The sequence below is a fragment of the Pyrus communis genome, chromosome 15, assembly GCF_041283825.1.
Source record: "Pyrus communis isolate YQ-2024b chromosome 15, ASM4128382v1, whole genome shotgun sequence".
NCBI lineage: Eukaryota > Viridiplantae > Streptophyta > Magnoliopsida > Rosales > Rosaceae > Pyrus > Pyrus communis.
In genome coordinates, this window is record NC_142579.1 from 23,266,689 (window position 1) to 23,327,636 (window position 60,948).

The 60,948-nt window shown below is 37.8% G+C and overlaps 4 protein-coding genes and 1 pseudogene across 5 annotated transcripts; 4 read left to right on the forward strand and 1 right to left on the reverse strand.

The window, feature by feature from the left end:
• The first annotated feature begins 14,946 nt into the window (after positions 1 to 14,946).
• Positions 14,947 to 21,196, forward strand: LOC137742880 (filament-like plant protein 7). Its single transcript, XM_068482825.2, has 6 exons — positions 14,947 to 15,490; positions 15,617 to 15,768; positions 17,179 to 17,323; positions 17,415 to 19,833; positions 19,944 to 20,001; positions 20,406 to 21,196. The coding sequence occupies exons 2-6, from the start codon at positions 15,661 to 15,663 to the stop codon at positions 20,889 to 20,891; spliced, it is 3,216 nt and encodes a 1,071-aa protein (XP_068338926.2). The 5' UTR covers positions 14,947 to 15,490; positions 15,617 to 15,660; the 3' UTR covers positions 20,892 to 21,196.
• A 15,035-nt stretch (positions 21,197 to 36,231) lies between these two features.
• On the reverse strand, positions 36,232 to 37,705 carry LOC137720045 (protein ANTAGONIST OF LIKE HETEROCHROMATIN PROTEIN 1-like). The gene is made up of 3 exons (XM_088684997.1): positions 37,244 to 37,705; positions 36,942 to 37,167; positions 36,232 to 36,865 (listed from the first exon to the last, which is right to left on the reverse strand). The coding sequence occupies exons 1-3, from the start codon at positions 37,703 to 37,705 to the stop codon at positions 36,627 to 36,629; spliced, it is 927 nt and encodes a 308-aa protein (XP_088541123.1). The 3' UTR covers positions 36,232 to 36,626.
• Positions 37,706 to 44,628: 6,923 nt separating this feature from the next.
• On the forward strand, positions 44,629 to 46,288 carry LOC137719957 (putative acetyltransferase At3g50280). Its single transcript, XM_068458972.2, has one exon. It carries the CDS (start codon positions 44,690 to 44,692, stop codon positions 46,067 to 46,069), a length of 1,380 nt encoding a protein of 459 aa, XP_068315073.2. The 5' UTR covers positions 44,629 to 44,689; the 3' UTR covers positions 46,070 to 46,288.
• An 891-nt stretch (positions 46,289 to 47,179) lies between these two features.
• LOC137708745 (putative acetyltransferase At3g50280) lies at positions 47,180 to 49,779 on the forward strand. The gene is made up of 2 exons (XM_068447897.2): positions 47,180 to 49,263; positions 49,449 to 49,779. The coding sequence occupies exons 1-2, from the start codon at positions 47,915 to 47,917 to the stop codon at positions 49,459 to 49,461; spliced, it is 1,362 nt and encodes a 453-aa protein (XP_068303998.2). The 5' UTR covers positions 47,180 to 47,914; the 3' UTR covers positions 49,462 to 49,779.
• LOC148690729 (putative acetyltransferase At3g50280) lies at positions 49,587 to 60,408 on the forward strand (annotated as a pseudogene). The gene is made up of 4 exons (XR_015956133.1): positions 49,587 to 49,661; positions 53,700 to 54,386; positions 59,429 to 59,860; positions 60,078 to 60,408. The product of XR_015956133.1 is annotated as a putative acetyltransferase At3g50280 (transcript).
• Positions 60,409 to 60,948: the final 540 nt, after the last annotated feature.

A 60,948-nucleotide genomic window follows, 5' to 3' on the forward strand; every position in this document is an offset into this window, starting at 1 on the left:
AGCCTAATCCCATTATGTGTTGGATGGGTAACTGTATACTAATCCCACTTTAGTTATAAAAAAGGAAAACAGTAAATTAGAAATGCAACACGATTGAAGATGTACATGATATAGGTTTAACGTTTTACTATTAATAAAAAGCGAGTTGTGTTTAGGTTAAACCTCTGACATGAACGGATTTAGAATTTTAACTTGACTTGTATTAGACCTTTTGCTTTTTAGGTTGGGACTTTGGAAAAGACTTGGTGATTGAGTTGGAGGTATGAAAATTTTGCAATGCAATGATGTGTTACATTATGTTTTTGGATCCACTACACCATCAAATATTATGTTTCATGCATCTAAAACATATGAATCAAGTTATCCTTTTTATCGATATATTGTATAAACAACATCTATAGTAGGAAAATTCGAAGTGTTAGATTAACATGTAATAGTGTGTTCACACTGATTCCTTATTCAACTCCTAGGCCTCACTGGGTATAGAGGTTGGATTGAAATGGATAACATAAGGAAGAATGATTTTTTATTTTAAGGGGATTAAAAGAGGATTTGACATGAATAAGTTTTTTTCTCAATAATCCATCTCTTATCTCCAAATTATTTACAAATTTTCATTTTTTTTATTGAATATACCTTGAAAATAGTTATCTATGCAATCCTTTGTTTGCAAAACAAGCCCCTAATTTTTATCCCCATTCTTAATACTAATGCGTACGACCTTTCTAAGTTTGACGCACTGTATGAAGATGTTGTGTTTCTTTGCATGTTTATGCTTCACTTCACAACTTCACCGGGTACTGCTCACAAACAGTAAAATTGACCCATCAGAAACAGTCACCTTTAGACAAATAAGTTTTTTAACTAGCAGCGAGTGGAAACCAGAAGAGTGAGATGAGACTGAGATGAGACTGAAAACGTCTCCCAAAAGGGAATAAAGGGCTCCTTATCTCTCTACCTTCATTTATAATTCAAGCTGTTTTGGATGAGTTTCCAATTCCATACCAAGAACGGAAACATTGTCGACAAAAACTTGGCCCCGAAAAGCAATTCATCTGTGGCCGTTCGTTCCCTATGAGGTGGTATTAATGTGAAAGGGAATTATTGGGTTGGATTTTATAAAGTGGCTTGCATGTTAGGTCTGTCTGCAATCGGCATGCCCACTTTCACACTTTTCTCTCATAAAGAGAAAGTCAGGTGGGTGAACGATTAGAAATTGTCACCCACACAAATAAGCACACATCAACTACAATAGTTTTAACTGCAGATAATGCAATGAACTTGGACAATGTCTCATTCTCAAATAACAATAGTTTTAACTGCATATCGCAAATAGATGTGGGTTTTGGATACTATGCATCTGCAGGCGGCATCTCAGAAATCTATGTGCTTGGAACAAAAGCAGAACCGTTTGACTAGAATGCAGTCCATGCAATTTTTTGCAAATTCTGCAACAAATATCAACTTATGAGCGTGCGTGTATGTAAATATATATATACACACACACACGTGTGTGTGTGTATGTCACATGGATATGAACAGATAGCAATGCAAGAACTCAAAAAACAGCATCCACTCCAAAATAGGTCCTACTACGAAGCGGTGCGACTATTAGAAAAGTCGCATACAATCTCTACATTGAATAACCAAATAACCGACAGTTTGAAAGGTCAGAAACAGGTAATCGCAAAAGAAAATTATAAAGGTAGAGTTATGAAAGCAAGTAGATTGCTGTAATCCTGCATTTTCAAATTACTTGCTAACATGAAACAGACTTTTGTTGTTTCAACAGTCACATGCATGTCATTCCGAAACTTAGTTAAATATGAAACCGGCATAAACGAAATGGACAATGTCTAACATACCGTGTCTCTCAAAGCCATATCAATAAAACGAACCAATATAGATATATTTGTGCATAGCAACATGCAGATCTTAACATTGAAAAAATCAATTTAGCAAAATTCCCAGGACGCAAACGTCCCCTTTTAATCAATATAAACATATCGATTTTTCAAGTATTTTATTCATGAGTCATAAAATATAGCAAATAAACCATGTAAAATAATTCATGCAAATAAATAAACAAAATTTAATGCATATATCCTAACAAATAAAACACAATGATAATGCAAATGAAATTGGATTAGAACAACCTAAAAATAACGGTTGAGTCAAGAACTTGGTTCTCTCTGCTTAAGACGATTTATGTCTCACTACAGTGCTCATGGTTGATCAGCATATGTCTCATAGGATACAACAAACACATCCTTACGATAGTAGCACTTCAAATCATAAGACCCTGGGGAACCACAATTGTGTTGAACTCTCTCAAAGGCTCACTTAATCTCTTAGTATGATATGACATATGAACTTGGATGACTCCATACTAATTAGTTCACTAATGACTCAACATGATGAGGTCTTTATAGCGATGTTAAAGTAACTCTTCAAAATAGTTGTGTCTTTTCCTTGAAAAGTTAATTGTTGCATTCCTTCAATCAAAAGGCAAGGTTTCACCCTTTCTCTTCAACTATATAATCACAACCTTGTTTATGAATAGTCACAACTCATCAAATAAAATTTCCATTCACATAAAATAATTTATTTCATTTTGTGGTCCTATCCATTCACATACTCATCTAATAATTTAATTAAAATTTTCAATAATTACCTACATGAATGAAAATTGGCTCAATACTATGCAAGTGACAATTGAAAATGTGTCTAGTATCAATATCGACTATGATGGTGGTGTTAACAACGGTCATACATTGTAATGGCAACCACAATGGTGATGGCAGTGATCACAATGGTGGTGGTGGTGTTGGCAATGAAGGTGGTGATGGCTATGGTGGTGGAGGTGATGTGAAGAATATGATGGTGGTAGTGGCGAAGGCAATGGTCGTTGGAGTTGGTGTCCGCGACGGTGTCAGGGGTGATGTCAGTGTCATCCTCCCCGCAGGCAGTCACTCGAGCTAGAATTGGAGAGGCTGCTAACCCAACACCATAAGTCCCAAGGGCAAAATAAAATTTTCACCATGAATCCTAAGGGAAAAATAAAACTGAGAAAGTTGAGGTTCCACCATAAAATTAATTGGCAATATAGAGAGTAACCTAATTACTTCTGAGCAATTTGAACAACCACTCTCTGCTAAAGTCGTTTGAGTCTTTGACAACCACTCTCTCTTGCGAAACTCGTCCCTTAACTATGATTGATCTAACCATTTTCTTTAGGCAGAAACTGAAAAGAGATTTGAAGAACAGTCTGAAAAGACTAATGTTGCGCAAAGATTCGTTTTGGCTAGAGCGCCCAAATCCGCTATGCAAGTCAATTCTTTTCTCGGTGTGGGATTAGTACTCTCACCACAATCCATCACGTATGGAAAATTTCTAAGCCTAGCACGTGGATAATGCAAATCGGGCGATGTAGAGCATGTGTGGTCATTGGGCTTCACACACTAAACAACCTACTCTGATACTATGAACAAAGATGATGTTCCACTATAAAATCAATTGTTAATATAAGAGTAGCACAATTACTTATAAGAACATATAAGGTCTTTTCTTTATCTGATGTGTGATTAGTATTCTCAACAAGAACCGGTGTAGAAGAGTGTTTGGCAATTTTCTTAGAAAAAAGTGCCCGGTGGAAATGCTCTTATAACTATATATAGGTTTGTATGACTATAATTTTTAAAATTATTTTCGTATTACTAAGTTTTGAATATGTGAGGATACTCACTCTTGTGCTTGTATGTATTTATATGCATGTGTACTGCAGCTCCCTAAAGAAAAACAAGGGAGGTTCTAGGTTTTTTACCTTGTAAGTTGTGAATCTGCTTGATCGTGATCAAGGGTATGATGAAATTCCCAATTAACTTCCTCCGGACATCGAAAAGGTGGATAACTGTGGTTCACCATCAATTATCCTCTTTTTGTACATTTATAAATATATGCATATGCGAGCCATTGCAAGATCAACATGCTTTAATTAATGGACGTGTATGTGGACGACTGTCTATTAGCATCCTTCTAAAGTTTTTAGACATTATATATAATTGTTCCTTTACGTTATCAACGGTTTGATGTTGTGTATAGAGATTTAATATATTTTTGCAATGGTTAACAGAGTGAAAATAATATTATAGTTGGATCCCATTAATTGTATTTAGTATGATTATAGATAATTCCTTTTACAAATTAGCTAGATTGAAGCAAGCCAGGTGACAACATTGGTTAGGCAATACACTTAAAAATTCATACATTCATGTATCCCAAAACAACATAAAGAGAAAAAAGAACATAATTGACGTTGCTATAAATATCTGACAAGACTTGGATGTCACTCACGAAAATTTGTGAAAAAGGGAATGCATCTGTCAACAAATTAAGACATACATGCATACAAGAGTTTCCTCACGGTTCTTTTCAAATGTCAAAGTTGCTTAGTAGCATGAAGAAACTAATGAATTTGTTTCCTTTTTTATATAACAAAAATTTCGTTCCGAGTTTCCCACTTCCATTTATGGAAAAGAGACTTTTCATACCTAAATCTATCACCTTCTCAGTAGGAAGGAAAAAACCCTAAATCTATCAATAAAAAGGGTGGATGTCTCGTCATGCTTGCATGGCCCAAGTGACTAATTGCGACCAGCACTAAATTAGGAGTGAGGATCTTCGACGGATCATCTTTATGAGGATTCTGGAGATTCTCATATCATATTTATTCATCGTACATCGTACGATCATAAATTATTGTAATTTTTTTAATTTAAAATTGAATATAAATAGTACTTGATAAAAAATGGTCATACGATATACGATAAGTGGATGTAATTAGAGAATCTCTGGGATCCTCACATCCGGCGAGAATTCTCTCTCCTAAATTAGCAAATGGACTTTGATTATTTTATTTGATAAAGTTCTTTGAATTCCTACACATTTAGGGTTTTGTTTTTCCAGATTATTTTTTGCAAGGGCTGCGCTCAATCTTTTGAATAAATAGAAGTTACTAACTGTCTTTAAAGCAAAGCCCTTCTGGTCATCCACCCACCAAATTTAGTCTTTTCTATTTTCTAAGCTAAGCATATTGGCTTCATTTGACATGTATCTGGGTTTTGCTTGCAACCGTGAAAGACTAAAACTTTACCCAAAATAAATATGAAAGATTGAAAAATGGCCAAGTTGGTGGCAAACAATGTACCCATCCTTTTTGTTGCAATTTTGAAGTTTGTGAAGAGTGCTTTCATTCATTAAATCAAGTGATCCAGATCCTTAAAATTTCATTCAACGACCTACCTGTTTTGATCTTTTAAAAGCTATAATAATTTTTGACCGTTGGATGAAATTTTAAAAACCCAGATTAATTGATCTGGTGACCTTGTGAAAGAGATCCAGAAATGATGTATTTTCTATATGTGAAGTGATGTTTGTAGACTCCAATTTAATAGTCCAATTATAGATTAATAGGTATCAAATTGCGTGTAGTTAGTCTATAAAGAAGCAAAGCCAACAAATTTTTAGGGTTTTTGGTCAGGTGGGAGGTTAAGTCTAATAAGCTAGGGCCGGGCCTATATGGCCTAAACCGAGAGTTGCAACTAGGGCTGGGTACCGAATCGAAATCAGTCCGAATACCGAATCGAAATCAATCCGAATACCGAACCGAAATGTTTCGAGAAATAAAGTTGAATACCGAAATCGAACTGAAATTTCAGTTTTCCTGAAATTCGGTAATAAACCGAAAATTATTTCAGTTTTTCGTCTCGGGATGGGCCTTCAGGCCCAATTTGTTGAGCTTACTGATTTAAACGGGTTTTGTTCGGCCAATAATTAGCCCTGCAATCTTTGTTTTGGGCCTTTGGTACATACACAATTCTTAGTACAACCTTAATTTTTGACACTTTCCCACTTTGATTAAAAAATTTGCCACAATTTTATGTTCATTATCATTTGGAATTTAGGATATCAAATTACTATCTCTATACTAGAAACCACTGAAATTAAAACTAAATGCAACCAAAACCCAGAAGTAACAAATTAAGTTACAAAATAAGTTACAAACTAAAAAGCAACAAATTTAGTTTCAAATATTGTGAAGGTACATATCTACTTAATTGACTATCTCACTTTGTTGAGCCGCCACCCTACTTTGTTGGATTTCCCTTGCATCTTTGTCGCAACATCAATCTCTCCCATTCCCAAAATATCATCTACTACAACACTTGATCTTTGCTCCACATTTATACTACTACAAGATGCCTCCCTCCTTATACGCCTTATACAAATTGGTCAAGTTCTTTTTAATGCTTGCCTTCACTTCAACTACTTTATCCCATGGATAGACGAGTTCCTCTAGGTTTGCCTCAAACATTTCAAATTTGTACCTCGAGTCAAATGCTTGGGCTATAGAGAGTTTAGAGTTAACCTTATCAATATCACCCTAATATTTGTCAAATTTGAATTTCATCAAATTAAAGTAGTCATACTTTGCAAAGTGGCATAAGAGGAATCACAAATCCTTTTCTTTATTATATCCCTAGCTATGAATTCACCATTGTTTTTGGACAATGGACTATAATTGAAATATTATTAGGATGTCCATTGAGTGAGTGCAGTTGTAAACTTAATATATGTTTTCTTTCCACCAACAACAAAAGAACCCCCCAAGTTTTCTAGATGGGCTTTGGGTTCTTGTAAATATTGGACCTTCCTTTAGCTAATGGAAGCTTTGATCATTTAAATAAAGTTTTAGTTACTGTATTAAGGAGGCCCATATGTATTGCAAAAAGCAAAACCCTACCACAGTTTGAATCTTTGTGGCTTTTTTTTTCTAATTAATTTTTATACAATTCGATTTAATGGTAGAGCTAGAAAATATTTGATAAGTGGACTAAGTTAAAATTATTATTCTAAAATTAAATGCTTAATTTTTTTATTGTTGCCTACACTAAGTTTTATATAACGGTACGCTTGAAAGTAATAATTTGAAGCAATAAAACATATATAATCAATCTTGTTCATAACAACTTAAGAAGTAAAAAGAAGAAACACCTATTCAAATTGTGCACTTTGATCCTCAATGGAATTTGACAAGCAGCTTTCATGAGTCATGAGTGAGTACATTGAGTGGTGAAATGCTATAGTCTACTAAAGCCGTGTATGGCAATAATGACATTGAAGTTTTTAATTTAATACCATAATTTTTTAGTGTTGTTAAAGTGATCAGTTTTTTTTAGCATTTTAAATACTTTTATTGGTTTATATTCTCTAAAAGCAAATTCAGAATTCACAAGTTGGGTGGCTTAGGACATAAAAAATTATATAGTAGCCAACTAATTAGTATTTTTAATATTGAAGAACTCAAACTCTCCCTATGCTAAAGTCATCAAAGCCATGTATTTGCTCCGGTAGTGATTCTATTGGAGAAGGGATTCGACAAAACACCATAATCAATTATCGAGCTTACCATTGATAAAAGTTGCACATGAGACATTTCATTTATTAGTGTAGCAAAATATCATTAGAACGTAGAGTAATTGCCTTAATTTCAATCCAAAAACATATATAGTTTTATTCTCTTTTGTAAGTAGTCCTCTTGAATTAAATAAGTAACCTAATTAATTAACCCCAGAGTTAAACTCTTATCTAAAAATTCTAAATACTAACTGATGTGGCAACATCTCATTATTATTTTTTATTTGTGGCCATCTTCAGTCTCATTTATTTATTACTAGTAAGCAATTGACTCGCTAGATTGAATTGGATTGGATTCAATTTGATTCTTAAAAGAAAAAAAAGAAAAAAAATCCGTCATCAATATAATCATGTAAATTTTGATATTTAGGGATACAACTCATTTTTCCAAGTAATTGAAACCAATAAAAGTTGGATTGAATTTGATATTTCGAACACCTATATATTATACGTGCTATTAATATTGAGCTATAAATGGGGAAAACGTCCCCTTGTAGATAAGTCCCTCAAAAAAGGCATCCAAAAGTAGCTTTGGTTTCACTTCAACAATTTAAGTTCTTAATTTTCTCTGTCACTCTGATCCATTTTCATTTAGAAATTATTATTAGCGCTTTACAAAATAATCATCTCATATTTCTTGCTTCTCTATTTTTTTTCATTAGATTAATGCATGACAACTTTTCTTGAGCGCAAATGACAGCTTGGGACCAACTACTCGATCACTAAATTATTGTTGCAGTTTTTAGGTTGAATGCATTTACAAGGAGAAGAGGCCAAATGGTACCTTAAAATTCACACTTTTAAGAGAGTTAAGAATGAAAAAGAAGAAACGACATCCAAAAATATATGAAAGCACAACCAACAATGTCTGGTCAGATTAGTGCTCCCCATTTGGCAAAGTGGGTCTGCAGTCTTTGATGATCTTTGCAACTCCAGCCAGAGAGGTTGGTGTTCGGTAATTAATCTATGGCAACATGACAAAGCTATGCAAGTGAAAGAGAATTTAATACGACCGCTAAGGTAGTGAGCTAGATTTTTTCTCGTTAGGTATGGGATGTGACTTTTGCCTTTATAATTTAATCCTTTTTTCGGTTGGATGAGTGAACTTTACCACATATCTAGTTTAAGCAAGCATCTATTCAACCCACATTCATTCACTTTATAGCACTTGGCATTGGGAAAATGGCAACTGCCCAAAATCTCCTATGTTTTTCTTTTTTCCTTTCAAACTCAAAAGTTGTAATATTAATTGTTGCCAGTACAAGTTGCATATGTTTATGTTGATATTTTATTTGTTTCAAAACAATTTCGTTTTATGTTGGTATTTAACCGTTAAAATGAAAAAAAAAATCGAACTTTAGAAAGTTGAGAATTTTTTTTAAGGATTTGTAAAGAGTTAAATAGCTCCATGCATTGCCAATAAGTTTTTGAATTGGAACCTATTTTTAAGTGTTAAGCTTGAAATTTTTGCATAGGCGATTCGATTATTTGTTACGTTTGTGTTGTGATTTTCCAAATCCAAAAACCGAAACACTACTTAACTTTAATAAATCAAAAGTAGAAGTTCATAAATTCGATCACAAGTTCATGTTTGAATCATGTGAAGTTCTTCGGTCTAAGCCATGACGAGGTCATCACACATGATGCCTTATTAAAGTTAGTTACTACCACCATCCAATTTTACCAAATTTTTCAAAGACATATGTTTACTTGCCACCTTAAATTTAAGAGTATCAAATGTATTTAATATCAACTTATGATAACTCCATAAATTGTGCGTATCACGTGTGGGGTGTTTGTGGTTCTACCACCCTATGCACTCGGAGCAAATTAAACAATACAAAAATATAAAATAATTGAGCGAGAACCAACAAAGACTGTAATATCAACATTTATATTATATGCAAATCTTATTTTTCTTTATTTAACTATATATATCTGATTCATATCTTGTTTTTGTTTATTCGTTGGGTTGGTGCCGGCAATGGCATTCAACAAGTGGTTCGATGTCGATTTTTAATATTATAACTGGAAAAAAGAGGGAGCCCAGGTCAACTATATCATTAAGGTTACGAATCTAAGATCTGTTTTTATAAATTTATTATGTAATAATATGCATGGTAAGATATGAGTAGGATTCTCACTCTTATTTTCATGCCCTCCCCTCCCCTTCTCTCACATTTCGCTTTTTATCTTATTATTTCTATAAAAAAATCAATATAAGACGTTGATGTGTCTTAATTGTAACCGTTCAAATAAGAGAGGATGATTGCGGAGAGAGATTAAGAGGGGAGATAATCCCCTTCCAATAAATAAACATGCTTAAGGATTCCAAGAGTTAACACAAAGATTACACCTCTATTAATTACATGTATATATTGCATGCATCTCTTCTTGTATGAGATTGTAGGGTTCTCAAACAATATCAGCCGTAATATTTTGCATCTGTTCGGAACTTAGCCACTCGCCAAGTCTGCCTTCACTTGTCTTCGTTTCGAGGACTGCCTCACTTGCTTTAACCTCAAACGTTTCTTGGAGCCAAGTATTGTTACTTCTTTTGTTCCTTAAGCCAAGTTTGGGTGAAGAATATCTAAGTCTCGAGGATTCAGACAAAATATTAATAAAAATAGACTACAAAATGTTAAGTTAAAGAGATTAGAAATACCATTTATGAACATTACAAATGCATGCAAGACGGATTTGTAGATGTGAAGAACAATACTAATCTTCTTCTCTAACATTTTGTGATCAATTCCTTATTAACCTGACTTCAATTTTTCGTGCCATGAAAATCTTTATTATTTTGAATCGTAACTTATTACTAACATACATAGACAAAACCAGAAGTTCACCGACTTCATCACCTACTAGCTAGAACAAATGAAAATACCCCACTTATACAATAGTGAAAACAAAACAACACTAGTTGGCCACATGTAATTGTTTATTTGTACGTACATATTTTGCTTCTCTTCGTCCTCATCAAGAAAAACCCTTCTTTGATGGTTTAGTGTAAAATTTAGAAAATTGGGAAGATATACATATATGTCGATTTTATTATAAGTCATTTTTAGTGAAAATCTTAATATGCATGTGCCAATTTTACTATTCAGATAATAGTATGATTAGATATAATACGATCATACAACCTATAAGATTGAGATAATACATGGTTCTAAATAGTTCGACAAAATCAGTCATGTGTGAACGCGTAATGTAAGTATCTTTACTGACTTGTGTAAGACTCATTATATGTACTTATGTTTATTGATAGACCTCGAATTGAAATGTCCACCTGAACATCCGAACTTGAAGCATGTTGGTCGACAGGTGTAAAATGACGAAGCCATAAAGAGTTGATAATGTATAAAAAGTGTGAATAAATTAAAACCGAAACCTAAAATTAATTTAAACTAGTAGTGTGAGTGCGCAGTAACGGGATGAACCCTTACTAGCCATGCGACGTCAGAGCATAAGTAATTTTGCAGTAAAGTAAAGAATATTCACATCCTAAAATGATGGAGACTACTACAACATATACATGAATAAGAATTCCCCCACATTGATTGGTGTTAATGTCAGAACCACCAAAGAACTCTTCCCTGCCACAGAAATCCAACTAAGACCCTGGGGGGGCATAATAGAAAGTTGTGAGAAGTAAAAAAAAAAAAAAATATTAGAGTTTAATAAAACCTTTGTTTTCCACAAAATACTAATTGTAAAACTTGTATAGTTTCCTAAGTAACATACTCTGTATAATATGAAAACAATACCATATAAAAATAATATTTTAAGAATACAATGATAACAATATCTCAAATATAATTCATCGACATATGCTGAGAGAAGCTCATCTAAAGACATTTTGACATGAAACCTAAAATATGTAAAATCATGCTATGATAGTTTCATAAGTATAATCATGGCATGGTGTAGAAAATACTTTTTCAAGCATTTAAGGAAACTATATAAATATAATGCACTTGAAAGCAAAACTCACTCACTGGTAGTAGTCGATTCGTAGTCACTCAAATTAGGAAGGACGGGGCCACCAATAACTATTGCACCTAATCATATATAAGGACCCTTTAGCAAAACTCCATTAAAATAATTAAATTTGGAGAAACATAGTGCAAAAACAAAATCAGCGCGTCGATATCTTATATAAGGTCTCAGAGTCGATTTTTGAAAAAAAGTCAACGGTTAATGTTGACTACTCAACACTAACCAGTCAACGTCAAAGCACTGTTCTAAAAATTCCTACCTAGCGCTGCCTAGGCGTTAGACGGCTGACCACCACCCCGATTAACCCCTACCCATTTGAAAATTATGAAAGTGCACCTAGACTTGCTTAGGCATCCGTGAGGTTTGGCAAATGGGTCATATTTGTTGTGTTTTGTGTAACACTTGTTATCTTAGTGGGTCGTGTCGTGTCGTGTCACACCCGTTATTTTAACGAGTCCTTAACAGTTCAAGTCACTTTACCCAACAGGTAAAATGACCTGACTTGTTATGACCCATTAAGAAAAAAACACATTGCCACATAAATATTACTTTAAAACATAAAAACACATTTGTCGTTAAGTATTATATCTACACTCCAAAATAAGAACCTAATAAAAAAGCATCAATACACTACTAGTCTACTACAAAATACCAAATGTGCAAGGATATGCAAAATGAAGGAGTTTTTCTTTTCAAGGTTGTGAAGCCTTTCTCATAAGTTAAAATCTTGCAAATGAAACTCAAAGCTTGCATGTTATTCCTTTTACAAAATTCTTCAATTTTCATCGATCATCATGGGGAAATTGTATTGGAACTTTGGCTTTATCTATTGCCTTCAAGAGTTATGTTGATGATGTTTTCGGTAAGGTTTTCCACATCAAAACTTTCTTCCGCATAAACTAAGTATAGAAAAATCAAACATTATAAACCATTCAAATTATGAGAAGTTTACCAAAACAATTATGAAAAGAAATAAAACAATAGTACTATACCATATAAAAATATATTACCTCCTTTTCCAACGAGCCAATCTCGTGTATACAACAAAGCTTGAACTAAGAACGGCACCAAGTGTTGAAGTCTGGAGAGATCGAGAGTGAATGAGAGAGGAGGATAGTTTGGGCTCCAACCTAATGTACAATGGACGGTTGAGATTAAATCTAAACTGATCCAATGGTCATCAATTTTCTAAATTTAATTTAATATATATATATATATAATTATAATATTATTTTTATAGGGGTATAAAATTATTAAATTAATATTTTGCTTATCGTGTATCGGCTTACCCACGTGTGTACCCGGACCAACCTGTTATCTTAACAGGTACTTATCGGGTTACCTGATAACGACTCGATTTGTTATTGTGTCAACCCAATAACCTACTAATTTCGTGTCGTTTTGTATCGGGTTAACGAGTCGTGTCAGAAATTGCCAAGCCATCCGCCTAGCTTGCCTAAACCCACCTAAACCCGTCTAGACACCCCCTTAGGTCACAGCTCTCACTTAGACAGAAAATCAATAACTTTCATTTTATGTTTCTAATAAAATATAAGAGACTTGATGAATACTTGGATGAACACTCATTATAAGCTTGTTTCCTATATTTTCAATATGTTCTAAAACTTTATAATCTATATGTCATTTTATTTTACAGTTTATGTTTCCAGATACAATTATGTGTTGTTGTAAGTACAAATAAGTACTTATTTATACAATATACAATAAATTTACTTAAATCCTCCTAGGTGCTAGGCCCCAACCCGCTGCTCGACTAGCGCCTAACATCTTTTAAAACATTGGGTCAAAGTCAACGCCAATCCAAGCAACATGAAATATCCCATCATCGAACATAATACCTTAAATGGATTATTCCGTTCGCTAGATGAATATTTCCTTAAAACTAATGAGGAGTTAACGGAACATACCTAAAATATTTCGATCTAGATTTGAAAACAAGTTTGGTTGTCGGGTTGAATCTCAAGTTAATAGGTCAGGTCAAAACTGTCTTTGGGTTAGGTCGACCCTGTTCTGGTTTCAGGTTTGGCCTCTAGAACTCATCGGTTTTCTGGAAATTTGGCCGAAATTATTTTCGAGTTTGTTGCGTCGCCGTAGTTGCTCCAATGTCCAAACCAATAACATATTGGATTCCTAGAGTTGAGGCAAACACGATGGTGGAAGCGTTGAGTCGAGGGTTCTCTTTTTGAGGTTTGGCCAGAATACACTTGCCGACTTTTGGAAAACTTATCGAAAAACTGGGGAAACTTCCCAAACTCGAATATGCCTCAAAACTTAACCAAAACACGTAATCCACATATGAAAAATCCATCTACTCAACGAGACGAACACAGAGGTAGTGGTTTTAGGGCTTACCTTGGATGGACTTAGGGCTGGTTTGGTATTGTTGTGCTTTGAAAAAAAGATGCTTCTGCTGTGCTGTGAGAATAAGCAATTGTGAAATAAAGCAGCAGAGTGTTTGGTAAACTTTTTTGTAAAAATACTTTTGAAAAGAAAAAAAAAGCAATATTATAGTGTTTGGTAAACTTTTATGTAAAACAGATGTGAGAAAAAGCCAATTTTTCAAAGCTAGGTTTTGCAGCTTCTTGTTTTTGGCTTTTTTCACCCAAAACTGTGAAAAAAAACAATGTTTACCAAACACAAAAACAGCTCTCAGCTTTTTTTTATACTAGTTTTTTTTCAGAATCACCTTAGTACCAAACCAGACCTTAGCAAGAAACTCACTGTGAAACTCTTGTTCGTGTCAAAGCTTCTCAAATCGGTGGTTTACGTCCGAAATTCATGAAAAGAATGGCATGGCTAAATTCGTGGTGGTGAGGCAATCACGATGGTCATGTTTAATGGTCAAAACTGGCTGCAAACAGTGATGGTAATGATTTGTTGTAGTTCAGTCCAGAGAGAAGAGAAAGACATACTAAGAGAAAATTGGAGAAGAAGGAGAAACACGGAGAGAGGGACAGAGATAAGGCATGGGCCTAAGTGGCATGAACTCCAACTTCGAAAAATGATAATACCAAAATGTGTCCAAGCAGATGTGAAATTAATTTTCCCTTGACGTTTGTGTTTCGTAAAATCTTCGTTGTGGCTTTAAATTCAATGTCACTTGCGCTCACGCGTTCGTCTTGTCGAGTACTATAAGGATACGACAAAAAAGAAAACAAATTATGGACTAAGCTCAAACGTCTACTAGGATTCTACTAAGCCCAACATGGGTTTTCTCGTCAATTTCCACCTTTGGGAATTAAAATTCATTAAATTTTCAGAACGAATCATCACATTTACGATGACTTATGCTAACACGTATTGTGATTGTATTTGATAATATGTACTAGGTACAATTTTGTTCTTAATTTTTTCAACTAAATGAAGTATCAAAATCAAATTATAGTTGTTCAAAAAAAAAAAAAAAAAAAAAAAAAAAAAAAAGAGTCGCAATTGTTGAAGACCGTTGTCAACATAGACAACGACTTCCGCTCTTCTGGTCCGGCGGATGAACGCAAAAACGACCCGCGAAAAAAAAAAAAGAAAAAAAAAGAAAAAAAAAAAGGGAAATCGACGACTCATAAGCCAAACGTACGCTTCGGCTCTCGTGTCAGAAACTCAGATCCAATTCCAGCTCCCCCCTCCCCCAACTGTATCTTCCTCCACACTCCTCTCTCTCTAGCCTCTACATTTCCCCACTCTTTACTTTTCCCTCATTTCACTTTTCCTGTTTACCAAACACACGCACTCTCTCTCTCTCTCTCTCAAAGCTAAAACTTGGTGGTTGGCTCCGCCTCCATTTCGTTATCATCAACTCCACCTTCGAGTCCACTCTCTCTGCAACCAAATTAAAGTGTCGGTGGTGGGATCGGATTGCATTGGTTGTTTCTCTCTCCTAAATACTTATTTTATCTCTATTACTGCAATTTCTATAGAGATTAATAGAAATTTTCGGCTCCTCTGCACTTTCTGCTCTTGGGATTTTGCTCATTCATGCAATGGTCACCTGGTTAGTACTTAATCTGTTGATTTTTTCTTTTGGGTGTAATTATTTTTGTGTTTTGACATTTGGGTTTAATCCGTTTGTTTGCATGCAACTGGTTCTGATTGGATTGAGTGTTTGTTTGGATTTTAGAGAGGCAGCAAGTGGGTTGGAGTGGTTGGTTGGGGAGGTGAATCATGGACCACAGGCCATGGCTTTGGAGGAAGAAATCTGCAGATAAAACCAATGCAGCTGCAGCAGCAGGAGACAAATTGAGTGTCTCAGTCAAAGGAAATGAGGAAGAGGTACACATTTTTCCTTAATTTTTATGTCAAAAATCGTAGTTTAGTGAAATTCATGATGTTTTATTCGAATCTACATCACCTATAAGTAGAAATGTAAATGGTTTGTCATATGCTGTTACGCTAATCTCCCCTTACACTTTTGTAAGGTCCAAGATCGCTCTTGGAGATTCACTTGAAAGATTCTGAAAATCGAATAATTTCGCGCAGTTGAAACATTGCTAGATTGGCTTAAGGAAGTCAATTATTGTGAAGAGAACTTGTTATGCATTACATTAGTAAAATATATAAACAAGAAATTGTTGGAAGAGTGAGCTATTGAATAATTGCGTAGAGCGATTCTTTTTTGTTTTAATGTATATATGTTAAATATATTTTGTGGGGTTTTGATGATCAGAGAATAGAGATTTTACAGGAGAGGCTGGTCAATTTTGACAAGTAAAATTTTTCTTTTAAATATGTTAAGCCTTCAACTTTTAGATCAATTAGAAGCTTTCGTGAAAATATTTTTGGAACTAATCCTTGGTAAATATGCAAGTGAATCCTGGAAAAGCACTAGCTATGTGCAAACTAGTGCTTCTTGGAGGAAGCACTTCAACTGCTTTTGGAAAAAAAAACATTTTCTCTAAAAGCGTTTTTAGTCATTTTAAAAGGAGTTCCAAATGAGTACTTCCATGCAAGACCTGTAATATATCTTAAAAGTTCAAAAAAAAAAAAATGCTAGTGCTAAATTTTGATATCAATAAAGTAACTACTAATACTGTGATCACATTTTGTTGATATATTGAAACCCAAAATAAACAGGCCCTTTAGACTTCTATACAGTCGGGTGAGTGAGATGTCGTTTTAGAAATTCCTATTTTGTGATACCAAGATGCAAACTTGGACAAATTGGTCTCATAAGATTTAAAATAAATTTTTTGAAGGCAATTTGAAATTTTTATCTTAACTATAACATACCTTTAGCAGCCCAGAATTTTCAGTTTTCTCCTTTGTCAGAAATTAGCACTAGAGAACGACACTAAATTGACCCGATCATCCAATCACAAACCATATGATTGTCAACCAAAACGTCTTACTGCATGGTAGTTTCCAAGGGATAGCAGATATGCATCCCCTGTGTAGCTGTGGGGATTAACAAGTTTTAGACTTTTGATGATCCTAACCAATCAACTGCTGTCAAATAGTTTTTCCTTGTAATGTGGACAGAAGAACTGAAAGTTTGATTTCCTGCGGGAGTAATGGTAATTGGTTACCATCTTTTACAAATGTTTATGATGCCTGTTGTTTGAGGTTGATAAATATGTTTTTATTGAGAATTTTGTTTTTCATACAGGAACCGTTGAATGTTCTTGGAGGCGTTAATGGTACTAATTTTCAGCTTACTCTGTTTTCTTTATTTTTTTTTTTTAGATAGAGGCACTTCAGGCTGAGAAGGCAGAGTTGGAGAATAACCTGAAAACCCTCAGTGATAAGCTTGCTTCAGCTCTCTCTGAATGTAACAGTAAAGATGCACTTGTGAAAAAACATGCCAAAATGGCACAGGAAGCTGTTCAAGGTAATTCATGGGTTGAAAAATTGTGTCGGAAATTTCCAATAATCTTTGCATTTTATCAGTATATCATTTTTCATGTGGATGTTTTATATAGGCTGGGAGAAGGTAGAAGCAGATGCGGGATTTCTGAAGCATGAATTGGATAAAGCTTTCCAAGTCAGAGCAGCTGGCGAAGAAAGAATAGCTCAATTGGATGGTGCCCTCAAGGAATGCATGCAGCAGCTACGATTTGTTAGAGAAGAACAAGAACAAAGGGTTCACGAGGCTATGATGAAGACATCAAGAGAATTCGAGAAATCGCAGGTAGTGTTGGAGGAGAAGTTAGCAGAGGCCACTAGAAGGGTTTCTAAAATCGGTGCTGAAAACACCCATCTAAGTAACGCTCTTTTAGTGAAGGAAAAGTTGATAGAAGATTTAAGAAAACAATTGACAAAGGTGGAAGCTGATTTCAATGCACTCACGACTAGATTAGAATCCACTGAGAAAGATAATGCTTCTTTGAAATATGAGGTTCGGGTGCTCGAGAAAGAGCTTGAGATCCGGAATGAAGAGAGAGAATTCAATCGTCGAACCGCTGATGCATCACACAAGCAGAACTTGGAGGGTGCAAAGAAAATTGCAAAGTTAGAATCAGAATGTCAGAGGTTGCGGCTCCTAGTCCGGAAGCGGTTGCCAGGCCCTGCTGCTCTGGCAAAAATGAAAATTGAAGTGGAAATGCTAGGACGGGACTCTGTTGACATGGGGAGGAGAAAGTTGAATGACTCTACAGTTGATAACTTTCCTGAGACTCCCAACAAAAAGGTTAACATTTTGACGGAGCAGTTATATGCTATGGAAGAAGAAAACCAGACTCTCAAGGAAGCACTCAATAAAAAGATAAATGAACTCCAGTTCTCTAGAAACATGTATGCCCGTGTAGCTTCTAAATTATCGCAATCTGAAACACCACATGAAGAATCGTTAAAAGGCCAGGAAACCATGGAGTCAATGAGGAGTAGTCTTATGTCACATGAAGTCTCCGTAGCATCTATGTCTGATATTGGCAGCGATGATAAGGTTAGCTGTGCTGATTCATGGGCATCTGCCTTGATTACGGAACTGGAGCACTTTAGAACTGAAAAACAAAAAGGGTCTCTGACAAGCAAAACTGTCGGAGCTTCAGACATAAATCTGATGGATGACTTTGTTGAAATGGAAAAATTAGCAGTTGTTTCTGCTGATAAACAAAGTTTCAGTTCTCCTGTTCCTTCAGTTAAGGCATTTGTTGCACCCATGGAAACGGAGTATTCCTCCGAACTTTTGGGTAGCGAGATGGTCCCTATTTCTGACAGTGAGTCAGGCTTCATTATGTCAAACAGGGAGACCAGGTTTAACAACATTGTCGATGGCAAAGCTCCTCAATGGGTTGAGGATATGGTGAAACTGGTGGTGGAGCACAACCGTGTTGCAGGAAGAAACCCTGAACAGATACTCGAGGATATAAGAATAGCTTTGGCATGTACAGAAGATCCAAAGCCATCTGAATTGGTTAATGCGAGGACAAATGGAAGCCATTTTGAGGCATTGAATCCTTCCTTCGTTAAGAGCTGCACCTCATGGAAAGGTTCAGATAGATCTCTTGTAACTGATTCACCCAGAGGAGTAAGTGATGTGGACATCTCAAGCTCACAGAAGAGTAATCCGCAGTTCCAGCAAGATCTGAGTAAGTCCATTTGTAAAGTAATTGAGCTTATTGAAGGAATCAATGTGCCATCTCCAGAGTATAACCCAGAGAATGGGTCCAGGAAGGATGGGAACGTGTCCACATATGTAAATTCGGAAAACGCAGGCTACATAGTTCGTGTTTTCCAGTGGAAAACTTCTGAACTCGGTGATCTTCTACAACAGTTTGTTCATGCGTGCTATGATCTATTGAATGGAAAGGCCGGTCTTGAAAAATTTGCCCAAGAATTAACTACAGCTTTGGATTGGATTTTAAACCACTGCTTTTCGCTTCAAGATGTTTCAAGCATGAAGGACGCAATTAAGAAGGAATTTGATTGGGATGATACACGAAGTGAAACTGAAACAGAAGTTGGAGTAGTTGGTCACTTTTCAAATGGCCATAGTATACAAATAGAAGAGCTGCAGGCCAATCTGGTCAAAGAAAACAGAAAATTAAAGAACGAATTGGTGAATTTAGAATCTGAAAGGAGAGAGTTGGAAGGGAGACTTCAGTCGGCTAGTGATAAGAGCGAATACCTGATGAACCAGCTCAAGGAATCTGAAAAAGCTATTGCCAGCTTGAGAACAGAGTTACAAAGTTTACGAGAGTCAAAGGAAATCGTTGAAGACCAGATTAAAAATCACCAGGTGATGAATGAAGATCTTGAAACGCAGCTTACGGAGGCCAGAGTTGAATTAAGTGAAGCTCGCCAAAAGTTTTCGTCCCTAGAAGTTCAACTGATGAATAAAAAAAAATGCTGTGCAGAGTTGGAGGCTACATGCTTGGAACTACAGCTTCAGCTTGATAGGTACATATGCAGATTTATACACACACACACACACACACACAGTACCACACACACAAATTACAGCTTTAGTTACTTACAATTTAAATTAATTGAGGGATTCTATGCATCAGTGTGAAGAAGAAAAGCTCAAATTCTGATCTCCATCGGGAGGAAAGGCAAGCCCAAAATGTGAGTCAATATCCTCTTATTGTACGCACATTTACGTTTGTTTGAGAATCTTTAATTTCTGTTTCCACCTGCACTTTCATTGCGAAATAAAAACCATATCTTAATAGTAGCTTCTTGCGGGTGTCATATACTAATAGATGTACAGTGAAACAATAGTCTCATTAGAAACATCATTGAAAGTGATCGACTTAATTGTGGACTCTCTCTCTCTCTCTCTGTCTGGGTAAACGGAGAGTTCATTTTTGAAAGAAAACAACTACAAGCAAAAAATGATTCTATTGTACTTTCTTGTCACTCAGCTGCAATATTACATGATTTACTGTTTTTACAGTTCAAAGAATTGAGAATTCTGATTCTTTACTTCTGATATTAAATATATATATTTTTTTTAATCAAAATTTCAGGATTGGGATATAACAGCTGCTTCAGAAAAGTTGGCTGAATGCCAAGAGACAATACTTAACCTCGACAAGCAGTTTAAAGCAATGGCTGCACCAAGGGAAGCAGCTCTTTTTGACAAGGTCATCACTAATCCCACTGATACAGATACCCCCACAGCCAAAGCCGGAAGCCCAACCCCACACAAAAACAAAAACCAACGGTCCTCATTACTAGATAAAATGTTAGCAGAAGACGGTGCTGGCATCAAGGAGTTCACCTCTCCAATTTCAAAAGAGGTTTCGACTTCCACATTCAGTACTAAAAGGGTAATAGAGCCCCTCGAGAATATCCTTGTTCTAAATAGTAAATATCAGGATGACAATGCAGCTGTTGGTTCATTAGCTATAGTGCCCGGAAAGAAACTGGGAGGTGGGAGCTTATGGAGAAAGCTAGTGTGGAGAAAGAAGAAAGGTAACAGCCAAAAGGCACCCCTTTCGATAGCCCCATGACCAAATCTCCATCATATGATATCGCGATAACGTCGATGTTCCTTGCTCTGTTGTGATGGCAGTTCTGTTTGGTACGTCCCTTGTATTTGGAAATAATGAGGTTATGGCTGCTGTTGGTCATTTGAGAGATACTGGAGAATGCGTGAGTGAGGTTGTGTATTACTGCTGTATATACATATTGTAGGAAACTCAGAATTTGAAACAATTTCGGCACGCGAGAAGTTTGACATTTTTGTATACCCTCATCATGTATTTCCTAGTTTTGTACACGTTTCCCAATAAATAAATATGGATTTGTTGTGAAATAACTGTTTGGAAGAGAGAGTAGAGAGTGGGGGCAAGAGAAGAGAGAGCAGGGGTTGAGGAATTCGGTGTGTAATAACTTATGCCTAGTGTCTTTATATATATGATGAGTTTTGGTTTGCCCTACAAGTAGTACAAGGAAAGGATCTTCAAGATCCTATAGGTTTTCTACTTCTAGTTTACACAATCACACTTAAAATACAACATTGTTTACAAAACTCCACCTTGAGTATGTAGAACTTTAGAAGTAGTCGAACCAAGTCTTCATGATTAGAAGATGGTGGTTATTGTCGTCAGTTCTCGTTCGCCACATGCAATGCATACACGAGTCTCTAAGTAGAAATGCATACAAGGATAAAGTTTTACCAAAACCTGGCTACTGTAAACCTAGTGGGACAAACTTGTAGTTTAAGAAGAAAAAAGTGAGTTAATGCAATATCGATACTTGACATCTTCAAAATGCATTAATTAGTAGAAAATGCACACAATGTAACATCCCACATCGCTCAGGGGAGTGGATCATCTAAGCCTTATATGTATATTCCCATCTCTACCTAGCACAAGGCCTTTTGGGAACTCACTGGCTTCGGGTTCCATCGGAACTCTGAAGTTAAGCAAGTTTGCGCGAAAGCAATCCCAAGATGGGTGACCCACTGGGAAGTTCTCGTGTGAGTTCCCAGAAACAAAACCGTGAGGGTGTGGTAGGGGCCCAAGTGGACAATATCGTGCTACGGTGGAGTCGGGCCCGGGATGTGGTGGGGGCCTCGGCCGAGACTTGAAAATTTGGTATTAGAGCCAATCCCTAGCCGGAAGTGTGCCGACGAGGACGTTGGGCCCCTAAGGGGGGTGGATTGTAACATCACACATCGCCTAGGGGAGTGGATCCTCTAAGCCTTCTATGTATATTCTCAACTCTACCTAGCACGAGGCTTTTTGGGAGCCCACTGGCTTTAGGTTCCGTAGGAATTCCGAAGTTAAGCGAGTTCGGGCGAGAGCATTCCCAGGATGGGTGACCCACTGGGAAGTTCTCGTGTGAGTTCCTAGAAACAAAATCGTGAGGGTATGGTCGTGGCCCAAAGCGGACAATATTGTGCTACGGTGGAGTCGACCTCGGGATGTGGTTGGGGCTCGAGCTGGCATGTGACAATTTGGTATTCACACATTCCACATCACCACACTTTATGACTTCATCACCTTCCAAGTGTTGGCTAGCACAACTTAATTCGGAGTCCTAGTAGACAATCCGGGTCGGGATGTGTCAGTTTGGTGCACACTTTATGGCTTTGTCACCTTCTAGGTGTTGGCCAACACAACTCGATTCGCAGTCCTGGCGGATAATCCGGGTCGGGATGTGTCAGTTTGGTGCTAAGATGTCGGCCAACACAACTCAATTCGGAGTCCTAATGGACAATCCGGGTCGGGATGTGTCAGTTTGGTGCACACTTTATGGCTTCATCACCTTCTAGGTGTCGACCATCACAACTTGATTCGAAGTCCTAGCGGACAATCCGGATCAGGATGTGTTAGTTTGGTGGAAGGTGACGAAGCCATAAAGTGTGGTGATGTGGAATATGTGAATAAATTTAAACCTAAAAGTGCCTAACACAAGAGTGCACTGTGAGCAGTAATGAACTCATTTCACACATGACGTCAGAGCATAAATAAGGTACAGTAGAGTGGATTGAAAATCATACCGTCGAAGGTAATCTCCAATACCAAGACTTGCCCCAAATCCTTGTCGATACCAAAAGTCTACTACTAGAACCTGAGGTCCGAGCTACGATTCCCTAGCATGAATATCGAGACATCACGAACGATCTTTACCTAGAACAATTATTCAGTCACGTCTCAGAACTCTTATCAATAGAACATGTAACTTCCATAAAACACATCCCAAGGACGTTCTAGAATGATTTGAGACCCATTGACCAAAAGTCAACTGTCGGTCAAAGATCAACGATAGGGTCCACAACCCTATGTAGCTCAATCCGGAAGATCCGCATCACGGATTTCCATTCCGTAACTCCAAAGATCCACATTGTGCTTCTAAAACATCATGCTAAAGTTTCATTACGATCCAACGGTTGGATCTCCGCCAATTGCCAATTCAAGTGGCAGTCAACATTTTATTTTACGAATTTACAAATCTAATTCGGGAAGATCTGTAATACCCTGAAAATTTAAGTACATGAATTAAATATTCATAATTATGAATACGTAGAGAAAATCGAAAGTAAATCGATTTATGGTTATGGAAATAGAATTGGGAAATTATTACAATTAACGTAATTGTAGTATTGAGCTTTTATTTGATTTTTTGAGAATTTATAGTAATTGATGTGAGTTAAGTTTTAAATTAAACTAGTTACGAAGTTTAAAGTTTGGAAATTAATTATTTAAAATTCCTAGACCCTTTGAGGTCACATTTATATGCTTGAATAGAGCTCGATCTCACAAACGCGTAGGAACAAACCGTTCATGAAACGGTGTTTTAACAAAGAAGTTATTAACGTTTAAAGTCGAGGATAAATTGATAATTTTAAATATCTTTAGAAGGCTCCAAAAAATCTGGAGCCATGTGAAAAAGCCATGTGTGTGGCTGGTATGAAAGGAATAAACAAAATGGATGGTTGTGCTTAAAAGAAAAGAATAGAAAGGAGAAAAAGGAGGAAAAAAAATAGGGGAAGAGGACCTATGGGTGGGGAGGGGGGTGGGTGGGGTGGAGAAGAAGGGAGGAAAAATGAGAGAAAGAGGGAGCGGGGGATCCCGCGACCCGGGTATCCGACTCGACCCGATCGGCCTTCTTGTGTTTTTCCGGTGGGATTTCGCCCCTTTTTTCGATGAATTACATCAAATTAACCATTGTAAAACCCTCCATAACTTTCCCTCTTCCTACTACACCTCAAAAATCGTGGGATTTGAGCTTGAAATGGGTAGAAACCGCACGGTGGGGTGCGCCGGCTTTAAGTTCGAATTACCCAAAATTTGAAACTACTCAAGTCCAATTGCACCACCATTAGACTCCCTTTGAGGTGTGGAACAAAGCCCAAAAATTTTTAGGGGCGTTGGAGTTACTTTGAGGTCGAATTGAACACACCCAAATTCAAGGGTTTCCGGTAGTTCGTGGCCAATTTGAGGTGTTTCCTGGCCAAATTGGGCTTGGCCGTAGGTATGAAAGTTGTTCCTCTCACTGAGATCTACTTTCATGTAAAATTTGGTAATTTTTGGAGATAGTTGATATTTTCCGGTGAATCGGGGCGACCGACCACCACCAGTGACGGCGAGTGGCCAGGGAGCCTACGCCGTATTTTTAGGCTAATTTTGTTGTTCTGGAATTAAATTTATTAAGCATTTAATGTAATACACTTGTTTGAAGCTAGATGGTAATGTTAGTTATGTGTAGAAATATCAAAGTTTAATTGAATTGGAATTTGTGAACTATGAATAGCTTGATCCCTATTTAGGGTACGTAGACAGTCTAACAAGACGTTAGATGCAGCCATAATACCAGTAAGATTAAATATTCGAGAATTAATCTTTGAATTAGAGGGTGCTTGATAGAAGAATTTGGGGAATTAAGTTGATAACTTAATTGATTGTTATGGTAATTAAAAACATGGTTAATTTTATAGGAATTAAATCGGTTGGAGATTTAGAAGTAAGATAAAAGAAATAGTAGCAAACTAAACAGGAGTTTAGTTTGGGCCTATCACTAATATTATTATTTCTCGAAATAAAGCAAATAATTCGGGGCGAGGCGTGACAAGATCCGTACGTCAGATTTCCAATCCGTAAGTTTCTAGTATCCTCAAATATTACGTACTATATTGTATTAAAGTTTGGTGACGATCCAACGATCAAATTGTCAATTCACATAATGTTCAAATAGCGGTCTTTATTAAAACTATGTTCAAATGATGAGATTTCATCAATCAAACTTCACCTATGGAATTGAGGTGTCAAATTTAGCTTAGAAAGGTCAGGGGATGACTCGACTTATGCGCCGCCCCGATTCGTCGGAAAATTCAACTATCTCAAAAAATTCTCAAAATTTACAGAAATGAAGATCTCAACAAGTAGAGCAAGTTTCATACATGTGGCTAAGTCCAATTTGGCCGGGAAAAGCTTCAAATGCCAAGAACCTGTCTGAACCCTAGAATTTGGGTGTTCTTCAATTCGATCAATCTGCAACACCACCGCCCCTAAAACTGTTTGGGCTTTGTTCCTGACCTCCAGAGAAGTGTTTTGGTGGTGGTGATTGAAGGTAAGTATTTCAAAAATGGGTGGATCGCCACCTAGTACCCAAGAAGCCGTGCGTCGGCCTTCAAGAAATTGGAACCAAAACTCTTTCTTTTTGGGCTGAGATGGTGGATGGGAGGCCACTTGAGTGATTTGCAGGTGTTGGATGGTGGAGATCAACAAGAAAAATGGCGGAAATTCGCTGAATTTGGGTCGGGTGGTGCACGGGTGTATGGACTGACGGAAAGGCTGGAGCTTCCCTTTTTTTTTTTTTTTTTTTAATCTCCTGATTTCTGATTGGTCTTCCCTTAATTTGATTGGTCCATTATTCTTTGCTTAAAACTGATTGGGCTTTCTTTCCCACAAGGTGGAAGTTCAAATAATTTATAACTAAACTTTAAATAACCAATTTCAAACGCCCGTAACTATACCGTTATAATCCGGACTTGCAAACGGTTTTCGCCTATGCGTTCGTGGCAATGATTACTATGCAAATACTTCAAAAGAATGACTCATACATCTCTCTAAACAATGCCCAACGGAAGTCAAAATCCTTGCCTTTAGGGCATTTTCATCAATTCACGCTTTTAAAATTTATAAAACGTAAAATTAGGGACGGGTTGTCACAATCTACCCACCTTAAAAAATTTCGTCCCCGAAATTTAAAATCACTTGCTACGCATTAAAATACTTAAGATAGAAAGAAGATGTATAAATAAGAAATCAAGTTAGAGCGGCTGCATAAAAGAGAATGTCATTGTGTCACGATCAGAGTGCAGTGATTCCTCTTTCATGCCTCCAAACTCAAACTTTCATTCTCCTTCAGTATAATACTATAATACAACACTTTTATAAAGTAGAAAGTCAAAATAGGTATATAATAACATATGCCAAACTACATGTAATTAGTGTAAGACTTAAAATAATTGCACTGAAATCCAAACTAAACATAAAAAAAATTCAACTATGCACTCGTTGCATTACATACTCCGAAGATATGCATGTAACATCTTTGGGTCGAGCCCAAACAATGAATAATTAATTAAATAAGTAAATACAAATGCTAACATAAAATGACTTACTTGTCTACTTGCTTAACGAACCCAACGAATAAGTTATTGATATTACGGTCTGCAACCCGAAATACCGACAACTCACTATTGTCTCGATAAGCAAGTAACAAATTTCCGAGGGTGCAATATTTTGCTCACGCACTACCCTCACGGGTAACATCAACAATAATCATAATTTCTATATCGTAACCTCGATCATTCAAATACCTGTTCACAATACTCATTTGTCAAACATGTTCCGTGCGCAAAATCTCTATACCAAGGCTCAAACAATACCATAGCCAAACCAGAAATGTAACTGCAGTTACACATAACTCTAACCAAGGTAAGTGCCTACCATGACTGGCTAAACTGTAAAATATTCAAAAGCAATATGTCCTTCAATATCCGGATAGTTCATTCAGACTAACCATTAGTCTGAGGATGAAATGTGATACGTGACAAAGCTTAATGCATACGGCTTTCAAGAAGGCTTCCCAAGACTTGGAAATGAAACATGTGTCACGGTGAGATATAGTAGCGACATACACACCACATAACCCAACAATGCAGTTCATAACACCATAGTGAGCAGGTTCATATTGAATTTTCCCTCGAGTTTAGCAAAACTACACCAATCACAATCAAGAATTTGAAAGTCAAACAAGTCCAACAAATCTAGAATACAAGGAAACTGAAATTAATGTATGAGATCTCGCTACAACGGTAGCTTCTGAAACATTCAATCACCAACGATTAAGATTCATTTAGCAGAGTATTTGTTGAGTGATTGAGAATTTAATGTTCACGACTAACTTTCAATGTCCTAGCAACTCCTCTAGACGATTTGCTTGTTTCACAAAAATAATACAAAGTGTAGTAGGGTAGACATGGACCCCAAAATTGACTAGAATACCTTTCAACACAAAGAGATGAATATGGAATCCCCATTAGAATAGAAGCTAGTCTAAAAATTCGAGAAATCTGATAATCTCACGAATGAGGAATTTTACCAAGTGGTCAAAAATGTAGTCCCTCTAGACCAATGAAAAGAAAATGGGTTATCTTGTCAAGTTGATTTATAGACATTGAAACATCATCATCATCTCCACATGTACAAGATACCTCGTACCGAAAGTGTATGATTATATTTCCCAACTCCATTCATATACAAGAAGTGATTATAACTATTCATACCATTTCTTGATATCTCGCAAGTAACATCAAAACAATACATGTGAACTCCAACTGAGGTAGGATAGGACAAGCTGAAAGTGTTCAAGTATACATATGTTTTTTGCTGCATTAAATAGTAATTACATTTGCACAATCGGGATAATACACAATAGTGCAATTGTAGAAGTTGATTTAGTTATTCCATCATCACTATTAGAAATTTTGGCTTAACTCAAATGAAGATGTTTGAGAAATCTAAGGTTGGTAAAGGTTCTAAACACGTTCTCACCAAGAAGTGTCATCCGATATTTCAAATGAATATAATAACACTTGACTCCAGTCATGAATAAGATGGTTCATTTCGAACGGTTTTAACCGTTGGAAAGTATAAACGATTCTCCATCATGCTGACTCAATACAGCCGAAACATCCAGAGAACACATCATCATGGGTTTTCAAATGATCAATGTCATCGAACGGTGTAAAGAAAAGGTAAAGTGACATAACAGTTCATTTGTCAAAACTTTATTCATAATTAACATCCCAAACCAAACTAATTTTCCTTGGTCGACAAGACCAAAGTTTGTCTCGAAGTTCACAACACTTTGTGAGAATTCCAACTTTCTTCCGCTACTACCTTTTTGGAGAAAAGAAAAGAATGTCATTTACGAAATCACATCTCCCAGGAGAAGTACCAATTTACACAAAAGTAATATTTTAAGGAATTTGATGAGAAACTGACTGTTGATAATTGGAGAATTTAATCTCGTTACTAGAATAGGTGAAATAGTCGTCTATAAGACTATTATGAATTCGTCAAACTACAAAAGGAGACTTGAGTTACAAAGGTTGGTCGATTAGACCATCAATTCAAAGTAGAGGATAACGGTTTTTAATCGTTATCCGAGGAGGTTGCCAAAATCTAGGTACGATCTTGAAGCTTAATCTTTCACCTTCGCAGAGAGGTTTGAGATTTCCTAGATAAGGTGTTTGGTTGGATAAATTCCTAATTGGTAAACTCTCATAACCAAGTTCCTCAAGATCGAAGTAGTCTTTCCAATGATGCAAGAAAACTAGTGTAGTACGAGAAAGTGGATTGATGGTGTAATCTACTTTTCGCATAAGTGGTATCCCTGGTAGAATTTTGATAAGTGACGCCAGAGATATGCGTCCTCAAATCAACTCCGACATTCCAACAACTAATTGGCCTTAAATGAAAGTCGATCATCCTCCTGAAGGTTCAAAATAATTTATAGTGTTTGAAGAGATTAGTTCCCTCAGGAACCAAAAGTGATTGTCCCAAAGTGTTCTCCCATCGAGTGCTACCACTTTAGCACCTAATTGTCACTTAATGATGTTTCTGAAATCTCAATGAAGTAAACTTCGCAGGAATTCTAATAGATGATATACTAACTGATGCTGGCAAGGAATCAAAACTATTCTTAGCTTCCATTCTCGGAAGGGTTGGTAGAAATGACTAAATGGTAGGAGAATTGGTAGGTAATTCTCTCGCGATGTACATCACTCGGTATAGTAACCCTGCTTTAGGGCTATCAACTTATCTCAAATCTACATCTTTCCTTGGCAAGGAAATTCTTTCCTTATAATTTAGAGGCATTCACCGAAATGATCTTCTAAAATGTCGACAAGTCGACAAAACTGCCTAAACTTAGGAAAAACTAACACATTTTTCGTATTTGACAAGGTGGCAAGATTCGGAAATTAGGTTCAAGAATCAATAATGCTTACATCACGTGTGTGATGAACGCAATACTACCCAACTTATGCTCTGATACCAAACTGACACATCCCAGCTCGGGCCCCCACCCGTGTGATGAACGCAATACTGCCCAACTTATGCTCTGATACCAAACTGACACATCCCAGCTTGGGCCCCCACCACATCCCGGGCTCGACTCCACCGTAGCATGATATTGTTCACTTTGGGCCCTGACCACGCCCTCACGGTTTTGTTTCTGGGAACTCACACGAGAACTTCCCAGTGGGTCACCCATCCTGGGAATGCTTTCGCCCGAACTCGCTTAACTTCGGAGTTCCTACAGAACCTGAAGCCAGTGAGTTCTCAAAAGGCCTCGTGTTAGGTAGAGATGGGAATATACATATAAGGCTTAAAAGATCTACTCACCTGGGGAATGTGGGATGTTACACACAAGGTATGACCATTCAAAGTGGGTGCCTCGTCAAAACATCGTCAAATTAGCAAAAACCCAGTGGGGAAAAATGCTCTTGATCTAAGGGAAAAAAAGTACATTAAGGACAAGTGAGTATATTTCGGGATACTCCCCTTGAGTTCGACAAAACTCCCTCTTGATAACTACAAGTGTTGCAAATGAGATAGGTCACGTGATCCAATACCTTGGTAAGCTTTTGGCAGGTAAACATCGGCATCGACTTCGTGAAGAGATCTGTGATGTTGTCTTGGGATCGGATTTGCTTGACTTCAATCTTCTGATGTTTTACTAGCATTGTTATAAAAATCTTTGCCTATGCGCTAGGCTACTTGTCACCACCCCGATCAATTCCTAGGCATTTGAAAATTAACCAACTGCACCTAGACCTGCTTAGGCGCCCATTTAGCCTACCTAGGCACCTGCTTAGGTCGTGACTCTAACTTAGATGAAAAATTGATAGCTTTCATTTTGCATTTTATTTTTTCACTAAATTGTAATAGACTTGTTGAATACTTGGATGAATACTCATTATATGCTTGTTCAACATGTTTTAATACTTTATAATCTATATGTCATTCTACTTTACAATTTACGGATCTCAAAGCAATGATGTATTTTTTTAAGAATATATATAATAAATTTACTTAAATCCGCTTAATTCGCCTAGGCCCCTACCTAGAACTTGCCTAGCTGCCTAGGTGCCATGCCTCAATCCGCCACCTGACTAGCGCCTAGTGTCTTTTAGAACCTTGTTTGCTGGTGAATGAAGTAGAACAGCGATATACTCTTGGTTTGACTTTTTGGGTTCGATATAAGTGGCAAGTCGTCATGGATCATTGTTAGGAACTCATCGATTGATAAAAATTCGCATATGATCCCAATGGCTTAGCAAGAGCTCTCACACATATTTGCTTATGTATGGCATAGTGAGGTGCAATGAGTTTGGCACAATATGAAGATTTAGCAACTAATGTCTATAATGTGGACCTTCAAAATATTGCAGTATTCCTTAACTGTTAAGACATAACTATTAAGAAACATGCCTTGTACGGGTCTGATAAGAAACCGGCGTCAGCATAACAAATAAGGCAAGCATTATTCTGAGGATCAGGGGTTGGATTTGCGTGGGATGCATATGGATAAGCCCGAATCCCCAATATCTCTAGGGTAGCGGAAAAGCATATTTGATGCCAATTTAATGGGAACATGTAGATGCAGTGCTGTATCTTTCCAAAAGATCAACAACGAAAGAGATGCCCTGCCTTATGCAATTAGCTGAGTACAATAAAGCGCAAGTTGAACTCAAATATGAAACTTTTGGTTCCAAAACCTGTATAAGGATCTCATTTGCATCTAGTCAGTATAGATGATCATGGGTGTACTCAAAGACAACACCTTATGAGGGTAGCTCGATTGGTTACCAGAATACCATGAGAACAATGCTCAAAGTTTAGGTTGAGGTAGTAATGAGTGTCTTCTAAGATCTTTCATCTCAAATTCCAACTTCAGGTGCAAGGCAAGTTTTTCATGTTCTTCTAGAGTTTTAGGAAGATTCATGCTATCAATAGAGACTGCAACCCTAGCAATTTTTATGGTGTACTGAAACTTCGGGTTCAAGGTTTAGTATGAACTTCAGGTTCATAATACCTTTATTTAAACGAAATACAAATATACAATATACGCAATTAAATTGACAAATATATAATCAATATTACAAGATATAATCCCCAGTTAAAGTCATTAATTTAATTAAGTGGATAACTTTGAATTCTAGGAAGTCTTCCAGACTAGTCATCTGGTGCGTTTGAGCCTCAGGCGGAATGGGTTGGTCTGTGGGCTAATGAAGGATACAGATGTGTGGGCTAGATAGCCTAATTCCAAAACCCAAGCATTTAATGCGACTGTTACTTTTGCACTGGGCCAAAGTGGCTGCAGGCCACAACCCAAAACAACAGAGGGGTGACACATGCCCAAATTTAGGCTCGGGTCATGGATAGAACCCGCGAGTTGACCCCTTTTAGAGGCTCAAAGGCCTTGGGTTTTTTGGGTAAGCATCAGCCGAAGTTGGGCGTGTCCCCTCTCCCGCCAGAAAAAAACAGAAAACCCACCCCTGCTACTGCCGTTGGGGTTCATAGGGATGAGCTAGAAGCTCAAAGCCGTCATCACTATTGTGCATGTTTTATCTGATGCTAATTAACTTTTGTTTTCTGGTCATGTGCTAAATTAACTATTTGCAAAAGAATCCACCGACCCACATATAGTTGTTGTCACGCGAGTTGCAACCAAAGCAAGTTATCTTAGCCATCTCGTCCTCCTCCTCCGCCTCAAGTATTCGCAAGCGCTGACAATTCCGACAAAGCCAAGTCCCTCACCAGAGCCACATCTCTCAAAAAGAGATCTGCGATGTTGTCTTGGGATCGGATTTGCTTGACTTCAATCTTCTGATGTTTTACTGGCACTGTTCTAAAAATCTTCGCCTATGCGATTGGCTGCTTGTCACCACCCCGATCAATTCCTAGGCATTTGAAAATTAACCAACTGCACCTAGACTTGCTTAGGCGCCCGTCTAGCCTACCTAGGCACCTGCTTAGGTCGTGACTCTCACTTAGATGAAAAATTGATAGCTTTCATTTAGCATTTTATTTTTTCACTAAATTGTAATAGACTTGTTGAATACTTGGATGAATACTCATTATATGCTTGTTCAACATGTTTTAATACTTTATAATCTATATGTCATTCTACCTAGAACTTGCCTAGCCGCCTAGGCACCATGCCTCAATCCGCCACCTCACTAGCGCCTAGCGTCTTTTAAAACCTTGTTTGCTGGTGAATGAAGTAGAACAACGATATACTCTTAGTTTGACTTCTTGGGGTCGATATAAGTGGCAAGTCGTCATGGATCATTGTTAGGAACTCATTGATTGATAAAAATTCGCATGTGATCCCCATGGCTTAGCAAGAGCTCTCACACATATCTGCTTATGTATGGCATAGTGAGGTGCAGTGAGTTTGGCACAATCTGAAGATTTAGCAACTAATGTCTATAATGTGGACCTTCAAAATATTGCAGTATTCCTTAACTGTAAAGACATAACTATTAAGAAACATGCCTTGTACGGGTCTGATAAGAAACCGACTTCAGCATAACAAATAAGACAAGCATTATTCTGAGGATCAGGGGTTGGATTTGCATGGGATGCATATGGATAAGCCCGAATCCCCAGTACCTCTAAGGTAGCGGAAAAGCGTATTTGATGCCAATTTAGTGGGAACGTGTAGACGCAGTGCTGTATTTTTCCAAAAGATCAACAACGAAAAAGATGTCCTGCCTTGTGCAATGAGCTAAGTACAATAAAGCGCAAGTTAAACTTAAATATGAAACTTTTGGTTCCAAAACCTGTATAAGGATCTCATTTGCATCTAGTCAGTATAGATGATCATGGGTGTACTCAAAGACAACACCTTATGAAGGTAGCTCGACTGGTTACCAGAATACCATGAGAACAATGCTCAAACTTTAGGTTGAGGTAGTAACAAGTTTTTTCCAAGATCCTTCATCTTAAATTCTAACTTTAGGTGTGAGGCAAGTTTTGCATGTTCTTCTAGAGTTTTAATAAGATTCATGCTATCAATAGAGACTGCAACCCTCGCAATTTTTATGGTGTACTGAAACTTCAGGTTCAAGGTTTAGTATGAACTTCAGGTTCATAGTACCCGTATTTAAACGAAATACAATTATACAATATACGCAATTAAATTGACAAATATATAATCAATATTGTAAGATATAATCCCCAGTTAAAGTCATTCATTTAATTAAGTGGATAACTTCGAAATCTAGGAAGTCTTCCAGACTAGTCATCTGGTGCGTTTGAGCCTCAGGCGGAATGGGTTGGTCTGTGGGCTAATGAAGGATACAGATGTGTGGGCTAGATAGCCTAATTCCAAAACCCAAGCATTTAAAACGACTGTTACTTTTGCACTGGCCCAAAGTGGCTGCAGGCCACAACCCAAAACAACAGAGGGGTGACACATGCCTAAATTTAGGTATCGTTTGGTATGCAGATGGGACGGGACGGAACGGAACGGGACGGGACGGGACGGGACGGGACGGGACGGAACGGAACGGAGCGGGAGCAAAAATATCCTCAGATGGAAACAAGGAGGAAGAAGAAGGAGACAGAGAGGTTAAAATTTTGTGTTCTACGGATGTGGAATGAGTCGTTCCAGGGGGTGAGGTGGAACGAAAATTCACCTAAAACTCGTCCCGTGGAACAGCTCATTCCACCCGTTTTAGGCGCACCAAACGTGGGACGGAACGCCTTGTCCCACTCTGTTCCGTCCCGTCCCACGTACTAAACGGTACCTTAGGTAGCGTTTGGTACGCGGACGGGACGGGACGGGACGGGAAGGGACGGGAAGGGACGAGACGGGACGGGACTGGACGGGACGGAACGGATGTTCTGTTTTATGTTTGGTACGCACAGGACGGTTGTTCCGTCCCGCGTTTGGTAACACATGGACGGAACGGAATCAAAAGATTAAAATGACTAAAATACTCATGTTTCGTCTGTTGTTTGGTACAATTTTATGTGCGGAACGGGACAATACTCATTTTTTTTATTTTTTTTTATTTTTTATAAGTTGTTCAAATTTGAACACTATTAACCATTATTTGTTTTTCTTGGTCCAAATTTTAATAGGTATATGTTGTGTTCCACATGCGAACCCCTTTAAAATTTGTAATTTTCCCTGTTTTCTACACCTCCATTCAAATTTTCAGCACAAACCCATCAAATTTTATTATGCAAATTGCAAAACCCACACCCCAATTCAATTTTTAGTCCCTAATTTTGGTCCTTTCAATTGTGGGTTGTTGTTGTTCAGGAAGTTCAAGTTCTACAAACATTAGAATTGGCCTTGTTTAGAAGGACACCCATATAAATATTCCCCATTGCAGGAACAAGGCAAACCACACAAGAGCACATGAGAAATGTTGAAAAATATATAAGTTTAATGATCATGCATATCGTAAACGTTTTAGGGTTTAAACATTTAGAACTTAACCAAAGAAAATGAAATATGCATAACTTAAACATGAAATATCTGAAATCAAACATTTGTCTTGACTTAAAAAACAAATAATGTCTTGCTAAAGCAATAATGAAAACACTAGAAGTTGATAAAGTTCCTTATACTAAAACCACAAATACTAAAACTCCAAATGCTCAAAGGCTCTCCATAAACACTTTAATGAAATCTGGCTTCTGTGAGTCATCCAAGGTGGTCCAAATACCCATCAGATCGGTATCTTTCACTAACTTCATTGAAATTCTTAGCACCTGATCGTATGGAAGACCCATGGCCTGAAGGTCAGAAGGTAGTCTAGCTTTCGCTTATCTAAAAGTAAAACTTTCACCTAATTTCTTCATTTCAGTAACAGCTTTATTCCAACCTTCATTGATAACAGATACAATATTTGCATCACCATCATTCCTACTCCTCTTCCTCTTCCTAACAGGTTGAGAAGCACTAGATGTAGCAACAGAAGGAGATGGGGTGGGTGAAAGCGGAGGCATATCGGAAGTCTCACAATCCTCACTTTCCAAACCCATATTTTCGATTGCATCTGCTGCTGATTCAGCCATACTACCCGTGGCTCGGTCTCTCCCAAACACCGTACATAACCGTGGATACAACGGGAATGGCTTATTTGGTTTGCAAGATGCATTAGGATGTTTCTACAATAACCCAAAGAAATCAAGGTTAAAACTTTCAAAGCAACTAATTGATAAAGAATAAGGAAAAAAAATTTACCTTCACCCACTCCTGTAGTATTTCGTCACTATCCACAATAACACATTTTTTCTCATCATCCCAACCAAATCCAGATGTATTCATCATGTCATATGCAGACGAATATTTTTCTTTCAGACGCTTCAATTTGTTTTGTATATGTTTCGGCTCTATATTAATGTCAGGAATCTGTTCCCTCATCTTGGAGGCAACCGTTACAAAAGTACCAGCCTTAAAACTACCGGTCTCACACCTAACACCATCAGCAACCATCTCCTCGAGGATGGTAAGTAGTACATCCTCCTCATGATCAATCCAATTACGTGAGGTGGCCATATAATCTATCAAAGAAGCCATATATTACATAAGTAACACAAATAAACATAGATATAATGAATAGAAAACGACATTCATGTGTTGTTGTTTCCATTGAAATCTTTAAATTAGAAACACAATCAAATGACAATGACTAAATTTATATTAGTTGTACTAACTACACCCTAATTTTAAAATTTATTAAAATTTAGTAACACAAATAAACATATCAAAGAAGCCATAACATCCATATAACTCCCAATTACCACATTACAATAACAAACATCTCAATAGTCTTGATGTTACGAATTTGCAAGCTAATTACAACAACTACATTGAGTCCACATCTCAATAAAAGACAATTACAACAACTACATTGAGTCCACATCTCAATAAAAGACAATTACAACAACTACCATGTCAACCAATTTTCAAGCCCTCCTTCCTCTCCACTCATCATAAATTTCTCTTGCAAGATCATCCCTCCATTGAGTCCATATCTGGCTTGACTCAACGGTTTCAATGTAGGCTAATACTTATGGTAAATCTTCCCCTATAGGTAATTCATCAAATGCAAGCCTTGCATTTTCCTCAGGATCAACTGCCATATACATTCTGATAAAATTATGAAGTAAACTACATGCGGTGATCATTCGTCCCTAAGTCTTGATTGGATAGTGGGAAGGACTTCGTAAGATAGCCCAACGTCGTTTGAGGAGGCCAAAACATCTCTCAATGACATTCCTAGCACGTGAGTGTTTCATATTAAAATATTCTTCATGATTCCTAGGTGCACATGAATTGTCTTCCCACTCTTGCAAATGGTATCTAGTGCCTCTATACGGTGCCAGAAAACCCTTACCATTCGTATATCCGGAATCAACCAAATAGTATGTACCTATATTAGTTGATAATAAATTTTAGTTGTTGGCCAACAAAGGTAAGGAAAAATACTAGATGCTTGTCTATCTTACCAGTTGGGACCTTGAGACCATTAGCTCTAGTAACAGCGTCACCAAGAACTCTCGAATCAGTAGCTGATCCCTCCCAACCGGATAACACATATACGAATTTGAGGTCGTGTGTGCATACGCCTAACACATTAGTTGCTATATGACCCTTCCTTGTTCTATATCTTGGTCTATCGACATCAGGCACAATGACCCCTATGTATGTTCCATCTAGCGCTCCTAAGCAACCCTAGACAAAAGAAAAACTTATATTAATTAGCAACTACAAATAATTATGTTATTAATGATTTTATTATGATTATTACCTTGAAGCATTTCCATCTCGATTCCGTGCAATCCTCTGGGATAGGGGTTGGTTTTGCAAACAACATATCTTGCAAACTGAGCAACGCACGCAATACTCTACGGACATACCGACTGATAGTTTCACCAGACCTAATGAATCTAACTTGCATTGACCTATTTTTATTGTGGTGAGCTAATATGTTAATAAAAGTAGCTACTTGCTCCTCTATTGTAACATGACCATCATCTACCAATCCACCACGAGTTTGTAGTAAATCACATAAAACTGCAAATGCATTCCTATCCATTTGTAGCTCCCACAAACAGTTAGTATCACTCAATCGCGTGATAAGATTTATTTCCTCTCTCCTAACATGAAGTCTAACAAATGTCCGCTGCTCTAAACTAGCTATTTTGCGCTGTCTCCTTTGTTGTTGTCTATACCTCAACAATTGTGCATTCATAGTAAAAACTTGTGCCATTATAATCCAAACGTTCAAAAGAACAAAGAATTGAGTCTCATATTCATCCATACCTTCACAAGCAAAAAAATAACACATGAATGAGTGGAGCATCAACATACGCTAAATTCATTTTAGATACTTGGACTTGGTAAAATTAAGCAAACACATACAAGAGCTTCAACACGAAAAATATGACAACAAGGTCCCACACTTTTTGCAAGGGTAATGGTCTACTCAACAACATATCAATTTTTCTCTAACTTCAATTTATATTCACTTTTCCATCCATCTAAAGAATTATGAACACATAAAACCGATGATCGTATGGAAAGGAAGAAAAAAGAAGGGAGATGGAGTGAAACCTTGAGCAATTTGAGCACACCGCTTTTCTTTGGTTAACTCTTGATAAGCCTGTTATAGATAACAAACCCTAAGTTTTTTAGAACAAATAAGATATTGATTGCATAACAAAAAAGTTGACATGAGATTTATATTCACATATCTAGCTAAGTTATGTTTTTACATTACTTAAAGTTATTGTTTATGAGAAATCATGTTTTAGGATATGGCCTTGATTTATAAAGTTTGTTAAAATAGTAAATCAAAACGCAGTAACATGTTAAATCATGTCGACGCAAACATGAAACGATTAGGCAATTCGAATGCACACGTACAAAATGTGGTACGTGATTAGACCGTTTAATATTCATAAGTATAAAATGACATGTAAATATGATATTTCATCAATAGTATAGTTGATGCAACTGAGCACTTCAGTAGTAAGGTTAGACTAATCTTCCCAAGACCAATAACAATACAGTTTATTTTTTAATTGAACATGACCAATTATAAAATCAAAGATGAAATTAGATGCAAGATTATTTGGGGCCACATATTTAAATAGGTTACCCAATAGAATTGTTACAGTGAATTATTGGTCCTTATGTGTAATGGAAGGTCTAATTTTTTTATTCAACCATTTTCACTATGAGGCTATATTTGATGATATCCTTCTAGAGACTTGGCTCTTCTTATTTGATAGGTCCTTGTCCATATGAATTTGACATGCTTTCAAGTATTGAGGAACTAGAACTATGAATAATTATTATTATTTTTAAAAAAATGGTGTTGCTAAGTCTACACAACCTAGCCTTTTACATCATCCTCTTTAATCACGACACTAGCTAGTGCATATCATTAGAAGTTTGATATTACTTTAAGCAATACTAGCGTCAGTCATTCATGTAGTTGTAACGATTGTAAAACTGTAAGTTGTCAATGCACTACAAATAAGCGACAATTATTTACAGATGTGTAAGCGACTAATATATTAAAGACAAGTCTATTGAAGACAATTATTATAGATGGACCAAGTGTTTCTTTATGCCCTTGGCATTGGAGCCAATATGGAAATGATAGTGGCATATGCCCTTATCATATTTCAGAAAGTTTCCTTGTGATTTCATGGATATAAAGTTTGAATTATAGAGTATAATCAAGCAAGGACTCTCATCTTCAATCAATTTGGATAAGCCTTAAACTAAGGTGGTCACCAATGAAATGCAGTCAGAAATCAACAAAAGATCACACTATGTAGTCTTCCATCTTACATGCAAAGCTATAAATTAAATTAATGCCTTCAAGGCAAAGCATATAGCTAGGGTTAGTGGTTTGTTTAGGTAAATAGAGTGGATCTCTAAGAATTTTTTTTTTTAAAGTTCGGTAAAGCAATGAGGGAAGCTTGATTTGGAAAAGCGCCAACCTAAAAATAAGGATAAATTTTCCAAATGAATGTTCATGTTTCCCTGAGACCTCATTTGTAATGAGTCAGATATGGTTCTTGTAGAATGTTACAACCCCTTAGTTTTATGGTTAGAATTCAAAACTAAATATTAGGCTTTATAACCAAGTTAGTGGTATTTCCATAAAATTTATGAATTGATTATGAAGCCTTCTTCTTTTATAGCTTCCTCATATACATAGACAATAATAAGAGTTATTTAAATATATTGTTAACTATGTACTGATGTTCTTAATTGGTTGCAGTTTTTCACTTTGACTAGTTTCCCATGCACAACTCTCCAAAATCCATCGAATCACTTCCTTAAGACCATAAACAAAGATTTTGAGCAGGTAAGAAAATCTCTTTGGAAACAAGAAGTCACACAACATGCTAATAAACCCTTAGAAATCTAATAGAACTTTGTAACACGCCGCAAGACATTGAGCAAGGCGTAACCACACCAACAGAAGTAGCAATTGATACTCTAATAAGGTCCTAATAAAGAATCTGAAACCTTTCAACAAGTTCAAAGATAAGTAGCTGAACTGTGTAAACAGGTAAACTAGTAATCAGATTCATAGAAGTAATTATGTATGAACCTTTTTGAATAAAATTTCAAATTGCAGTAGTGACCCCAGGATTAGTGGGGGGCAACATCGACTAACATTAATTCACATGAAATTTAGGACTCTGGTGAAAAATTGGAGAAGAGAAGCCGAGCTGGCTTTCTTACACAATCTCTCATACTTACACAAGAAGATCCCTCATGAACATGCATAGAGATCAAGGCTATTACTGGTTGCGCCTGGCTATCTACATCTCCATAACCCTAGGCCTCGGTATTATCTATCATGAGCTTGGATATGTTATAGATCTATTCAGGTAAGTGAGGTATATAAAGAAATTGTCCCCTTAATAGGTAGTTAACATTCGTATTCGTATGTTGCAGGCAAGAGTCTTGCTGCTAGCGTACATATCTAGTTTTCTAACTTTCATAATAAGAAGAAGATGACTACTGGGCAGTGGAAATGTCAACCACATAAATAGAGAACAAATAAAAAACATTTGAACAATCGAAGAAATAGAGACCGAGAGCTACACAAAAACAGATCGAACCTGGAACGGAGATGCAGAGCTGAAGATGTTACGGAAGAGGATGAGGAGAAAGGTTCGCAGAGCTACTACACGGAAGAGCTGCGAAGAGGAGATGCAGAGCTGCTACATGGAAGAGGACGAGGAGGAAGGTTGCGAAAGGAAGATGCAGAGGTGAAGAGGCTACACGGAAGAAGATGAGGAGGAAAGGGAAGATGCAGAGGGAGGAACACGACGGCTGAGAAGAAGAGAGATAGTTTTTAGGGTTTGTTGTATGATTTTTTGATGTAAATTTTGAAAAAGACAAGGGGCATTTTTGTCTTAAAATTTTGGAAACTTCTGTCCCACAGACATGGAACAACCCGTTCCAGGGGGGGAGGAGGAACAAAAAATCATCCAAAACTTGTTCAGTGGAACAGTGCGTTCCACTCATTTTAGGCGCACGTGGGACGGAACACCTCGTCCCACTCTGTGTCATCCCGTCCCGCGTACCAAACGCGACCTTAGGCTCGGGTCATGGATAGAACCCGCGGGTTGACCCGTTTTAGAGGCTCAAAGGCCTTGGGTTTTTTGGGTAAGCATCAGCCGAAGTTGGGCGTGTCCTCTCTCCCGCAAAAAAAAAACAGAAAACCCACCCCTGTTACTGCGGTTGGGGTTCATAGGGCTGAGCTAGAAGCTCAAGGTTGTCATCACTATCTTGAATCTCCGTCGACGGATGATTTCAGACGAGAACCAAGATGTATGACGAGGTCGTTGGGATTTGCAACTACAGGTGCAGGTAGTGGTGGTTTGGTGCCTTCGATCCTCCCTCGAAACGTCGTCGAAGGTTTTCGTTTGAATGAACAAAATCTGTCGAGAATTCATTGAGATTTCTCAATCAATTTTCGTAGGGGACGACTTCTCCCCGATGAAGACGGCGTACAGGCTGTCGTGTGTATGCAAATTTGTAAACCCTGTCTTAACGAAGGCATCGCTGTCAACATATCTGTTTTATTAAAACGACATTTGAAAAGATAACAACAAAGGTAAAAGGCAACATCTTTTGTTATATCATACTCTTATTGTGAAGGTGGCACTCAGAAAACCGGGGTGTCGCCCTAATTACAAAATGCGAGGTGACCGTTCAAAATTATCAAACTAACAGATAAAAAAACATCGATTGTCCTTCCCCATAATTTTTTATTTTGGGATTTTGTCAGTTTTAGGTTGACAAGGATCCTTTTGTAGATAATGTCTATGGATTCCTTCATGATAATTAGGCTTATAATCAATCATTCGAGGTCTAAGTCCATGATATGTGGGAAGATTAACCAATATTTCAATATTTTCATCCAACTCAATGATCTCATTTGACTGTGAACTACAAGGAATATTCGACGTAGGATTTGGATTAACCGGAATATTCGAAGGAGGACTACCCTAAATATTTTAAGGAAGATTTAAGCACTATTTAGTATCGTTATATTATGTAACTATATAACAACAAAAAAAATGTCTTAGATTCTAACTCCTAGAGTACTCTACAATGAATAATACTTGTTTGTACCATACTTGACCAATCCCGAAACTACTAAGCACCAGTCAACAGCATACCGTCAAGGACCCACAAGACTTTTCCTCCAACCAGGAGGCCAATCACAACACGACACATGTCGGTATCAGAAGCCAATCACAGCGCGACACGTGTCGATATCAGAGGCCAATCACAACACGACACGTGTCAATGTCAGAACAAAGCTAGAAACTCTCTTCTATAAAAGGGGATAATTCTCCCACAATAATCCCTAATGTCATTTGTACTAAACTATTCACTAGAACTCACTAAAAGAGAGCTTGAACCTATGTATTTGTGTAAACCCTTCACAACTAATAAGAACTCCTCTACTCCGTGGACGTAGCCAATCTGGGTGAACCACGTACATCTTGTGTTGTTTGCTTCCCTGTCTCTATTCATTTACATACTTATCCACACTAATGACCAGAGCAACCTAGCGAAGGTCACAAACTTGACACTTTCTGTTGTACCAAAGTCCTTGCCGATTTTGTGCATCAACAATACTAATTAAACAATAATTCAAATAATCAATAATCATATATATTAAACAATAGTTCAATTAATCAATAACTATATTAAACTATATCAAAAAAACAAAATTTCATATATTTTTTTAACAAACGATATTATCTACACTAAGACCATCTCAAACCCTTGGGTTAAAACCTAAAATTTTTAACCCAAAAACTTCTTTTTTTTTTTTTTTTTTGCTCCAACCCTTATGGATTAAATTTTTAGCCCAAGATTATGAAAAAATGAATTTATGATATTTTTTTAAAAAAAAAATTCAAAAAAAATTATGTAGACCATCTTAATTAAAATTTTATGAACATTTTAACCTAAAAATATTTAGATTCCGATAAGGGTAAATTACATTTAACCCCCTCAAATTTGAATTCAATTGCAACCTCATACAATATCTTTAATTACATTTAAAAGAGATCTTCTAATTCCAATTACGAATTTGTTAGGTCCTTACGAAAGAGCCTCTCAAATTTGAAAATCACTAATATTTATAGAGTTTTTTGTGTAAATTTTGATTTAAATAAATTTTTCTTTAATTATATTAGACTTTGGATATAAATTTGGGTTGTTAATTTTTTTTTTTGTACCGTTTAATTTGATCATATTAAATTTCAGCCGTTGGACTTAATAAATTTATAAATTTAAAACTAGAAATTAACAAAGTTTAAATCTAAACCGTTTGATGGAATCAAAGGTTCGTTGCCCTACACTATTAGATGAAAGAAAGAGCCATTGGGCTCATAAATCTTCCCCGACATGTCCACATGGGTGGGTCTCTTGCTGGTTGTTTGGGAAAAGTGGGGGGCGTGGGATTGTAAATGGTGTGTCAATCCTATGCAGCTTTGAAAAAACTGGGCGTGCCACGCACAGACTTGGGCCAGCCCACTAACCCAAACTCAAATCTTGGTTGGAATTTGGCCAATTTTTGAGTTTTTAACCCATAACTCCATTTTAGGCCTAAGGTTGGAGTGTTTTTTTTTTTTTTTTTGGGGGGGGTGTGGGCGGGTGGTGGGGGGGAGAGAGGGGAATAGAAGGCAAATTTTGAGACTTACTCCAAGGGTTGGAGTTGGTCTAAGAGGTGGAGAAATGAGCTAAGTCTCACAATGAGTTACCAAAAATGTGGTTCACAATGGACTAATAATAATGAGGTTCACAATGGGCTAACTGATGCAGGAAAAGCCAAGGGAGTCTCTAGAGACGAGGGATGATAACCTGCGAATCGCTCAACCAGGGGGGACAGAATCACTCACGTCTTTACAGGGATAGAACCTGGGAATCACTCGACCAGGGGCAACGGATTCACTCATGTCGTTAATCGTGGATTCACTCGACACGACCAAGTCTCACACTTGATTTTAAGGAGGAGAAAACTCACTCTCTTCTTAGATTAACTTTAATTCACTAATTTCACTTCTTAATATTACATATAGAACCCTTTAAATAGGAAGCTACCTTACATTGATAGGATAAATAACTTAATACTAAAGATTATAGTTACTAGGCATCTAATTAAAACATAGCTTTGAAAGATGAAAAGTCTCCAACAACATGTTTAATGTAGAAACCATATTAATTGTTCAGCACTGCATCACTAACGACATATTAAATTATCAATTAGAGATTTAAACTCGAAAAATGAGAGATTTACCTCAAAATGAGCCGTGGTTGGCGGTGGTGGGCTGCTGCTTCCATGGGCAGAGCACTATATGGTCAAATTGACCCATATTTTCTAAGGAGAATCCGAGAACAGATTTCCAAGTCGCTACAAGAACATAAATTAATCGCATGCAGAACGTGATTCTCATTTTTGATGATTGATGCCACCAATCCACCAAACCTGCATTCATTTACCACGAAATTACACGTACACATACCGCCAGTTTAAACGTAATAGAATAAGATAATAAGAAGATATTCACATAAATAATTCATACATGATACATCTTCGTCTTCATGCTACTAGTTGATATCCGAAAAATAATTCTTGCAAGTTGCAAATATATTAATATATAATATGTGACTTCCTGGCTTCCTGGTCTATAAGTTCATGATTTACCATTTAATTTTCATATCTGAGATGGAACACATTCGCGTCATCTCCACGACCATTGTTCAGCCCACAATCAGCAATGAGTTTACTCAGAAAATTGAGCTAACTCCATGGGATCTTCAGCTTATCCTATTAGATCACGTCCAAAAGGGTCTTCTCTTCCACAAACCAAACTCCAATACTTACGAAAAATACCCAAACAAGAGCTTGATACAACACCTAAAAGCCTCCCTCTCCCTCACATTGGATATCTTCTATCCCCTTGCCGGCCGTCTTACCATCACCCAAAACGAAGATGACAATACCACCTCTTTTTCCGTCAATTGCAATGGTGCCGGAGCGGAGTTTGTCCATGCAGTTGCTGATGTTGTCACGGTGGCTGATGTTCTTGACCCTGATTTGGTTCCTGATGACATAGTTTACTCATTCTTTTTAATGAATGGGGTTTTAAATTACGAAGGCGGCGAGTCCAAACCCTTGCTTGCAGTGCAGGTAACTGAGCTTGTTGATGGCATTTTCATAGGTTGCACTATGAACCACTCCGTCGTTGATGGGTCTTCCTTCTGGCACTTCTTCAATACTTGGTCAGAAATCTCTCGGCGTGGTAGTACTAATGGTAAACTCTCACAACCTCCGCCAATTTTTGAACGTGAATATCTTGACGGCATCATTGATCTCCCAGTTCGCATTCCCTTCTTTCAAAATCAAATCCCCAAAACTAAGTTTTTGGCACCCATCCTTAAGCAAAGAGTGTTTCATTTTTCCAAGGAAAAAATTGCGCAACTCAAAGCCAAAGCGAATTCTGAAATGGGAACTACCAAGATCTCATCCCTTCAAGCACTGTTGGCTCATCTTTGGTTATCCGTAACCCGCAACCAATGCCTCAGCACTGGTCAAGAAACTATGTACAAAATAATAGTTGGAATGAGGCAGAGATTGCAGCCACCATTGCCAGACCAGTACCTTGGAAATGCGGTTCGATTTGGCATGGTAACATCCAGTGTAGGTGAATTGCTTGAGCGTGGACTAGGCTGGGCTGCGTGGGAAATGAACAAGATGATTGCTGCACAAACAGAACATGATGTAAGGAAGCTGTTGGAGGATTGGATTAAAAATCCCAAAGTACCAAACCTCGGTAGCTTGGCAAGTAACTCATTATTGACAGGAAGCTCGCCGCGGTTCGATGTGTTTGGTAATGACTTCGGTTGGGGAAGGCCGCTGGCTGTTCGAAGTGGCGCTGGGAACAAGTTTGATGGCAAATTAACTGTATTTCAAGGGGCTGAAGAGGGAAGTATTGATTTTGAAGCTTGCCTTTCGCCTCGGACACTGCATGCTTTGGCACACGACGCAGAGTTTATGGCGAGTCTGACTAGGTGAATTTATTTGTGATGGTATTGGTACAAGCCAATACCATCTAGATCTCAAGCTTGATTTACATTTTTGTGCTTGTTTGTTATGTATGAATTAGACTCTGAAAGGCGCTACTTAGATAATAACCAAAAACTGGATGTTGTTTATGCGGTTAGAATTCTTGGCCTAGAAATTGGACTCGGTTAATTGTATCAACAAATTGTTTCTCCTGGGTGTTATTTTTCTTGCTTCTCAGTGCCACATAAAGGTTTGAGAGAAGAGAATAGCGTCGTGTCACTCCATGCTTAAATTGTGTTAGTGCGAGTGCAATACACTTTTCTTAAAATATAAACCAAGCGATTGTGCACTAAGTGTGAAGTTGACTTAGTTGGATTCTTTTATATACCTCGAATGTTGGAAAACTTTACATTGTTGTGGTTTGTATTCCCAAAACTTAAAATGAAAGAAATGAAGAAAAAGTGATTTTAATCATTCCTTACTTTAGAGCAAGAGTGCAGCTAATGGTTAAATGAAAGCATAAAAGACTGGAAATCTAATACAATAACTAATAGATCTTAACGACAATACGCTTGAAATGTAACATGAAGGGAGGCTTCTTCGTCCTTGCTAGTAGGTTGCGAGTTTGGGTAAATCGGACCTTTTGTCCTCACAACTCCTGTAATGGATGCTGCGAATTCACTCGCCACCGCAGGCGAGCAATCCTATGAGAACACGTTGCTCATAGCCTTTCCAGCTAACGTGGACCTCTTACCTTGAAGAGGCACCCATCTCCAAAAAATAGAGAGATCAAATGTTCGATACAAAGTTGAGTTCTTATGTATATAATAAAGGTAATGTTAGAGAGATTAAATTTTTTTAAATTAAATTTACAAGTAAAATGATGTGGTTGTATATGATTGGATTATTAACTACGTACCGATCAATGTGTATGTTTCTTATTAATGACACATCAGTCGATTTATAAATTTGGTTTAAAAATTTATTCTTCTTAACATTATCTATATATTAAGATAACAATAATCAGTTTTTGTTTGATTATTTATTTGGTAGAGGTACTTTCACTATTGTGCATGTTTTATCTGATGCTAATTAACTTTTGCTTTCTGGTCATGTGCTAAATTAACTATTTGCAAAAGAATCCACCGACCCACATATAGTTGTTGGCACGCGAGTTGCAACCAAAGCAAGTTATCTTAGCCATCTCGTCCTCCTCCTCCGCCTCGGGTATTCGCAAGCGCTGACGTTTCCGACAGAGCCAAGTCCCTCACCAGAGCCACATCTCTCAAAAACTCCGAGTTTGGGGAAAGAGGTTGGGAGGGGAAGGTATCGGGGAAAAAGGTGCACAAGATAAGGGATGGGGCGTAGGTTAAGAGGGGAGGCGTAGGATAGAGATAAGTGATGCGAGGGGGTTGTGTTCGGTGGTCCAGGAACAAGGAAGGCCTCTTCTTTGTTGGGTGTCACCCCACAATGTTTTTTTTTTCTTTTGTTTTTCCGGTAAGAAATTAGGTAAATGTTTGTAAATGTTTCTTCTAAGATGGAAAACGTTACAAGTCAATAGCGGAGCTACAGTGGTGACCTTGAGTGCCAGATTGGAGGAGAGGACAGTGGAGGAGAAGAGGCCACAGGAGGGGAGGCATAATTACACGGAGAGAGGAAGAGAGATGAAGGCTAAAGAGTGTGGTTGGACATATTTTATCCCTATATTTAAGTGAGATTTAACAGAAATTTCACTTTTGGGTAGTCTTGGAAATTCGCTATCACCACACGGTGACCGTTAATCGTCCGATTTGGCCTAGAGTCAAAGCTTCAGTATAGTATAGTCTGCCTTCCTCAAGAGAACAATACCACAATATGAGACACGTTCGCTTGATCTCCACCACAACTGTTCAACCGACAACCCACAGTGATGAGTTAACTCGTAGAATTGAATTAACTCCATGGGATCTGCAATTCCTCCTTGTAGATCAAGTTCAAAAGGGCCTTCTTTTCCACAAACCTACTTCTACTGACTGTGGGAATGAAGACCTAAAGGATAACCTAGTCGAACACTTAAAGTCCTCTTTCGCCACCGCCTTGGACATCTTCTATCCCCTCGCCGGTCGTCTTGCCATCACGGAAAATAAAGACGATAACACCACCTCTTTCGCTGTCGAATGCAATGGGGCCGGAGCTGAGTTTGTCCACGCGGTTGCTGATGGAGTCACTGTGGCGGATATCGTCGACCCTGTCTTGGTCCCTGATGAAATTGTCTACGACCTCTTTTCCATGAATGGGGCATTGAATTACGAAAGTGTGACCAAACCCCTTCTTGCAGCGCAAGTAACAGAGCTGGTTGATGGCGTTTTCATAGGTTGCACAATGAACCACTCGGTTATTGATGGGTCGACATTCTGGCATTTCTTCAACACTTGGTCCGAGATCTCTCGAGTTGGTGGTCGTCGCGATGGAATTTCGCAGTCTCTTCGTATTTTTGGCCGTGAGTTTCTGGACGGCATCATTGATCTTCCAGTTCGCATTCCCTTCTTCCGAAGTCAGATCCCAGATAAATTTCTACCATCGCCTCTTAAACAACGGGTATTTCATTTCCCCAAGGAAAAAATTGCTCAGCTCAAAGCCAAAGCCAATGTCGAGATGGGCACCACCAAGATCTCATCCTTACAAGCACTCTTGGCTCATCTTTGGGTTTCCATAACCCGCACCGGGCATCTCAACCCCGACCAAGAAATCAAATATTGCTTACTAGTAGGCCTGAGGCAAAGATTGCAGCCGCCATTACCCGATGAATACCTTGGCAATGCGGTTCTTTTTGGCACGGTCACATCCACCGTGAGCGATTTGCTCAACCGCGGACTAGGCTGGGTGGCTTTGGAAATGAACAAGATGATTGCTTCAAAGACGAAAGAGGATGCTATAAATTTTTTGAAGCAATGGAAAGAGAGTCCAAAACTAGCCAAAATGAATGCTTTCGCAAGTGATCAAGCATTAAGCACGGGAAGCTCGCCGCGGTTCAATGTGTATGGTAACAACTTTGGTTGGGGAAGTCCTCTGGCAGTTAGAAGTGGTGCCGGGAACAAGTTCAATGGGAAGTTGACGGTGTTTCCCGGGGCTGAAGATGGAAGCATTGATTTTGAAGCTTGCCTCTCGCCGCAGACGCTGCAAGCTCTGGCGGAGGACGAAGAGTTCATGGCTAGTGTGGCTTGGTAAACTTTATTTTAGAGAAAATTTTATTATTGCGGATCTTCGATCCTTGATTTCTTGGTTTTTAATTATGCTCATGTTTTATTTGTGTCATTTTATTCTTAAGAACATCCCCGCTTAAATTACCTGATTACCATGCGTCCTCCACTCAATCATTGAAAATTTGTTGGTTTATGGTTGTGGACAGTTCTGGAAATTAATAAAGGTCGTGTGCCTTCACCATGTGATCGTCAGACAGCTACCAGTCAGCACCAACTCTGTAAAGAAGGGGACAGAAGAATTATTGGTACTATAATCGATGCTACATGATAACAATAATTACAGAATGGCATTATTGATTCCTGCAGTTTGCAAGGATTCACGTGATGTAGCCATTTCACTAAGTAATACTGCTAAGAGAGTGCACTACCTCTCCCTTAGCTTGGAGGGCACCTACTCGTTAGTTTTCTCTCATTTACTCTTATGTATTTGGTTTGTCGGTGATGTGTTAATGGGATTAAGACTATCTCCCCTTCTAATCTCTCTCCCCTTCCCTCTTCTTCTATTTTTTTTTTTTTTTTAAACAAACGATATTATTTACACTAAGGATGGATGAGCTTAGTCTCACAATGGGTTAATAATAATGTGGTTCAAACCAAACCTAATACCTCTCACTTACAAGTGAATATAAATACTACTAGACCGTAGTACTAAGTGTCATAAATACAAGCATGCCGGGAGTCGAACCAGTGCATAAGTAAATGGGAGAACCAGCGATAAACGACCATGCCAACACTACTTTCCCTCCTCTCCTATTTAAACGGTTACGATTAAACTACGTCAACATCTTGTTTTGAATTTTTTATATAGAGAAAAAGACACAAAAAAAAGTATGAGAGGAGGGAAGGGAAGATGATGGTAATAGGAGAGAAAGAATCCTACTCCGTGTTAGTGAGTAACAAGAAGAGGTCTATAAATTTCCCTTAGGTTATTGTTCGTTCTTTGGGTTAGAGCAACTTTCCATTAGTCTTTGGATTTTTTTATTTTTGGTAAAAGGATATTTTATTAAGCACCAACAACAAACATATTGCAGTTCAGAGGCCCAAAAACTATATATCAAGAAACAAAAGTGGGCCTAAAACATTAGAAAACACAAAATGAGCCCAAAAGACATTGAGGCCCAAACTTAACATCACGTCTCTCAAAGCAGAAGCTTCGACACCATCCACAACTTTATCCACCCTTCCAGAACCAACCAATCCATTCGATTCCATCTCCTCTACCGAGCACCGCTTCAACAGACGCCACTTCCTGATAGGAGCATATTCATGCTACTTAAATGGCTAGTTCTCGTGCATTTACGTTATGTTTCTTTAGTTATTTTAGTCCTTTATGCTTCTTTTGTGTGTTTTCAGGTTCTAAGGGCTTAGGGAGCAAGAAAGTGCATTTTGAGGCTATTTGGAGCATTTTTGGGCATGGATTGGATAGCTTAATCATGGAGCAAAGAAGATGGACGAAATTGAAGCCTTACATGCTCTTTAGGACATAAAACAAAGGGCCTAGCCCAATCAAACAATCCTTTGAGCCATGCAAAACCCCTAGCCCAATCAAACAATCCATCAATTCACATGCAAAACCACCATTCACACACATGCACCCAAACACTTCCTTGTTGCCGTGCCTTTCCTTTCCACTTTCCAACCTTTCCAAATGCAATTTCATCAACACATGCAATATTTATTCACTCTTCATCATTGCACTCATCACCAAAGAACTCCCCACCATTGCCGTGCATTCCCCCTAATTCCATCCATCCTCCACACCTTTCCAACCTAGCCACATCCTTTAATCATCCCCCCTTTAAGTTATGATTTTATTTCCTAACCCTACATGCATTATTTATTAACTCTTCATCATGCATCCACATTTTAAATCATCAAAAACTCCACCCTTTGCCGTGGCCTTCATTCCCATTTCAGCATTCACATGCTTTTCCAACTCATCCACAAGCCTTTGCCGTGGCCTTCATTCCTAGCATTTCCAGCTTTTCCCTTTACATTTCACATGCATTCACACACACTTCACACAAACAACATTCACATGCAAATACATGCTTTCCCAACAAACAAAACAGCCAACACATGCACCAAAACAAGCATTGCCGTGGGTTCCCTTGCCTTTCCAGCATTCCCCTTGTGCAATTCCAGCTTTCCACCCACTTTCCTAGCTGTTTTTCACATGCATTGCAGCCACATTCTCACCCATTCTCTCCCTATATAAACCACCCACACTTCATTCATTTGCATCATTCATTCCATTGTACATTCCACATCTCATTTTCATACATAACACACTTCCATTTCATCATTCATTATATTGTACATACCACAAACACTTCCCCCATTGCCGTGAGTTTCTCCCTTATAATCCAAACACCACTCCTCATCCATTTCCACCACTCCCCAAACCATTCACACCATCAAACTATCCCTAGACCTTGTGCTACAACGAAGAGGAAGAGAAGAGTGCCTAAACGTTCATACAATTCAAGTTTGAGTTGTTGGAATGTTTAGGTGTTTCTTTGATTTCAAGGTTTAATTTCAATACTCTTTGTTTTGTACGAATAAGGAATGGAAGATAAGAAGGCCTAAACGTTCATACAATTCAAGTTTGAGTTGTTGGAATGTTTAGGTGTTTCTTTTATTCTCTTTGTTTTGTACCATGAGGAACTAAACCCCCCTTGGTTAGGGGGGGATTCGAAATATATGTTTATGCTTGCATTTTGAATTGATTACATTTGGTTGGAATTTCATAAGTTGTGAATTCAATTTGTTTAACCGTTTGATTGATAACTTATTTATGTATGTTTATTGAGAATGCGCGCTTAATTTTCATGCATGAATATGACGCTAGAATATAAGTGAGTTTCACCTAATCGTTATGAACTTATATTCACAAGTAGTGGAGGTTGCTTATAAACAATCGCGTTAAATGAATTCTTGGCACTAGTTTCATGCGTATTTCATAGTAACGAAGGCCTCGTCAACACTTATAGTTTTCATAATGCTTAATGATCTTTGATTGTATCTTTATTGTGCTTTTCACGTAAAGGACTTTTGGAGAATGTTGTGAATTGCGTTGCGCAAACCCATCCAATTCATTAACTTAAGGAAAACTTGACGGTTAATTTAAGCGGACCTAATTGACCCGGGGCGTTGAGTTTCATAATTTATCGAAAGACCAACTGAAAATCATTTTATTATGCAAGTGTAACATGTATGGAGATGAACCCCTTAGCTATTCCATCATCCATGAGTTCTTTCTTCTTTTGTTTTTATTTTCATTAATTTCTTTTTGGTTAGAGGAAAGTTTGAAGCCATGGACTTATGTTGGTTATGATTTGATTTACTCCAGTTATGAATTCATGAACTTTAGATGTGGTTTACTTTTCTGTTTTGATTAAGAACTTGTTATGTATGTGGGTTGAGGGTCGACACTTAATTTGCATGCCTAAACTTGATTCTAGAATATAAGGGAATTTCACCTAATCGTTATGAACTTATATTCATGAGTAGTAAAAATCGCTAGTCACGATTGTGTTTAGTAAACCCTAGGCTGGATTAACATGCGTATTCCATAGTTATGAATGCCTAGTCGATGTTTATGATTTCCGTTGAACTTAATGATCTTTGTTGAATGTCTCTATCATGCGTATTCCATGTTAGGGACTTTGATTAGGAATAATTTGGTTGTAATGCGTATCCCATTCAATCCAATGAATCTAGGGAAATCTGAAGGTTAATTTAAGCATACCTAATTAACTTGGAGCATTGTCATTCATCGTTTGTTGAAGTCATAACTGGGAGTCAAATTATATGCTTATGTTCATGTGTGGATAAGGAATCCTCTAACTAGTTTTTCATCATTCTATTCCATCAATTTCGTTTGTACAATCTGTTTTGTTTCCAAGTTTCTATTTTAGTTTAATTTCATCCAAAACCAATCCCCCATTTATTTTAAAGTGTTAGATTAGTTAGAAATACATTTAGTTTATGTCTATAAGTGTTTTGATTCATTTTGTTTCCCAAATTCGTCCAAAGTACTCAAGGTGCTCAAAACTGCCCAGAAAGTGTTTTTAAGGCAGTTTCGAGTGCTTTGGGTACTGTTTGAGTCTTTTGGTTTGTTTTAATGTTTTAAAGTTTAGTTTTGCAATATTTGAGTCTAGTATAGTATTTTATTTTGTGTTTTTACGTTTTTGAGTCAAATCCAAGTGATTAACAATCACTCCTAATCCCCGGTCCAGAACGATCCCTACTTATACATATACTACAATTTGACGAAAAGAGGGTTTAATTTGTGCGCGTATAAATCTCACATCACTTCCAAACCTGATTTGCTACCTGAGCACATCCATAAACTAGAGATAGCTGGCAACTAAGCGAGATAAGCCAGCTATCAGTATGAAGTTCGTGGAAACCCACGAACGACACTACCAAAACCTACAAATGGCGCCGGAGCTGAGTTTGTCCACGCGGTTGCTGATGGAGTCACTGTGGCGGATATCGTCGACCCTGTCTTGGTCCCTGATGAAATTGTCTACGACCTCTTTTCCATGAATGGGGCATCGAATTACGAAAGTGTGACCAAACCCCTTCTTGCAGCGCAAGTAACAGAGCTGGTTGATGGCGCTTTCATAGGTTGCACAATGAACCACTCGGTTATTGATGGGTCGACATTCTGGCATTTCTTCAACACTTGGTCCGAGATCTCTCGAGGTGGTGGTCGTCGCGATGGAATTTCGCAGTCTCCTCGTATTTTTGGCCGTGAGTTTCTGGACAGCATCATTGATCTTCCAGTTCGCATTCCCTTCTTCCGAAGTCAGATCCCAGATAAATTTCTACCATCGCCTCTTAAACAACGGGTATTTCATTTCCCCAAGGAAAAAATTGCTCAGCTCAAAGCCAAAGCCAATGTCGAGATGGGCACCACCAAGATCTCATCCTTACAAGCACTCTTGGCTCATCTTTGGGTTTCCATAACCCGCACTGGGCATCTCAACCCCGACCAAGAAATCAAATATTGCTTACTAGTAGGCCTGAGGCAAAGATTGCAGCCGCCATTACCCGATGAATACCTTGGCAATGAGGTTCTTTTTGTTAGTGTAACTTGATTTGATAGGTTTTTTTTTATCCGAAGAGAAAGAACTGAATAGAAAATGAAAACAGAGATGGAAGAAGCTAAACCGAAAGTTTTTCTTCCTTGTTCTCTCTTGCAAAATGCTGCAGAGGAATATTTTGTACAACTCCGAAAAAAGAGCACTCACACTCCTTTACATTAACTGATGGTCTTAGCTTTAGGACCACACAAACTCTACTTTTAATCTTAGACACTCATTTACCTAATTACATGGATCATACACCACATGGCACTCATGGCCTTACAACTTGTAACTTTACACTTGACAAATATGCTCAAGTGAATACACACATTAAACTCATCTTATTTCTAATACTCAATCAGCTAGAGACTTATAATTCAACACTCCCCTTTAAGTCTTGAGCTGATTTCACTCCAAGCATGCTCCTGAGATAATTAAACCGATCTTTAGCCAAAGGTTTTGTGAAAATATCTGCCATCTGTTCTTCAGTGGGACAATAGATCAAGTCAATGATTCCTTCTTGCAGTGCATCTTTAATGAAGTGATACCTTCTGTCTATATGTTTGGTCTTCTGATGAAAAACAGAATTCTTAGTGATTGCAATTGCTGAGGTGTTGTCACAGTGCAATGGAGTTGCTTCAGTTTGAAGTTCTCCAAAATCTTCTAAGACAAATCTAAGCCAGATTGCTTGTGCAGTGGCATTTGATGCACTTATGTACTCTGCTTCTGCAGTGGATAATGCCACGCAACTCTGCTTAACTGAAGCCCAAGAAAAAACTCCACTTCCAAATGAAAAAGCATATCCAGATGTACTTCTGCTATCATCTGGTGATCCACTCCAGTCACTGTCGCAATAACCAATCAACATTGCCTCCTTGCCTTTTGTATACTCCAAACCATAATCTAGAGTCCCTTTGATGTATCTGAGCACACGTTTGGCAGTTCCAAAATGCTTGCTAGTGGGACAGTGCATAAATCTGGCAAGCAAACTAGATGCATACATTATGTCAGGCCTAGTAGCTGTGAGATATAGAAGACTCCCCACAATGCTTCTGTATAGCTCTTCACTTACTGCTCCACTTCCATCATCTTTAGTTAATTTCTCAGTTGCCATAAGTGGTGTGATCACAGATTTGCACTCATTCAGACCAAACTTGCTTAGTAAAGAACTTGCATATTTTTTCTGATGAATGAAAATGCTAGAATTGGTCTGAATTACCCCCATTCCAAGAAAATGATGGAGAAGACCCAAGTCTGTCATTTCATATTTTCTCTTCATGTCTTCTTTGAATTCATCAAGCATCAGTCTATCACTTCCAGTATAAACTATGTCATCCACGTAAATAGAGACAATCAGAATGTCTTGCCCCCTTGCTTTGATGTACAGTGTTGGTTCACTCAAACTTTTCTCAGAACCACACTGTGAGAAGTATGTATCGATTTCTCCATACCAAGCCCTTGGAGCCTGCTTTAATCCGTACAAGGCTTTATGCAATCGATAGACTTTATCTTCCTTTCCCTTGACTACATATCCTTCAGGCTGATCCACATAAACCTCTTCTTCCAATACACCATTCAGAAAAGCTGATTTTACATCAAGTTGATATAATTTCCAGTTCTTATGTGCTGCCAAGGCTACAAGGGTCCTGATAGTATCCAATCTTGCCACTAGAGCATACGTTTCATTGTAGTCTAGACCTGGCTTTTGAGCATAACCCTTTGCCACTAATCTAGCTTTGTTTTTTAAAACTGATCCATCAAGATTCAACTTGGTCTTATAGACCCATTTAACTCCAATAACAGGTTGTTCAGTTGGTCTATCCACAAGCTTCCAGGTACCATTCTTCTCAATCATAGCTAATTCATCTTTCATTGCCTTTAACCATGATTCATCCTGAGCTGCATCTGCATATCTTTCTGGTTCCAGAATGCATGAGTTGCATTGAGCAAGAACATCATTCAAATTTCTCCATTTTAGAGGTGAGTGATCATAAGTTTCTGGAATCTGTGCAGACTCAGGAGTGCAATTTTCTTGTTCTTGTGCATGAGAAGAAGAACTAGGACTAAGAGAACTTCTTCAATCACACTCATCTCATATGAATTCACACCAACTACATTTTCAGGTTGATCCTGAATGTAGGTTGCAGCAGCTGAACTTTGTGAATTTACTTTCCAATTCCAAGTCATAGATTCATCAAAGACCACATCTCTTGACAAGATTAACTTGTTGGTACATGGATCAAATATTCTGTATCCCTTCTCACATGTAGCATAACCCACAAATACACCTTTAACACTCTTAGCATCTAGCTTCTGTCTTGTCTCAGTAGGTATATAAACATAGAACAGGGAACCAAAAATCTTGAGATGTGCAAGACCTGGTTTTCTGCCACTATAGGCTTCAAAGGGGGTTGTATTTCCTAGTGCCTTTGTAGGACACCTATTTAGAATATATACAGCTGTGTGTACAGCTTCAGCCCAAAGATCATATGGCATACCTCTATCATGAAGCATAGTCTTTGCCATTTCAACCACAGTTCGATTTTTTCTCTCCACTACTCCATTCTGTTGAGGAGTATAAGCCATGGTGAGTTGCCTTTGAATGCCCTCAGTTTCACAGAATTTAGTGAACTCAGAAGATAAAAATTCTCCACCCCTGTCACTCCTTAGACTTTTAATTTTGAAACCACTCTGCAGCTCCACCATTGACTTGAATTTTTTGAAGTAATTGAATGCATCAGATTTGTATCTGAGAAAATACACCCAGATCATCCTTGTACAGTCATCAATGAATAGCATGAAAAATTTGTTTCCAGCCAATGATGCATTCTGCATAGGACCACAGAGATCAACATGTATAAGTTCCAGAGGACAACTTGCTCTCCAGGCTTGATCTTTTGGAAATCATTCTCTGTGCTGTTTTCCAAATCGACATCCTTGACATACATCCTTGGTTGCTTCTAGGTATGGAAGATCATGCACCATATTCTTTTCACTGAGTTGCTGAAGCCCTCTGAAATTCAAGTGGCCTAGTCTTCTGTGCCAAAACTGAGTAGAATGCTCCAAACTAGCCTTCAAAACCAACTAATTATTTTTCACCAGAGAAAGAGGATAGCATCGATTTTCCTTCTTCTTAACCTTGATGATAAGGTTTTCAAGTGAAGGTCCATCATATATGCTGCACAAACCTCCTCCAAACACTAGATAATATCCATGCTCATCCATTTGTCCAACACTCAATAAGTTTTCTTTTAAACCTGGCAGATGCATGACTTCCCTGATATACCTTTTACCTCTGTTAGTGTCAATCTGCAATGAACCCATTCCAGCCACATTCACTAACACACCAGTAGGCATTTGCACCTTTCTAGCAACATTTGTATTTATGTCAACAAGGAGATCAGCATTCCCTGTCATGTGGTTACTACAACCACTGTCAACATACCAATTTCCATTGATATTTGTTTCTGAGATTGCACTATTAGCATAAAACAGATTTCCTGACACTTCCACCTGATTTGCAGAGTTTGCCTTTTGCACAATCTTCCCTACAGTGCATTCTCTAGCCCAATGACCAAACTTATCACAATTATAACACTTAGGCTTCCCCTTATATCGACATTCACCAAAATGATACTTAGAACACACTCTACACTGTGGTTTGACAGTCTCTTGACTCATTGACTGTGACTGATATGGATTTGGTGCAGGACTAGTGAAAGGTTTTTGTTGGAATCGAGGTTTCGAATCCCATTTCTTTCCCTTAGCATTCCAATTCTTCTGGAATTTTGATGAGCCAGATTGAACTCCACTTCTATTTTGCCCCTTTGAACTTACTGAGAATGATGCAAAAGCTTTCTCAGTGGTATCAACATTATGCAAGTCAAATCGTTGTTCCTGACTCTTCAAAATCGCAACAACTTCTTGCAGCTCAACAGACTCTAGACACTTTGTGTTTTCTATAACTAAACAGATGGAATCATAAGGCTTACTTAGACTAATCAGAACCTTCTGCAAAAGTCTCTCATTAGAAAGGGATTCACCAAATGTTCTCATCTGATTAATTAACTCATTCAATCTTGTAAGATAACTAGACAGGGATTCATCATCTCGCATTCTAGCATACTCAAATTATCTTCTAAGATTCTGAAGTTTTACGGATCTAACCTGATCACCACCATGATATTCTCCATACAGTAGATCCCATGCCACCTTAGCTGAGTCGGCGTTGGCGATCCTAGGAAAAATCTGATCAGAAACCGCATTTTGTATAATACCTAGAGTCTTTGCATCTTGCATATATGCTGCGACCATTTTCTCATCGTCTTCTTCTTCCTCTGAGCTTCCTTCAGCCTTCTTCTTCTTTGACTCTGAGATCGTAACCCCTTTTTCAACCAATCTCCATAACCCATGAGATTTGAAAATCTTCATCATCTTAATCCTCCAGAACTCGTAGTTCTCACCGGAGAAGATCGGAGTTCTCACCTCAGAACTTCCAGATCTAGCCATCTCTTAGCTTAGACAAGACAAACACAAATCGAAATCGAAATCTATGGAGTTTCAACAACTTCGCTTGAACCGGAACGAGCTCAAGTGTAGCTCAAATGCTTCACAGTTTACGCCCAGATCTCAAATGATCAAACTAGGCTCTGAGGCCATGTTAGTGTAACTTGATTTGATAGGTTTTTTTTTACCCGAAGAGAAAGAACTGAATAGAAAATGAAAACAGAGATGGAAGAAGCTGAACCGAAAGTTTTTCTTCCTTGTTCTCTCTTGCAAAATGCTGCAGAGGAATATTTTGTACAACTCCGAAAAAAGAGCACTCACACTCCTTTACATTAACTGATGGTCTTAGCTTTAGGACCACACAAACTCTACTTTTAATCTTAGACACTCATTTACCTAATTACATGGATCACACACCACATGGCACTTATGGCCTTACAACTTGTAACTTTACACTTGACAAATATGCTCAAGTGAATACACACATTAAACTCATCTTATTTCTAATACTTAATCAGCTAGAGACTTATAATTCAACACTTTTTGGCACGGTCACATCCACCGTGAGCGATTTGCTCAACCGCGGACTAGGCTGGGTGGCTTTGGAAATGAACAAGATGATTGCTTCAAAGACGAAAGAGGATGCTATAAATTTTTTGAAGCAATGGAAAGAGAGTCCAAAACTAGCCAAAATGAATGCTTTCGCAAGTGATCAAGCATTAGGCACGGGAAGCTCGCCGCGGTTCAATGTGTATGGTAACAACTTTGGTTGGGGAAGTCCTCTGGCAGTTAGAAGTGCCTCTGGCAGTTAGAAGTGGTGCCGGGAACAAGTTCGATGGGAAGTTGACGGTGTTTCCCGGGGCTGAAGATGGAAGCATTGATTTTGAAGCTTGCCTCTCGCCGCAGACGCTGCAAGCTTTGGCGGAGGACGAAGAGTTCATGGCTAGTGTGGCTTGGTAAACTTTATTTTAGAGAAAATTTTATTATTGCGGATCTTCGATCCTTGATTTCTTGGTTTTTAATTATGTTCATGTCTTGATTTCTTGGTTTTTAATTATGCTCATGTCTTATTTGTGTCATTTTATTCTTAAGAACATCCCCGCTTAAATTACCTGATTACAAAGCGTCCTCCACTCAATCATTGAAAATTTGTTGGTTTATGGTTGTGGACAGTTCTGGAAATTAATAAAGGTCGTATGCCTTCACCATGTGATCGTCAGACAGCTACCAGTCAGCACCAACTCTGTAAAGAAAGGGACATAAGAATTATTGGTACTATAATCGATGTTACATGATAACAATAATTACAGAATGGCATTATTGATTCCTGCAGTTTGCAAGGATTCACGTGATGTAGCCATTTCACTAAGTAATACTACCAAGAGAGTGCACTACCTCTCCCTTAGCTTGGAGGGCACCTACTCGTTAGTTTTCTCTCATTTACTCTTATGTATTTGGTTTGTCGGTGATGTGTTAATGGGATTAAGACTATCTCCCCTTCTAATCTCTCTTTCCTTCCCTCTTTTTTTTTTTTTTTTTTTTTTTTAAACAAATGATATTATTTACATTAAGGGTGGATGAGCTTAGTCTCACAATGAGTTAATAATAATGTGGTTCAAACCAAACCTAATATCTCTCACTTACAAATGAATATAAATACTACTAGACCGTAGTACTAAGTGGCACAAATACGAGCATGCCGGGAGTCGAACCAGTGCATAAGTAAATGGGAGAACCAGCGATAAACGACCATGCCAACACTACTTTCCCTCCTCTCCTATTTAAACGGTTACGATTAAACTACATCAACATCTTATTTTGAATTTTTTATATAGACAAAAAGACAAAAAGAAAAGTATGAGAGGAGGGAAGGGAAGATGATGGTAATAGGAGGGAGAGAATCCTACTCCATGTTAGTGAGTAACAAGAAGAGTTCTATAAATTTCCCTTATGTTATTGTTCGTTTTTTGGGTTAGAGCAACTTTCCATTAGTCTTTGGATTTTTTTATTTTTGGTAAAAGGATATTTTATTAAGCACCAACAA

Coding starts and splice junctions, on each gene's coding strand:
- LOC137742880 (XM_068482825.2), top strand. CDS start 15,661: ATGGACCACAGGCCATGGCTTTGGAGGAAGAAATCTGCAGATAAAACC. Junction 19,834..19,943: donor CTACAGCTTCAGCTTGATAG/GTACATATGCAG, acceptor TCTATGCATCAG/TGTGAAGAAGAAAAGCTCAA. Junction 20,002..20,405: donor AGGAAAGGCAAGCCCAAAAT/GTGAGTCAATAT, acceptor TCAAAATTTCAG/GATTGGGATATAACAGCTGC.
- LOC137720045 (XM_088684997.1), bottom strand. CDS start 37,705: ATGGCACAAGTTTTTACTATGAATGCACAATTGTTGAGGTATAGACAA. Junction 37,168..37,243: donor CGAGATGGAAATGCTTCAAG/GTAATAATCATA, acceptor TCTTTTGTCTAG/GGTTGCTTAGGAGCGCTAGA. Junction 36,866..36,941: donor TGGTCTCAAGGTCCCAACTG/GTAAGATAGACA, acceptor CAACTAATATAG/GTACATACTATTTGGTTGAT.
- LOC137719957 (XM_068458972.2), top strand. CDS start 44,690: ATGATTTACCATTTAATTTTCATATCTGAGATGGAACACATTCGCGTC.
- LOC137708745 (XM_068447897.2), top strand. CDS start 47,915: ATGAGACACGTTCGCTTGATCTCCACCACAACTGTTCAACCGACAACC.